The sequence below is a fragment of the Diospyros lotus genome, chromosome 15 (assembly GCF_014633365.1).
Source record: "Diospyros lotus cultivar Yz01 chromosome 15, ASM1463336v1, whole genome shotgun sequence".
Lineage (NCBI taxonomy): Eukaryota > Viridiplantae > Streptophyta > Magnoliopsida > Ericales > Ebenaceae > Diospyros > Diospyros lotus.
Window position 1 is genome coordinate 1,212,077 of NC_068352.1, and position 72,089 is coordinate 1,284,165.

Genomic DNA, 72,089 nt, shown 5'->3' on the forward strand with positions numbered 1-72,089 from the left:
TGATGGGTGACAACGCATGAGGGGACGATGATGGTAAAAGGAGGTGAAGTAGGCAGTGGGAGACACGACGATCCTGAGCGACTTACGGTGGCAGATCTAGAAGCAAAGGCGACGATGGCGATAGTGAAACGGCTTGTGGCGAGCAAACTGGGCTTGCAATGGCGGTGAATGAGCCAACTTACGACGATTGAGCTGGGCGACGGTGACAATAGTAATGGGGAAGGGCAACTATAGCACCCCAAATGCTACATAATTAATAAGAGAAAAACTATACTAAAAAATAATTAATTCTCATAAACTTGAAGTAAAATTGTTAAACTGTGTCATATCTCAAGGCAAACAAAACTCAACCAACAAAATGTACACTTAAATGAAATATTTCTCAATGCTAAAAATAAAATATATGACAATGTCTAAACTAGTCAACCATGACCCAGAAATTTTATAGGTATCGAGTAGCCTCCACGTACACACTGTTAGCGTCCCCCATTGCTACTACTAAGACCCGCCTCAGGAGCTACCTTACTATGACCTGGAATGGTGAATAGTGCAAGGTAAGTCACAAGATTCAGCAAGTAATAAACAATGAAAGAAAGTTTAAAGTTGAGACAAAGAAAAGTCGAACTCATAGATAATCGGTCATAACTTGAGGGATAACTGATCTCAATGTGAGGGAATTAATATATTGGAATATCTTGTATGGTTGCGTAGGTTCTCATATAGATGTGGAACAAATAAACATAACTCATGCAGGTATATGTATGCAAAATTGGCCAAAGTCCATATATATAAAGAATAAGTCTCATACCTTCCTATTGTTGAATCTGCAACCATAAATAGCAAACAAATATTCACTAGTGTCAAACACCACTATTCCATATCAAGGAGTGAATAGAAAAGAAATATCATCTCAATAGTATTACTAGAGCTACAGCCCCTCGCTACCGGTAATGGGTAATCTCAAAGAACTAAGCTCATGGTATCTCCTCATGGACTATGACGCATAAATGCCACATACTCAAATACGTGCTAACACACAATATGACATACTCCAAGTAATCTCATGCTCAATGCGCATACAATATGAATGTACATAAACTCAAATAATCTCAAGTAAATGCATGTGTCACATTTCTCAATTGTCTTCATAACATAATTATTTTAATTGGAGTAATGGATCCAATAGTATTTCATTTAATTGAAACTCAATGATATATAATATATCTCAAGTCTTATGACATTAAGGATAAGCTAGATGTATAAAACTTGCTTAAAAATTATTTATGAACTATAAGTGTTCATTAAATCTCATTAAACTTTATTAATAACATTTTGAATTTAATTTTAAAACTTGCTAAGAAGGAACAATTAAATTATAACAAAAATAATTAAATTAATTAGAATCAAATTCGATGCTACAGTGAGAACGCTACTATGTAATCGCTACAGTAACAGCGCTACAGTGCAATTGCTACAGTATCCCTGCTTATTATTTGAAGCTCTTTACGGAGAACATGTCTCAGCAATTCCAGCCACCTATATATATATTATATTATATGTGCATATAACTCCACCTACAACGACTACACCACTTAAAATAACACTTTGGGATGATCAAACCCAATAGAAAAGGATGAGTTATGGGATCAAACAAGGATAGATTGAATCACAGGTCATGCCCACTTGGAATAATGCACTCTCTGCAACTGAACATGTGCTTATATATATATATATATATATCAATCAACTCACTACAAGTTACATCGTTCCGAAAGAAAGTTTTAGGAGAATAATCCCAAACGATGAAGAATAAATCATGACTTCGCTTAACACTAGGAATTCAAGAATCATCAAGATTTAACCCATTGTCAATCCTCTATAAAATATTACTCCACTGTTACACATGAACATAAGCACATATAAATATATATTGCTCAAATTATAGAGCCTCCAAGAGTAGAAAAACATGATAGAAATGTCATACGTGTAAGACCCCGTTTTGGCATAAAGTTGCCACATAATTTAAGTAAGATTAGAATACCTAAAAGTGGGTTTGATAGCAAAATAAAACGTCGAATCGACTGCAGAGAATGCCCCGAAGTGTAACTGACTGAGGAAAATAGCATGGTCTCGATGAGTGTTCCGAAATAGAATTTATGAAATTAAAATAAATCGAAATAGAGACGATTTTCGGTATAACTAAAATACAGTTGTGATTGAGGCTGAAATATTGAATTGTCGTAGGGGACTTTCGGGAAGTTAGCAAGAACCCTGAGGAGGCTCCTATTTTTCGTAAAGATCCACCGTTAGGCAGTTTCAGGATGAATTAATAGCCCGGTAAGGACTCGGGGGCAAAATCGATTCTATCGAGTAAATCCAAAGTTATTAATTATGGATTTCAATGATTGTAATGCAAATTAATTTAGACTTTAAATGGTGTATTTGCAATTAGAGAAATTTGCAAGTGAAATAATGATGAAATATGGGGATTAGATGTATATTTTTTATAATTATATTAGTGTAAAATATATAGTGTATATATATATATATGTAATATGCGCATGCACACGTGAGGCTTCTCCAAGATGGCTGTCTGTGCGTGTGAGGGGGCAGGTCTTCAGCATGTTGGAGCTTTGGGCTAAGAGATTTGGAGAGATTGAGAGGATTGTCGGGAGAAGGAGTGGCGCCCAAGCTTCCTTGGCTATATATATAGAGGGAGGAGAGATTAAGAGATGGGAAGAAGAATGGAATGAAATGGAAGTTGAGGCAGAGAGTTGGAGAGAAATGAAAGAAAGAAGGGGGATGGCCGAATTCGGCCATTTCAACAGCAAGCTACGGCCGAGGCGCAAGGAAGGCCGACGCGAAGCAGGAGCCGCTGAAGTAGCTCATGAAGTCCGGAAATGGAAGCCGTTGCAGCAGCAAGCAGCTGCCATAGCCGCGAGACCAAGCTTCCAGCAAGCTCGGCCATGGCAGCCGAGATCAGGCGGCGGACGGAGATGCGCGGCCGAGCTGGTGAGGCCGGATGGTGGAGGAACCGGGAGCAGCGGCAGCAATGGCCGTGCGCACGAGTTGCAGGTGCTGGCCGCATGCGCTGTAGGAGGAAGAAAGGTTGAAGAAGAAGGAGCAGGGGCGGCCGAGGCTGGTGGCGACCGAGGATGGCCGGAAGGGGCGACGATGACCGGAGGCGGCGGATGGCGACCGGAAGAGCTCCAAGCGACGGCCGAAGGAGGCTGGGCATGGCCGTGGGAGTGCTGGTCCGTGAGTTGCAGGTGCAGCAAGGAAGAAGATGAAGTGAAGAAAAGAAAATAGAAAAAGAAAAGGAAAAAAAAAGAAAAGAAAAGAAAGTGAAGAAAATCTCGAAAAATGTTAGAAAATTCTATAAAAATAGGAAATGGGGATTTATTAATATTTCAAATATTTTGGTAAGAAAAATGGTTCGAGCACTCATTTTGAGGCCGTGCACGAAAATTGAGACGGTTTACGAAAATCGAGATGTTGCACGAAAATTGAAGTAGTGCGCAAAAATCGAGGTAGTGCACGAGAATCGAGGTAGTATGCGAGAATTGAGGATTTGTGCGACAATTGAGGTCGGTCAAGCGTTTCAAGGTTAGGGCGCATATACCGAGGTAGCTTGAAAAGCTAAGTTAAGGTAAGTAAAATTTTTTTAAAAATTTCAGTAAATTAAAAATATTATTTTATGAATTGTTAAAGAGAAATAATTGGAAAATACTTGAGAAATGCTTAGTTTTGATTATTGAGGAATTATTTAGTGAGAAAAATGTTTAGGTAATTATTGAGGAAAATAAGAAGAAATTGAGGAAAATTATGAGGAAATTAGGAAAAATAGATTATTGATATTATTAAATGAATATGATGGGCATGGTATGTTGAGAATCCGAATTGAGTACGTTAGAAGCCTAACACAAGAATCGAGATGTTATGAGATGTGTATGAGATAAGTGGTACTTACCAAACTGAATTTAGTTCTATGAAAATGCTTGAGTTGAAAGTGGTTTTCTCAAAACCTTATTTTATGTGAACAATTTTATCATATTGTCATGTCTTGATGTGATTATGTCATGTAGATTGCATTTACATATATTGATGATCAAATCCATATACATTCACGATAATATTATTGATCATACATCGCATAAAGAGTTTGGGATTATGGACTGACGTCGCTGCTCTACCAAGTATGCACCCATACACATCGGCCCGGGAATGGGGTTGTAAAAATGGAGAGCAGCAGTTGGGTGTGGTCGACTCAAATCGAAAATTACGAGGACATTTTGCATATTGCATTCATGCACGAAAAATGATTTTTGTACGCTTAGATGATTCATCATCTAATTGCGTTTTATCCCTAGAATATTCAAACGTTTCAGATGGAGATTATAGTAGGAACGAGAATGAATGAGGCATGAAATGGCACTTAGAAAAGTGCATGATGAATGAACGATGAGATGAATGTATGTAATGTAGTTCATGTGTTTAAGTTATGGTACTTTGAAATCTGAACGTTTTAAAAGTCCACGATGTAAGATATGAGTTATGATTGACGTATGAGGAACGATGATGTATAACCTTATGGTTAATGACGATGTATAACCCCATTTAGGGTTAGTATCAGTTAAGGATGCATGTTATGTGTTAATGTCAGTTGAGGATGCATATTATCTATTAAAGTTATGTTGAGAACTTATGTCATGTCTTAAGTTATGATGAGGAACTTATGTTCTATTGATGAATAGCCTTGTATTGAGGATTAAGTTCGAGAAATGACGATATAAGGAATTAATTTATGTTAAAGTAAGATGTCAGGTTCGATTCTAGTTTCCGCAATAGATGCATATGATGATTTGCTCTTTCGAGAATAAATGTATGGAAATTCTGGGATGGTAGCGAGGAATGGTGTGATTTAGTATGATTTTAAAAGAAAAAAAAAATTATCATCCCAGAATTGTCCTAAAAATTAATGCGTGTTGGGAAAGCGGGGCGTTACAATACGAATTTCCAAGGACCCCTTTGTATATCAATAACATGCAAGAACAATCCTTTGCACCACAAAATAAAAGAATGGAAGGGTTCATATAAACCCCAGAGAAGAACCACATAGGATCTTGCGTAATATAATGAAAGAAAGATGGAGAAACTTGCCTGAATCTCTTAATAAAATCAGAAAGCTGCTATAAGAATTCTCTACGTTGACTCTTTAGAACCTTCCCTCAAAAACTCTCCTTTTGCAATAACTCCTCTGCTACTAACCTCTACCCCTCATTTCAACTGCGGCGTGAATAAATCAAAAGTTAACAGCCATATATATAAGGAAGCCCTGAACGCCCAAAGACCTAAACCTCACGCCGATAGGATTTTTAAATCCTTAATATCTTAAATTAATTTCTCCTTATTATCCTCATTTAAATATTATGCCATATTTCCCATACATCCAAACTCCACCTAATTACATAACTCCCAAAATTACAATATTGCCATTCCTCATAATTTATTATTTCTTAAATCCCAAAATAACTCCATAATTATTTATTTGGACAACATCACATAATCCAAAAATTTTAAATTCATAATTAAATTCTAATAAATTCTAGGCTCCTTAACGGGTCACTACAGCAATGACAGATGCAAAAGATAGGAAAAAGAGATAACAAGGACAATGTTGTAAATATTGAAAATATTAGAGGGCAAAATAATAAATGATTCGATCAACGTAATAAACTCTTGATAGTGTTTTTGGAAAAGCTGGAAATCAGAAACTTTTCTCAAACCTTGTTATATTAGCGTTTAAGGTACATATCTTTTAAATTATATAGAGTTGCTAAATGCTAAGAAAAAATGTTATGTAACTTATAATTTATAAAGAGTCAAACCGCATAGCCAAACGAACCCTACATGTGGTTAATGAGATTCAAACTTATACCATCAATTTTAAGATCAAAATAAGTACTAATTTGGGCTACCACGGATTATATAATCAATTAATCAATCATAGATAGAAATAGTTGGGTATTTTGAAGTTCACATGACTAACTCTAAATCCTTTTAAAGAGATTAAGATTTGTAATTATTGTTATAGTAGTAGACACGACAGAAAGTTTACTTTTCTTTTCTTTCTTTTTTTCTAAATAATAATTTGATTTCTGTTATTAGATAATTGTTTTTTTTTCTTTTATTAAGTCACAATTTTAGGATGAGAATTGAGGTCGATTTACATGTTTGCAACCCTGCAGAGGACACATCTAAAAAGATTGACCAAAATTCTTGTTACGTTTCGGTGGAACCTAATAAGAATAATGAAACCTAATCAAGAGAGCCTCAGCCTCACCAAATTCAAACACAAGACTTTAAATTAATAAATATCAAGGACATATAACCTACCATCACATTATCTCGCTAATAAATATTTAGATAACTATGTTTATTGTCAACTTCTCAAATAAACACAGTTAATTACACACTCTTTCTGTACGAAGACAAAATTAAATCCATAATCTCATAATATTTATATTTGGAATTATCGTCTTTGCGCGATCTTTCACTGTTCGTGCCATCAATTTTAACAGAGGATGACATAATATTTCAAACTTTAAATTACGTGCAATGGACGATTCATACCAAAGAAAAAAACTAAAGAGATCCATTGTCGGTGGAGGGAGGGATTAAAATAATATTAAAATCTTTTAAAAAGATTCCTAAATTATTATTGATCCTAAAATATTTCTATTGTGTCATAAGCAAAAAAATTCAATAAAAGATAATAAAAGTTTAAAAGTTCAAAATATTTCTTTATTTGGGTGGAGGGGTTTCGCATAAAATGCAAAAAAAAAATAATTTCGACATTCAAAAATCTTTTCGAGAGTTTTATAAAAAAAAAATAAATTTTATTTATAAGAATCATAATTTTAATGAACAAATCCATTGTCCGACACTTTAACCAAATTTATTTAAGTTTTGAAATTGCAATTGTGAGATTGTATTAATATTTTGTCATGCCTATATATTAAATAATTCAAAAAAATAAAATAAATCCTTTTAATTAATTAAAAATAATATGCATACTTATACCGAAACTCATCTTTAAATAAATATTATCTAAAAAATAAAAATAAAATAATTTTAATTATTAAATATTTTTTTAATTTACATGTAACGAAACCCCTAATTTATAATAACAACAATGAATACTCTCTTTTCTGATTGGGCCCCATCTGAAAATAGTTTAGGATGGGTTGTTTCAATTGTGGGCCTTAATATGTGAACTGGTTGAGTAGCCCACTACCAATTGGGCCTATGGCCTGCATCCTAACTAAACCGAGCTATTTGGTATTTGTGGGCCTATGACATAAGATGATGAATTATAATATATACGGGTCTCTAAACTACTTAAATAATGTGCCCTTTATTTTTTCAACTAAAATTTGACTATACTTCATCATTTAACTATTTCTTTTCGTTCTTTTTAGTCTTTCGATTAATTAAGAGTTAACAATGACATATAAGATGAAACCTTAAGATGACTGCTTTTGCACAATCTCTCGCCGCTCGTGCTCTTAATTTTGACAGAGAAAGTAAATCATAAGTGGAGATTTTGTCTTACGACACAAAACAAGAAATCGAAGTCACAATCTATTAGTGCAAATATCAATTTATTGTGTGCCAACCACTTGAACTGTGAGCTATGCCTTGAAAACCACATAAGATGAAACCTTTATTAGACAATATGCATGCTAAGGCTTTCGGAGATTGGCATGGGAGATTGAGGCTTTAGGAGATTGGCATGGGAGACTGAATGGATCTTCAACAAAGAAATGTCGTAGATAACATTCTAGCAGGTCATTCACTTGTTCTATCTGTCCATCTGTTTGGGAGTGAAAACTTGTGGAGAAATGAACTCTAAGCCAAGGAATTGTTTAACACAAACAAAGCTTTTGGGTTTTATTTTTAAAATTTTATGAAAAGAAGTCTAGAAATGGAAAAAATTAAAAAGGCTTTAAGATTTCCATATTATATTATTGGGAAGGTTATAATGCCATTTTGAATATAGATAAATGTATATAATTTAATCAGGTGAAATGAAAGATAGCGTATTTATTTTTTTCACTCTCTTTTTTGTGACAAAAAATAAAAAAATAAAAAGAGAAAATTATACATCTAGGAAGATGACCAAGGGTCCAATTGTACGTCTTAAGGTCAATTTTCATGTAGTCACTTCCATATATTTTCTATACCTAAGAATGAAAACTGAATATACTTCTTGATTTTTTGTGTTATATTTTAAAATTTTAAAAATTATTAGAGATAATTTAGAGAATTAGATTACAATTAGAAGCCAATTGATTATGGATCGTGAAGTTTATTCCATCACACCAAAATCATCAAGAACCATTTGAAGTACTAGTTTGATCCTTGTTCTAAATTGATGGTATTTTGATATCACCGAAATTCCTTGTTAGATCTTTGATTCATGGTATCCTGATATCATTGAGAGTCCTTATTAGATTTTTAAATTTTCGAAATTCTAGATTTTTCTCATACTAATAGAGAATATCAATTAGTGTTAGAGATAATTCAAAGATTAGATTTTGGTTAGATTATAGTTTTTTGAATTAGATAAGTTAAATTAGGGTTATTTTTGATCGAGAATGTTATGTTACCCGTGTTAATTCAATATAACGTTTGTCTGACACGAACAAAATAAGAGATCGGGTGTGGGCCCTCTTTCCAAACCCCTGCCCTAACATGCCCGCGTCGAGTTTACTCGATGCAAACAGAAGAACAAATCTATATCCGACGCAAGCAGGAGAACAAATATATATCTTTGATTAGATTGATCTCTTGAATTTGATTATCTGTTGATGAGTTAGAGTTGCTTTTAGTTTGGACCAATTAAGAGAGTGTTGGAGTTGGCTTAATGGGATTCGTTGAAGATAAGGGTGTTCATGAATTTGGGTAGACTCGAGAACTGAACTAAATAAATACTAATGATGCTAATGATTCACTCACCTATACATGTGGACCTAGTGAGTGTCAGATGGACAAAAGACTAGAACTTTGAGCTTCACCGTCAACCATCTTAACCAGGTATCATTCTTGATCTCATCTTTGCTTCCATTCTAATCGATACATATCAGCATCCCATAGGAATATGGAGACGACCCTCAGTGCATGGCTAGCCATCAGTACTGGGGCAACGAAATCAACATTGGGATTGGGTGTCCCCTGCCCATGCACTCATGCATTCCGCCTGGGAGTGCATGGTGTGTTCCAGCTTATTTGCCTTTCCCTATACAATCTTCAATGAGGGAAATGTTATTCGATCTCCAATAAAAGTGAACAGCAATCTATGCGATAGTTATATAGCAATGTTTGATTGAAAAAGATGAAAGGATACTTAACAAATTTTATTATAACGCAAACCAAACACTATTATGTGACTGCCATATGAATTGATGTTCATCTTTACTGGAGATGAATAGCATTACTCTTTCAAAGATGCATGCCTTTACTCGACCCTCTGACCATTCAATGCACATCTTTTGTGTTCCCACTAAACTAGCTCTAATACTATTTCACCTGGCCAAATAGTAATCAAATGAAGAAGTCAACCATCCTTCTCAAGCAACAACAGGGATGACACAAGTAGTAAAGCACTCAAGTTTATTTGGGGGCGAGGAAGGGGGAATCAACTTTTGATAGAGATAGAAATTATCTTATTTAATAAAAATTGATCGTGTGTTTGTTTTGGAGTATATAAGTTTGCGACCGTATCCGATTTATCAGAAGGTTAAATTATAGGGAAAAATCAGTTTTTTCTGGGACTAATTAGGCAAAACTCAAACAAAAAAAATTTAAGTTTCACATCTTAAAAAACGACATATCTCCCTTCATAATTAATATGTATAAAAAATATGTAAGAATATGAAAACAACCCTTAATGTACGATGAGCTCTGAACCCTAAATACTCATAATATCTAAAACATGAATAGTCCACTTGACAATGATAGTCATAATTAAAATTAACTTTTTTTATTGAGATTTTAACTTGTAGCCTCTAAAGTCATAATAAATATAATTTCACTGCTACACTAAATTTCATCAGTCCTTAAAATTTTTCTTAAAAAATTAAAAATTAAACTGTATCTATTAATTGTCATCACACAAAATCTTTTATTTATTCACTTACGCATGTATAACACGGGGTCACACTTTTAATATTAAATAATTTAAAAACACATAATATTATATTTAAATATATATATTTAACTCCAATTATCTAATAATGAAACACTTGTTTTAAAAATCAGCCCATCATTTAGATGTTTCCTTAATTTTAAAGGTGGAAAAGAAGTCTGAGTAGTTGTGGTGGGCTACCTTTTTATGGTCACAAAAATTGTTCCATTATAGCCATGTAAACAAAATTGATTATCTAATTATTTTTATTTTGTAAATAAAAAGGAAAAATTCACTAAAATGATTATAATTACAAAAATATTATAATAAAAATTTTATCAAAATATTTAATAATTATAGAATACGGGAGAATATAAATGAAAATGAGATTCCCACAAAAAAATTATTTGATTACTACAAAGAAATGAACGTTCCCCCAAAATGAAGGAAAGGTTTTTCTCCACAAAATAGATGGAAATTGGAAAGCCTTCATATTCCAATCTTACTTTGTGTAATAATTTTTAATTCTCACGAAATTATAAATACTTTTTTAAAGAAATAATAATATTTATTCATAAATTATCAATTATTTTTTAAAGTTTATTGTAGTTCACAAAAATGCGACAATAAATTTACAATTAGAGACATGGAATGTCTATCGCATGGACTCTTTAATATTTAAATTATTTTAATTAAAAAATAAAAAAATATAACTTGTGTCCACATCATCCTCGTTTTGTTTGGTTGTTTTTTGTTTTAGCTACCCAATTGCCGACTAATGATTGGCTCACACTAAAGGTCGAAAAAGAATCTTAGTATCTGAGGTGGGCTACCTTTTTATAGCCACAAAAGTTGTTCGATTACTTAGTACAAGCTAACTTTAAGGGTCCACTGAAATTGGTCCCCTGGGGTTGCGACAAATATAAGTTTGTCACCCACATGTTGCCACTTAAATTATTTGAAAATTAAATAAATTTTACTTTTATTTAATATTTTTACCTATAAAGGGGAAATAATTTTTTAACACATTGTGTAATTATGTGGTTTTTTGAAATTAAATATCATTTTTATGCATTTTTTAATTTTTATAATGAGGCCTCTTTGTCAATTGATTAGGTTTACTATTTCATTTTATCAAAATAAATGTGCACCAAATATAACAATAAAATTGAATGGTCATTCTATTCTTACGATGGAATGAAATCCCATTCTCTTTTACTTTTGGTTCAAAATTATTTTATCCAACCAAACATGACCTTAATTTCACATCATCAGGATGAATTTGATATAAGATCATATTTAGTAATGGCCATATGGTTTAAATTTCACAATACAAGTATTAGCGGTTTTTATGGTTGCTTTAATTAACACATTTTATTAATATTATAACTATAGTAATTAGTCTAATGATATCTATTTTATCACATAAACAAAAATTCCATTTTAGTGATTACAATTTTTCTAATAAATTAATTTTTTAAATATTTTTTTATATATTTTGTTTAAAAATATCAAGATTTACTTTGATAAAATTCTAGCTTATAATTAATCTCTAAATTACAATCAATTTAAGGGTAATATTTCTATTCACTACAATTGTCGACAAGACCCTAATAAACTTTTACAATAATATGATTTGTACACTAACTTTTGACTCTCACAAAATTATAAATATTTTTTTAAGGAATTAACAATATTTCTTCATAAATTATTAATTATTTTTTAAAATTATTGTTATTATCAAAATATAACAATAAATTTATAGTTACGGGACATCATTTGTCTTGAGTCTTTAGTCTTTGAGAATAACCCATAAATAGGAGACAATTAGGCGTGGGGTGTTTCTCGCGTGGGCCAACCGAAAAAAAGAGAAGTATTTATATAGTTTTTATAGGAGTTCTTGCGTATTTCGATTGAAGGATGACTCCTTATTTATAGAAGTTAAGACTAATAGATGGAAATGCATCTTTGCCTTTAATTTGTTCTTAATTTCTTAGCAAAAAGCTCATAGATGAGTTGACACATATTTTATGGGCCATAATTCCAAGCTTCCTTCAAAACTGCATCTCTAGGACCCTGGAGAGGCTTCTAGAGGCCATAATCTAGAGGGTCTTCTAGGGACTACTCTATGAAAAAGGTTTCCAGACACTATAAGAAAAATATATTTTAGCGACAGAATCTAGTGATGGAATTATTCCGTCGCTAATTCTTTTATATATTTTTTAAATGTAGCGACGGAAACCTCGTTCCTAAATTTAGCAACGAAATTTTTGTTGCTAAAAAATAAAAAAAATTAAAATTTAGCAACGGGCTCAACTTCTTCGCTAAAAAATAAAATAAAAATTAAAAATTAAATAAAAGAATTAAAATTTAGTGATGGGATCAACTCGTGGCTAAACAATAAAAAAAATTTTAAAAAAATAAATAAAATAATTCAAATTTAGCGACGAGCTCAACCCCATTGGTAAAAAATTAAAAAAAAAAAAAAATAAACTAAAATTTAGAGACAGGATCAACCCGTCGTTAAAAAATAAAAAAAAAATTAAATTAAAAAAATTAAAATTTAACGCTAAAAAATAAAAAAAATTAAATAAAAAAATTAAAATTTAACGATGAGGTCAAACCCATAGCTAAAAAATAAAAAAATTTAAATTTAGCGACGGGCTCACACCCGTCTCTAAAAAATAAAATAAAAATTAAATAAAAAAAATTTAAATTTAGCGATGGGCTAAACCCTGTCGCTAAAAAATAAAAAAAATTAAATAAAAAAATTAAAATTTAGCAATGGGCTCAATCCCGTCGCTAAAATATAAAAATAAATTTAAATAAAATAATTTAAATTTAGCGACGACTCAACCCCGTCGCTAAATCCGTAGCTAATCAGCGACGGGTACAACTCCTGTCACTGATTCCGTCACTAAAAAATACCTGTTGCTAAATTTTAGCGACGCCATTTTTAGCAATGGAAATGTACCTGTCACTGATCCGTCCCTAAAAATTTTAGCGACGGATTTTGATATTTTAGCGACAGAATTTTCCATCACTAAAACGTTGATTTTTTGTAATGAGGGCTTCTACCTCTTGAATCTATCTTGGGTTATGACTCACTCTCTTAGACATAAAAATTATAAATACTTTTATATTTAAAAATATAAACACTTTTTATATAGTCTATAATTTTTAAAAATAATTAATAATTTATACACTAACTTTTGACTTACCTTCACCACCAACTAAATTTATTTTATACATAAATTTATTTATGTATAAATAAACTTATTTAATCTTTTACATTAAGAGTATTTGATTGGTCACATTTTTTATAAAAAAATGATTATTTTTTATCTAAATTTTAACTTTTGAAGTGTTTGATTGACTAAATTTAAAATTTAACTTCATGAAATTTGAAACCAACCCACGTCTCCAAAAATCAAAGAGCTAAGAGCAGAGCAATGAGTCCTTGCGATCACCGGTCGCGAGGAAGAGGAGGACAACCGGTGGTGAAGCTTGAGGAAAAGCATGTCAGTGGTGAAGTTTCAAGAAAATTGGGAGAGATAAAGAGAGAGATGGAGAGGGGAGAAGAGGTGGGTTTGGGGGGGGGGGGGGGGGGGGGGGGGGGGGCATATTAGTTTTATAAAAATAGTTATAATCGAATATCAAAAAATAGGAAAATATAATAATTTTTTTATAGAAAATTAAATTAATCAAACACTCTTAATTAATAATTTTTATGTAAATTATTTTTAAATAATTTAATTATCTAGAAATTATTTTTTTTATATAAGTTTTATGTTTGCAATTAAATGCATTCTAATTTAGTCAAATTATTTAAGGAGAGAGAGAGAGAGAGAGAGAGAGAGTTTTCGGCCTGTACAATAAGCAATCAAATGCACCCTAATGTGATAAGTTGCAGGCTTACGGCCACAAGTAGAATAAGCAAATGGACGCATGATTGGAATAGAGACATGAAGCCAAGTCCAATTTGGAGAGATAGAAGACTTCTTGGCCTAGAATGTGATAAGTTGCAGGCTTATGGCAACAAGTACACTAAGCAAATGGACGGATGATTGGAATAGAGACGCGAAGGTAAGTCCAATTTGTTTAAAATCCCAATGCCTTGGTGTGAATAAAATAAAATTATTATTTTTTGAAAATTATTAATAATTTGTTTAAAATTTTTTACAATAATATGATTTGTACACTAACTTTTGACTCTCACAAAATTATAAATATTTTTTTAAGGAATTAACAACATTTTTTCATAAATTATTAATTATTTTTTAAAAATTATTATTATTATCAAAATATAACAATAAATTTATAGTTACGGGACATCATTTGTCTTGAGTCTCTAGTCTTTGGGAAACCCGTAAATTGCGTGGGCTTACCGAAAAGAAAAGAAGTATTTGTATAGTTTTTATAGAAGTTCTTGCGTAATTCGATTGAAGGGATGACTTCTTATTTATAGAAGTTAAGACTAATGGGTGAAAGAGCATCTTTGCCTTTAATTTGTTCTTAATTTCTTAGCAAAAATCTCATAGATAGTTGACACATTTTATGGGCTATAATTCGAAGGCTTCCTTCAAAACTGCATCTGTAGGACCTTGAGGAGGCTTCTAGAGGCCATAATCCAGAGGGTCTTCTAGGGACTACTCTATGAGAAAGGTCTCCAGGACTTCTACCTCTTGAATCTATTTTGGGTTATGACCCACTCTCTTAGACATATAAATTATAAATACTTTTATATTTAAAAATATAAATTTTTTTTATATAGTCTATAATTTTTAAAAATAATTAATAATTTATAAAAAAAAGTTATTAATTTGTTAAGACTAATAGATAGAGGAGTAAGACTAATAGGTGGAGAAGATGTTAGATGTGAGTTGACACATTTTTTATGGACCATAATTTAGAGGTTCTCCCAAAAATTGTACATCTCTAGACGCATTGTGTCCACATCATCCTCATTTCATGAGCTTGCGTCATAGCATGGGAAAAAGACACATTGCCTAATTTTATATTATTGGCTCACCTTAAAGGGCATCAATTTCACGGGAGTTTTTGTTTTGAAGTATAAATACCCACAATAGCTAGCTCTTGCCTCTACGTGCCAACTTCCCAACCAACCCACAAAAACAATAAGCAAAGAGAAGGCATATCTATGGCATTATCAACAGCGCAGGTTGAGGCTGAGGCCACCCGTCGCTCTGCCAATTACCATTCTTCCATTTGGGGGGATCGTTTCCTTGTTTATTCTGCTGCGTCTGTTACGGTACAAAACCACACTCATTAATTGTTACACAATTTCTTATGCAAATATCAGTATAAAAATATATAATAATAATTCCTACACAATTTCTTATACAAAAATTAATATAAAAATATATAATATAGCACTAAAACTCAACAACAAAGAGAGCACGATGAAGCTAACTCTTTTTAAGTGTTAGAACTTAATGTTGATCATTCTGTAGGAGGGAGTGGATGTAAGCGCAGAGCAGCGGCGACATGAGGAGCTGAAAGAGCGGATAAGAACGACGTTGGTGATCACAGCTGCTTCTGCCGACTTCATCGATGCCATCCAACGCCTGGGCGTAGCATACCATTTCGAGAGCGAGATCGAGACAGCATTGCAGCCCATGAACAGGACCTGGCATCATCGACGACTCGATGACGCCGGCGATGGTATTTGCGGCACTGCTCTCACTTTCCGGCTGCTCAGACAACAGGGGTTTCCTGTGTCTTCTGGTAATTAAACAATCCGTTGCTTCGTTTAATTAACAGCGTGTATATAGGAATGGATGATGATGTATCAGTTCCATGGACCAAACAACCAGATGTGTTCAATGAACTGAAGGGAAGACACGGCGAGTTTAAGGAATTCTTAACGAGAGATGTGGAGGCACTGCTAAGCTTGTACGAGGCTGCTCATCTCAGGGTGCGGGGAGAAGATGTCTTGGATGAGCTGGTCGCCTTCACCACTGCCCAGTTGGAGTCTGCCCTACCGGACCTAGGCGATGCTCTCGCCGGCAAGGTGATACATGCTCTAAACCAGCCCATCCGGACGGGCCTGACAAGGGTAGAGGCAAGGAGCTATATCTCTTTGTTTGAGCCAAAAGGCCATGATGATACACTCCTCCTGGACTTTGCCAAGTTAGATTTCAACCTGTTGCAGAAGCTACACCAAAGAGAGCTCAGTGAGATCACAAGGTTCTTCTGCTATCCAACAATATACTAAGCCTAAGTCAAAATAATAGAATTTTCTTATGTAGTTTGAGTTGGAAATGATTTGCATGTAAATGATACATATTTTTTAGGTGGTGGAAAGATTTAGATGTGCCAAAGAAGCTGCCATTTGCAAGAGATAGAGTGGTGGAGTGCTACTTTTGGATAATGGGAGTTTATTTTGAACCCCAGTATGAGCTCGGTAGAAGGATACTAACCAAAGTGATTGCTATGACCTCCATTATAGACGACACATACGATGTCTATGGGACCTTTGAAGAACTTGCTCTCTTCACTGATGCAGTTGAAAAGTTTGATTTTGTTCTCTTTTGAATAGTTCATTAAACTTGTCGCATATGCATGAATTGAAATGGATTAATCTAACGATGCCCAATTGCTTGATTTTTAGGTGGCATGTGGATGCTATACGTCAACTTCCAGAGTACATGAGGCTGTGTTACGAAGCATTGCTTGATATTTACAACATGATTGAGGAGGAGATGGCCAAACAAGGGAGGTCTTATGCCGTCGACTATGCAAAATTAGCAGTAAGCTTCATTGGTTCTTTCTTATTAGTTTATCTCATCAAAAAGCCATTAATTAATGTCAAGGTTGAATTTCTCAGATGAAGAAGTTAGTGAAGGCCTACTTTGAGGAGGCCAAATGGTTCCACCAAGGCTACACTCCATCCATGGAAGAGTACATGCAAGTGGCGCTCGTAACTGGTGCTTATGAGATGCTTTCGACCAATTCATTTGTTGGGATGGGTGATTTCGCCACCCAAGAGGCCTTTGATTGGGTGTCAAGTCGCCCTTTAATTGTTAGGGCTTCCTCTGTGATATGTCGACTCATGGATGACATGGCTGGTCATAAGGTAGATGACTTAAACATCAAAAACTTTTAGAAAAAATTTTTACCAATTTTTTTTTTTTTGACAATTTTAGCTGTGATTTCCTACCATTTCAAAAAGCTTTCCCCTTTGTGGTGATGTTTTCAGTCACAATGCCATCTTATATTGATAGCCTACTGAAATGATTTGAATGTATATTAATTTGACCATATGAACCAAAAGGTGAACTCGAATACTTCTCTATAGCTAGAATCAAAGCCTAGCTATAAAACCACAGTAGTATGAGTTTAATAAGCATTACTTGAATCATGCATGGTGAAGTGACATTTATATATCTAGAAAAGAACTTAACCTTAAATGGAGAAAACTTTGATACGATGGATTCTCACATTAATAGCCTATTGAGAAAGTTTTTCATATGCAAGCTACTTTTTTGAACCAATACAAAGTAATTTATTGTGTTGATTGTAGTTTGAGCAGGAGAGAGGGCACGTAGCCTCTGCTGTGGAATGCTACATGGAACAGTATAGAGCATCAGAGCAAGAGACAATGATTGAATTTGAGAAGCAAGTTAGAGATGCATGGAAGGACATTAATGCAGAGATGTTACAACCAACTGCAATGCCAATGCCTTTACTTGTGCGAGTCGCCAACCTTGCCAAAGTGATAAATGTTGTATACAAGAATGACGATGGCTACACTCATTCTGGGACCAAGTTTAAAGATTTTGTCACCTCCACACTTATTGAAGTCGTGCCAACCTAGAACCGCAAGTTCATACTATATTTCTTCTCCAATAAAGGTTAAAATCGGTTTCCTTATTATTTAAGCAAATAGTCTTTATGGTGTACTAAAGTCTTTATTAATTTCCATAATATATGTCCCTTTGTAACTTTTATATTCCAAAAGCAAAAATGTCAACAATAATTATTTTTAATATCAAATATCTTTTGATATTAAAAATATATTTAAAATTCAAATGAAATGTTGAAATTATTGGCTAATATTTTTTGAGTTAGTTTCTCAAGGTTGTGTTTTTTGATTGATGTCGGGACACTTAGTTATGACAATCATGTATTGATGTATTAATACATTTACAAAATCTAAATAATTTATTAATTTCCCCATTCAATAATTTTTTCACAATATCTAGTTAATGTCACACCAACATCATATACTCCAATTATCACATCTTATCCTATTCTCTATTCTCTTGTAGGTGACTTGAGTTATTGTATACTACAATGCCTCCAAGACGTCAAAATACTCACCAAAGAAATCTTCAAGAAATCGAGATGATTGAGCTATATAAACAAATTCAAAGAATTAATTATAATAAAGACTTGAAGTTTATGAAGGCCCAAGAATTAGAATGAAAATCCTTATGACAATATATAGCTCCAACAATGAAGTAGAAATCTATAATCATTTCCACAATAACTTTACGTCTTCTAAGGAGTAAATTTCACATCGATGTTGTCAATGTGTCAACCAAAGGTCTAATGACTTAGGTATAAAAGTTGAAATTCCATACTTTGAAGGGCGATTGCAACCAGATTTCTTCATCGATTAACTCCATATTGTGGAGTGAATTTCTTATCTCAAAGGTATTTCAAATGATAAGTGTGTTAAACTTATCTCTATTAAGTTAAAAATCTTAAGAGACGGGGAATGAGAAGGTAGACAGAAATTATACAGAAATCTACAGAAATTATCTTGGGATAAGATGGAACAAGAGCTCCAACACAAGTTCCTTCCAAAGCACTATGTATACAGAAATCTACACAAAGAAATTTGAACAATTATTCTTAAAGTCTAACATCAATGAAGCAGAGGAACATGCTATATAACTCATTATATTGGTGGACTACACAATGACATCATGCAACCCCTGTGTTACTAAACATTAAAGGATGCCATTCGTCTAGGCTTGAAGGTAGAAAAATAAAGATTACTAACTACTCAAAGGTATAAAAAGAATGTTGTCAAGCAAGGAAATCAAACCTCAAGGCATTTATATATCCTTCAAAGTTCAGCCATTGAAGATAGTTTCCAAAGGTGACAAGAAGCAAGGTCAAATCTTCAAGAAATACTCACCAAATAAATCTTCAATAAATCGAGATGACTGAGCTATAAAAACAAATTCAACAATTAATAATTTAAGCTTTTAAATGAGATGATAATTATCATTTTAATATAATATTAGAATAAATTCGAAATTTACATATTCAATGTTTACATATATTTACTATTATTTTATTATGCTAATTTGAGCACTGGAGATTACAAAGAAAAAATTAACCCCACTTTTATTCAAGATAGAAGTATATAATTTATTCCCACCAATTTCTCTTAAAAAAAGAATCCTCCCTAGTAGTAAACCTCCCAACCGACACCTATTAGAGAGAAGGGATAACAACAACCATTAAAAATACGAATTGTTTTTGAAAGATAACTTAATAATAATGGATTTCTCTGAATTAGGCTAGTATCAATTGTATATGTCACTACAAGAAATTTAGGATTTAGCGACGGAAATATTCCGTCGCTAAATCCAAAAAGCCGTTGCTAAATAAATTTAGCGACGGATTTTTTCCGTCGCTGAAATCATCGTCGCAAAAAAAGTTTTGCGACGGATCTGTCGCCAATTTAGCGACGGATCAGCGACGAAAAATTTTCGTTGCTAAATATAATTTTTTTTAAATTTGCGACGAAAATTTCCGTCGCTATTTTCTTAAAAAAAATTATTAAAAAAATAAAAATTTATTTTAGTGACGGAATATTCCGTCACTATTTTTAATTTTTTTTTATTTTGTAATATAAAATAAAAAAATAAAATTAAAAAATAGTTAGCGACGGTATCATTCCGTCGCTAACATATCTTAAAAAATAAAAAAAAATTAAAAATAAAATAACTAAAAAAATAATAATAATTAGAAATTAAAAAAATATTTTCACCACGTTAGAAAAAAAAACTACAATCCTAACAAACATAAAATTATTAAAAAATAAGATAATTAATTAATATTAAAAATTAATACTTAAATATTTAAATTTTAAATATAACCAAAAATATAATAAAATACAATCCTAAGAAACATTTCTAATTAACAAATAAAATAACACACCAAAAAAAACATAAAAAATATATGAACAGAAAACAACACCATATATAAATTTTTAATAAAATAACATAAAAAATATATATAAAAGAAATCAAAGAATATTTTTAATAATTCACTGAATAAACACAACAGCAAATATTACAAATCTACAAAATTTAATATAAGCAGCAAAAAAAAAAAAGAAAGAAAAATAAAAAAATTAAACCAAAAAAAACTAATGCTGAAAACATCACAAATTTACAAAATTTAACATAAAATGTAAAATAAATATCTAAAAAATTAAAAAAAATAATTAAACCCGCGAGAGAGGGTGAGCCGCGACCGAGCGAGCAAGCGAGAGAAGAGGGCGAGCTGTCGCGAGCGAGAGACGAGGGCGAGGGCGAGACAACGAGGGCGAGCAACTGAGAGGCGAGGGCGAGGAGCGAGTGAGAGCGAGGCAGCGAGGGCAAGCAGCGAGGGCGAGCAGCGAGCAAGAGACGAGGGCGAGGAGCAAGCGAGAACGAGACAGCGAGAGCGAGCAACTGAGAGGCGATGGCGAGTCGCGAGCGAGAGAAGAGGGCGAGACAGCGAGTGAGAGCAAGATAGCGAGGGCGAGCAACTGAGAGGCGAGGGCGAGCAGCGAGCGAGAGACGAGGGCGAGACAGCGAGAGCGAGGGTGAGGAGCGAGCGAGAGCGAGATAGTGAGGGCGAGCAACTGAGAGGCGATGGCGAGTCGCGAGCGAGAGACGAAGGCGAGACAGCGAGAGCGAGGACGATGGCGAGGCAGTTAGAGAGAGTGAGGCAGCGAGCGAGAACGAAGCAGAGAGCGAGAGCGAGAGACGAAAGTGGGGGAGGGCGAGGCAGAAGTGAGATGAGAGAGCGAGGGCGAGAGGTGAGGGTGAGAGAGCTAAAGAGGGTTAGAGATTTGGGGGGGGAGTTAGGGATTTTTGGGGGGGAAGGGAGGGGATTAGGGATTTTTGGGGGGGGATTTGGCAGGAAAGAGCGCGGGAAGATTCCCGCGCTCTTGAATTTATTTTATTTTTTAATATTTTAATTATATACAAAATAATATAACTTATAAAAATAATATTAATAATTATTTAATTGATAAAAATAATGTAATTTAAATAAAATTTTATTGTAATTATTTAAAATGTGATAATAAAATAATTTAAATTATTGTATTTAAAATTAATATTTATTTAAAAATTAATTTGATATATTGTATTATTTATTAATAGTTTGTTATATTAAAAAAATTAATTTTTCTATAAATAAAAATTATATTAAACGAAATCTACATAACATCTATAAATTTTTAGGGTAAATTTTGAGTTTTATAAAAAAATATAAAAAAAAAATTCAAAACATCCACCGAACTTAAGATTCTCAATTATAGAGTAGAACAATACTAATAGCAAAACCCATTTGATCAACATAGTAAATTTCAGATTGTTGAATTTCATCTATAACTCAGAGACAAAATTAGAGAGCACAAATAAACAGATATATTTATTTTTTTCTTGGTCAACATTAATGTTTATACATAACACTTATATTAGATAGTAACATATGATATTATTATTAAGTATAAGACACAATGTCGTCCATATATTATGATTTTTAAACTTTTTAGCTTAGCGAAAAATTTTCCAATTTATAAAGAGAAAGAGACAGAGCCAGCTCCACAGTGAAGCCAACTAGGCGGCTGCCTTGGGCCTCCAAATTTGAGAGGCCCCATAGTCTTAAAAAATTATAATTTTGCGACGTATTATTTTACTAAACAAGTAAATATAAAATTTATCTTTCTCATTCTTTTCCCACGTTTCTAAACCCACTAAACTTCCTTTTCTCTCCCACTAAATCCCATTTCCCTTCTCAATTAAACTCCCTTTTCTCTCTCTTTCTCTCTCTCACAGTAATTTGCATCACTGGTTGTCTGCTCATTTATTGCATGTTCTTCTTCTTCACTTCTTGCTTCAACTTCAATCTTCTTCAGGCTTCGTCGCTTCGACAGACTGCATCTATTCGGTAGTTTTAATTTCTTTTTACTTTAATTTTTTTTTTGGGTCCGTAAAGTATGTTATTTTTTCGGTTTTCGTATTGTTGTGATATTTTTGTTGGCTTTAATTTGTTGATTGTTGTTGTGTTGTGAAATTGTGATTATTGATTAATACTTAAGGTAGTTGTCTTCCTTTTTTTTTTTTTTTTATGATGTATCTCAAACCATTTTTATTTAGCATAGATAATTTGAGATGGGGTTTAATATAAATTTATAATACATTTTTCATAGAGTTAATGTAAATTTAAAAAAAAATTAAATATCATAATGCCAAAAAAAAAAAAAAATTGATTTTACATATAGTTGAACATAGTTCAACATATGTTGTTCAAATGAAAATTGCTCATTATTGGTGAATTTTAACTTATCTACATTTGTGTAGTTGATTAAACTTTATTTTTTTTAATTTAATAAAATGATATTTTTTCATAAGAATATATATTATTTATTTTTTTATAAAAAAAATTAATTTAAAATAATGTTTGTTTTCTAAAATTTAAAATAAAGAAAATTTCATTAATATTATGATTTTTAAACTTTTTATTTATTTTTCAAATATAGTGTTTTTTACATTTTGTACACATTTAATAAATATTACAAATAATTAATTATTATACATTTAATATTTTTTTATTTTATGCACATAAAATATATTAATTGATATAGTTAGAATTTAGCAATATTATGATTTTTAATATTAATATATTTATTTAAATTTTATAAATTAATTTTTTAATATTCATCTCATGGTTAAATGTATATTTAATTTTTTATAAAATTTAAATATTTAATATTCATTCCGTCACTAAAATTAAAAATTTAATTTTTATTTTTTTATTATTATTAAAATTTAGCGACGGAAATAATTTTTCGTCGCTAATCATAGCGATGGATTACTGTTTCCGTCGCTAAAAAATTATTTTTTTATTTTTTTTATTTTTTTGCGAGGGAATTTTTTTCCGTCGCTAAAATTAAAATTTTTATTTTTTAATTTTTTTATTATTATTAAAATTTAGCGACGGAAATAATTCTCCGTCGCTAGTTATAGCGATGGATTACTGTTTTTTTGCGAGGGAATTTTTTTCTGTCGCTAAAATTAAAATTTTTATTTTTTAATTTTTTTTATTATTATTAAAATTTAGCGATGGAAATAATTCTCCGTCGCTAATTATAGCGATGGATTACTGTTTCCGTCGCTAAAAAAATATTTTTTTATTTTTTTGCGACGGAATTTGTTTTCGTCGCTAAAATTAAAATTTTTATTTTTACTTTTTTTATTATTATTAAAATTTAGCTACGGAAATAATTTTCCGTCGCTAATTATAGCGATGGATTACTGTTTCCGTCGCTAAAAAATTATTTTTTTATTTTTTTGCGAGGGAATTTTTTTTCCGTCGCTAAAATTAAAATTTTTATTTTTTAATTTTTTCATTATTATTAAAATTTAGCAACGGAAATAATTCTCCGTCGCTAATTATAGCGATGGATTACTGTTTCCGTTGCTAAAAATTTATTTTTTTATTTTTTTGCGACGGAATTTGTTTCCGTCGCTAAAATAAAAATTTATATTTTTACTTTTTTTATTATTATTAAAATTTAGTTACGAAAATAATTTTCCGTCGCTAATTATAGCGATGGATTATTGTTTCCGTCGATAAAAAATTATTTTTTTATTTTTTTTGTGACGGAATTATTTTCCGTCGCTAAAATCTGTTGCTAATTTTACAAAAAAAAAAAAAATTCTTATTCCGTCGCAATTTCGTCGTTGTTCCATCGCAAAATAGCGAAGGAAATGTCCGTCGCTAAAAATCCGTCGCTAAATCCCGAATTTCTTGTAGTGTACACCCTAGAATTGTTTTCCAAATTTTATAATAAAAATTTTGTAAAAGCATTATTTTCACATCAACACAAGAAATATTAAAACAATAATTTTTATAAAACATGTAGTCATTCATTACTAATGTGCACAACACCATGGGCCCAAGTTCAAGATAGGTCCAAGAAAAATGTTAAAAAAGGGAGGTCTAAGAAACCTTCGAGATAGAGCAATCATCAGAAGACCCTCATTCTAGGAGCTTCTCCCAAGAAGCCTCAAGAGACCTTCCTAGGAACCATTCTTGAGTTCTAGAGATACAATTTCCAAAAGACCCTTTGGATTATAGGTTGCTAAGAATGCGTTAGCTCACCTCCAAAGTCTTTAGTTGAAAATCAGGAACAAAAGATCCCAAAAGATATGAATATCCTTCCATCTATCGGCATTCAACCTCTATAAATAGGAAGTGATCTCTTCAATCGAGGTACGCAAAAACTCTTATACAAACTAGTTGAATATTTCTTTGTTTTTTGGTTAAGACTAACTTAAGCGTTAGAGGGATTACTGTAGGAGACACCCCGCACTATATATTGACCATCTTTTGTTGGGTTTATAGTAGAGGTGTCAATAAATCACCTGAACGGATGATCCAATTTTAATTCAATATGAAATTAATTAATGAGTTTGGGTAGACTTTTAATAGGTTTGGTTTGTTATTGGGTTAACCTGATAAGAGTTTATTATGTTCGAGTTGATAGCATGTCAACCCGAAAAACTTCGAAACGAATCCAATAACAAGGCAAGATTTTGATTTTTTTTCAAGTTGTATCATATGGATGATGGATATACTATTCTTGGTTTATGTTTTGAATATTTTGGATTGTTCACAAAAATCATAATAAAACTAATCAATTAATTAATAATTTGTAGGTTACTTTATTTTATTTTTAGCTTTAATATTTTAATTAAAATAAGTACTTAAACTGGTTAATAGGTCAAGCTGACATGTTCATGTTAACCTTAACAAATATATGTTTATTAGTTCGCATGTCTAGATTCGAGTTAAGAATTTTTGACCCAATAAGCTAACAAATCAAATTAGGGTTGAACCTTAACAAATCGTGACTTTTTTTACTCAATAAACTAATAAATCAAGTTAGAGTTGAACGTTAACAAATTGTGACTCAATAGTGACCTATCCTATTTATTTATTTTGACACTCCTAACTTATTGGCCAAGCATTAAAACCTGTCATGTGTATATCTATAGATGATTTAGGTCTATAAATAGGTGTAATGACCTGTTGTTAAGATTCGAGTATGGTTTTGCATGCCTCAGTGTTAATATCTTGTTATGATTAATAGTTAGAGAATGGTTGTGTTGGATAATGATTAAGTGTGTAAGCTAAGTGATTAAACTAGATTTTTGGTTTTGTGTCTGAATATATGTGAGAATGGTAGCTTAGATATCCAAATATAGGCTAGGGTATTTGAATAAGGGCCTAGGCATTCACATGTGTGAGTTTTGGGCCTTATTTGGATAACACATGAGGTATTCAGATACCCCTATGGCTTGTTGAGTCACACATTCAGATGGGAAGCTTAACATCCGGATGTCCCACTTGATTAATGTCTCTCACATTCGGATAGGGTGCTTAGCATTCGGATGCCCCACGTTTCAGGATTTTAGTTTTCCCTTGCAACTCGATTTTCATTATGATGCAACCCGAATAGCTCAAAACTCAAAACATGAAAGTTGTATATCTTTCTCTTTTCATTCCATAGCTTCTTGAATCACCTTGATCGGAGTTTGGACGAAAAAGTTATGCCCAGAATACGAAGAGATGTCGAATTTGTCAAAATCTCCATTTTTCATTAATGCCTCTCATATTTGGATATCCACTGTAATATCCTGATATCACTCACATAAGCTTGGCCCAACTTTGTTTCTTGCATCCAAAGGCCCTTTGGCATATTCAGATGGCTCTCACAATAATCAAGCCACTATATTCAGATGTCTTTTCTCTATATCTGGATACTACTCACATAAACTTGCAACTTTGTCCCTTGCATCCGAATGTCCTTTGTCATATCTAGATGGCTCTCACAATAATAAAGTGGCTATATCCAGATATCTGCTCCCAATATTCGGATGTCTTCCACTATCATCAACTCCCAGGCCATTTTCTCGACCCAGACCTTAGCTTTTCAGGTGACATATTGGAGAATTTTTCTTCCCATCTCGCCACATATGTTCCTCCACTTTCTTTTGCTCCATATATATATAAATATAGGTAGAGTCAGGGGAAGTAAATTAATTACAATGAGTGGCCGAGAGACGACACAGTGAAGAAGAAGAAGAAGAAGAAGAAGAAGAAACAGTTGGAGCCAAGCGTTTGGAAGTTCGATTTCAGGCAAGTTCTTTCCCTTTTTTTCCTCCTGATGTAAGTTCTCTTCCCTTCTCTTCCTCCATATGCGAGCTCTTGTTGCCCTTGTTTCCTCTCAAAGTCGTTGGGTCTAATTACCGTCAGTAAGGTGAAGAGGTTGAACTTTTTCCAGCTCGTGGGTCTCCTTGTATGCTTGGAAAGGCTCGATTACCCTTCGTATTTGTTGTTGGGAATAAAGCTAGGTCATGATTTGGGTAAGTTCCAGCTGGGACAGTGCAAGGGTGCTATTGTGGCCGAGAGTACATTGAATGTGCTTTATGTGATTTTCTATATTTTGTCATCCCAAATGCATGCAAGGGTTCGAGATTATACATTTGGGGGTTACATATGACTTGTGTGCTTGGACATGGGCATGCTAGGTTGATTTAATACTTAGGTTGACACGAGCATTTCATTCGGCATGTTATTTCCTATATGGGCGAGGCTTGACATGATACATGGCTTATAGGGGCTTTGTATCGCATTATGGCCTACTACGCCACCACCCTTATTTGTTATGCATTTGCATGGTTCTTGGCACTGGTTCTAGTATTACAGTTGTACGGTGTTAGTTAATCAAAATCGAGTTTATGTTACGGACGTTCTAACGTGCCGAGCGAGTTTCGACTCGAGTTATGGGTGTTGGTCGCTCCCACCCGAGCGAGCTTCAGCTTGAGTTACAGGTATAACTTACTTCAAGGCAGTAGCAGGTTTGTGATATGGACTTAAGTGTTAGTGCATTTTTATTTGGACCCCAAGATCCGATACGTGCATATCTTTGTTATGCAGTTGGTACCTATTATTCCATATATGATTGGTTGCCATCTTTGTATGAGTTTTGCACTTAGGTGCGGGTTATTCTTTAACTTCCTTATTCCTGACAGCCTTTCCTTCATATATGTTTACTGAGTCTTGTGACTCACTTTTGCTTCTCTTCATTCCAAATAAGGGAAATGACAGAGATGGGGGTGAGTCTAGTGGTGTTGAACCTACCTAAGTAGCTCGTGTACAAGGTAGTCCATGTTAACCTTACCATGGGACAGAGTTGTATGACAAGGTTGTTGTATCTTTTGAGTTTTTGGTTGGTTTGTATATATGTAAACCCTATAACCCTGTGGGTCAGTTGTGTTTTGAAATGCATGCCTAGGTTGTGGTTTTTGCTTTCGTTGTTATATTTATTATTAGGTATATGTGAATTCAGGTGTGCATGCATAGTAGGTCTATCATTTCCCTTTGGTTTCCTTTTTCCCTCGGGGCCACCTGCTAGGGTTCTTCGGCTTGATTAAGAGATCTGGTTGAAGGTCTCATAATAGGTGTCAAATGCTCTAGAATTAGTTGTAGTTATATCACTTTTGTTGTAGTAATATTTGCTTAATGATATTTTGAGTATGTCAATATCATTTTTATACTATCAATTATTTACTTAGTGATATTTTATTTTTTCTACCCATGATTTTTGCCAATTTAAATTTTTTACATAAAATTTTGTGTTTGTATGTAATTGATTGGTTTGATTATAGTTTGTTGTGAGTCCAATTTGGTAACAGATCCACTCACCTATACATGTGAAACTAGTGTCACATGGACAAAAGACTAAAACTTTGAGTTTCATTGTCGACCATCCTAATCATGTATCATTCTTGATCTCATCTTTGCTTCCATTCTCATCCATCCATCGACATGAGATTTGTGAGATTTTTTTCTTGTCTAATACAATTGTGAGCACACTTTCTTTCCTCATGGCCCAATAATCCAGCAACAATAGAAAAATTTGGGAAGATGCTCATATGAGAGCATAACTCGGATCAGATTAATCCCAAACAACGAAAGTTTTAGTCTTTTTCAAAGTGGTTTTGATATAGCTAGTTTAATCCTCAAACACATAAATCGACCTATGCTACCTCCCTTCACATCACATTCCTCAAATCTTCCACAGCCATTATAGGTTAATTTGTCAACCTCTTTATTGATTTGAATTATCATTCATTCATTTGGTTTAATCAATTTCAAAATTCATTATTAATTGATGAACACTCAATTTAATTAATTAATTAAGCCTCCTAAAATTCATGATTAACCACAAAATATGAATTTTGTTTTTCATTAAATATCTTAAAAGTATATTATGATACAAGGTGTGACAAATGTCATTTTAGAAATATTGGGATAGTTTCACACTAACAAAATTAAGATCTTAAACCTTACAAGTCTTTGTGAAATAATAATAATAAAAAAAAAGCCGATCTAAGTAAGGATAGTTTAACAATAAATCTAATAAAAAGAAAATATTATACTAAATTTTAAATGAATTTCTATAGTTATCTCAAAATATTTTAATAACATGCAAGCAAGTTAGAAATAATTTGAATACTCGATATTATATATGTTAAATAACCAGTTAGGGTAAGTGTTTTCCCTTAGTCAAAAACTTAGCCTATCCATATGTCTCTCACAAGCAAATTCTCTTGTGGAGTGTCTCCATAGTTGAGGACTTGAAAGAAGGGCCAACCATTTTCCTTGGCGACAAGCATAAATATAAATTTTGCATTTGAAAGGTAGCATATCTTAATCCACCAATTGATATATATTAGCATCCCATAGGATTATGGTGACAACCCTCAATGCATGGCCAACCATCAATACTGGGGCACTCACGATCTATGCCATTCTTCCCCACCCAACCCGGTGTGCTCCTACGCCTCTAGCTAAGCAATGAAATCAACATTGAGTGTCCTCTACCCATGCATTCCACTTAGGAGTGCATGGCGTGAAACATCTTTAGGTAGGGGCATATTCAAGAAATAGGTGGACAGTGGGTTACGTGAGGTAGGCAAAGGGCAAAGGGCTAAAAAGGGTAGATCTAGAGAACATGTGGGCATTGAGTTGAGGTTGGCCAACCCCCATTTGGATCTGCCAATGCCTTTAGCCTATTTGCCTTTTCTTATAGAAGCTTTAAAGATGCATGCCCTCACTCGACACTCCAACCATCCAATGCACACCTATTGTGTTCCCACTAATCTAGCTCTAATACTATTTGTCATATAGCCAAATAGTAATCAAAGGGAGAGGCCAACCATCCTTCTCAAGCAACAAGTATAAACAATATAAATTTCACATCTAAAAAATGACATACCTCCCTTCACAATTATTGTGTATCAAGAGCATGCAAGAATATGAAAACAACCCTTAATGTGCAATTAACTCTCAACCCTAAATAATCACAATTATAAAAACAACCCTTAATATTCGATTAACTCTCGACCCTAAATACTCACAATATGTTAATTGTGAATAGTCTACATGACAATGATAGTCATCTCCATCCACACAACACAAACATACGTGGAGAAGCCAATTTAAACCAAAACTAATTGAACGTGACTTTTTATCCATTTTGGCTTGCTTTGACTTCATGATCCCACCACTTACTAGAGGCCAACAATAATAATGGAGGGAAAAAACAACACTTCTAGCTCTCTTTTTAATTTCTTTTAAAATTTTATTTTTTAAATTATAATAAATTTATCTCTTAAATTCAGACAATTAGAGTCAAAATAATTATTGGAGGTAAAAATTATTAAATGTCTTTAAATATTTTATTATGTGTCTTTAACAATAATTGTCGCTAAAAGTATAATTAGATACACAAGTAAATAAGACATAGATATAACTAATCTGTTATTTATACTATTATAAAAGCAAAAAATAGGTCTTGGTGTTATGAAATATTGTCAGTAAAGCATTTTTCTAAAATATACCATTTATGTAGCTTGCTTAAAAAAATAAAAATTAATTATATTAATAAAATTTAAACTTATGAACATCTCTACGCAGTAATTGACTTTTAAAACAAATTTACCACTATATTAAAGCTCGTTTCATTAAAAAATTTTCTAAAAAAATAAATTTATATAGTTATTGTCTCTTTTTTCAATAAATAAGAATTATATTAACAAAAAAAAGAATGGCAAAAGTTCAAAATTAATAATGATAAATAACTAAACACACAAAGAGCAAAACCAGACTGAGGTCAGGTCTGTAATCACAAAGAGCCCAATCCCCATTAGAAAGATCAAGTGTGTGCTGGGCCCTTTGATAACCTGCTTCAGAATTATTAATTGATCCACCCAAATCCCGATTGCATGGGCCAGGCTCAATTAATTCTTCAGAATTATTGACGCGAATTCCCCACCACTGATTGGCCTTCCATCAAACCAAATGCGGGGCCCACCTGACAAACTATGCGTCCAATCTTGCCCCCCTTTGGGGATTCCCATCCAAATTTGGAAAAATCAAATACTACTGAATTATCTTACACTTAATTTTTTTTTGATTTTTCTGCACAGACATCCCCTTGTTATTATAGAAATAAATAAAATACTTTGTTGTTAAAGAAATCTTATCAATAGAGTGAATTTTTAAAATATTCTTTATATATTTTATTTTAAAAAATCAAAATTAATTTTATTATTAAAATTTTAACTTATAACCTCTAAACTCATAATAAATATAATTTCATTGCTATACTAAATTTTATCTATCTTTAATTTTTTTCTAAAAAAATAAAAATTAAACTATAATTATTAATTTCCATCACACAGAATTTTTTATTTATTTACTTACGCATGTATAACATGGGTTATATTTTTAATATTAAATAATTTAAAGACATAATATTATTTTTAAAATATATATATTTTTAACTCTAATTCTGAAACACTTATCTTAAAAATAATATTTAAAATTTAAAACTAACCCATCCTTTAGATGTTTCCTAAATTTTAAAGGTGAAAAAAAGGAGCCCGAGCAGATGTGGTGGGCTATCTTTTTGTAGCCACAAAAGTTGTTCCATTATAGCCATGTAAACAAATTTGATTATCCAATTATTTTTATTTTATCAATAAAAAAGAAAAATTCACTAAAATAATTATGATTACAAAAAAATATTACCATAAAAATTGTAAATTAATTTTTTTTAAAATATTTAATAATCATAGAGTGCGAGAGAATATAGATGAAAATGAGATTCCTACAAAAAATTATCCGATTGTTGCGTATGAAGAAATGGGGCGACCCGTTCCCTCAAAATGGGATTCCCACAAAGTTGTTTCTCAAAATGAGATTCCCACAAAGGAAAGCATGACATAATATACTCTCAATTGTAAATTAAAAAAATTTATCAAAATATTTAATAATCATAGAGTGGGAGGGACTATAAATAAGAATGAGATTCTCACAAAAGATTGTTTAGTTGCTATGAAGATGTAAGACGATTCATTCCCAAATGAAGGAAATATTTAATTTTCATCACAAAATAGATAAAAAAAAATCTTTATATTTCATGGAATTGGAAAGTTAAAGCCAAGTGATGTCCCATTTAATGTTTTTTCTGACCATCAACAATTGATAAAAAATTATCTGTTTGGTAGTCTTTGACAACTGAATTGTAGTCATTTGATAATTTAAGTTTGTTGATAAGTAAATTCTATGAAAATCTAGTGGTTGACATACCCTACCTACCATATATCACTAAGTTTGTCGAGTAGCTGCCTTTCTTTTTTAGTTGTGCCCATGTAGATTGGTACTTTACATGCCAACTTGATGTAACCTTATCCTTTGAGGATCCCCCAATTTTGGAAAGATCTCTATTTCTTTATGTGCTATGTCCAATGAGCCCCTCCAATTGCATTATTCCCCAACTTCAATAGAGAGCTATGGTGAAGTACACAACCACCTACGCTTATATCCAACCAATTACACTACCTTGCCCTGGCCTTGGAACTTGCCAAACCTACAGTGTCAACCTTAACTCACAATCACCCTCCTAGTGACACTATGTCAACCTTCTTCCTAGACCACTCCCATCTCAAAATCGTCTAGCCACTAAAATCACCAACACAGGAGAGTAAAACAAGAAAAAATAAAAAGTAAGAGAACACAAAAGCTATAAAGAGAAGCTCTAAAGACTCTTGTTGAAGATATAATTAATACAATTGAGAAAAGATCTTTATTTACAGTCTTCAGGCATATGTACAAAAGATGAAAATATGCATGTTATCTTTATCTACAAGGATACAATTACAAATTAAAGTTAGTTTATCCTCATCTTGAACCAATCGGATAACTTTAAAATATTACAAATTAAACTAGCCCTAAATTATTTCACATAGCATATCAATCATGTCACCTTGTGTAGATATTTTGAGGGATCCTCTATGACATTGCCATCAATTTTGTCTGGTCACATCCACATGTCCAATTATATGCATCTTCGCAACATATTTAGTTAATGTCTAGTCACACTCTTGACCCCAATCATCCATAAAACATTTTATCATAGCCAAGTGTCATTCATATGCCACTTGTGCTCCTAATCATCTTTTGTTTTACAAGTCTCTTAAAAAATTAAAGACTGAAAACTAATTAAGGATTAAAGAAAAATGTTCTTCTACGGCTATAAATTAATTATTGTATTTTGATAATAACAATTACAAATGTCAGCAAGTAATGAGATCACTAATTTAATTCATAAAATAGATAAATTAGCATAAATATGAGTTTTAAAATTTATTTTGGATTTTGTAATTGAAATGTTAAATTTACCTTACATGAACTTAAAATTGTAAATGATATTACATTATTTAAGAAGTGTTGGAGATCAAATCATACACCCATAATTGTTATCCCTATGACCATATTGATTGATTGGCCTCACCAATAATTGTAAATGATATTACATTATTAATAGGTCACGATGGTATTCTTAATATACCGTTAATTATAGCAAATTAATTAACAGCGCCATGTATGGGAATCATCTGAGGGGACATTCTTGCTATAAATGTCAATCCCACTACAAGCTCATGCCTCTCATGTTCAAAATAAAAGAAAAAAATGGAATTATCTGTTAATCTTTCTGCCGTTCCGGTTGCACAGAATTGTGTGGCACCGGAGATCACCCGCCGCTCGGCCAATTTCCATTCTACTGTCTGGGGAGATCATTTCCTCGCATATGCTTCTTCCCAAGTTCTGGTATCAAGATAATGTAGAGAGAGTTGCATTTTTGTGATGATGAAAATGAATTAATTGGCTAATTTGGGTTGGTGGTGTTGTCGATTTGGCAGGACGCGAAGGCACAGCAGCAACACGAGCAGCTGAGAGATGAGCTCAGGAAGACATTGTCGAACGCTGCTTCTGCCGACTTGATCGATGCCATCCAACGCCTGGGCGTGGCTTACCATTTCGAGAGCGAGATCGAGGCAGCATTGCAGCGCATGCACAGGACCTGGCATCATCAACGGCTCGGTGACGCCAGCGATAGTGTTTACGGCACTGCTCTCACTTTCCGGCTACTCAGACAACACGGATTTCCTGTGTCTTCTGGTAATTAACCAATCCCTTGCTTCGTTTAACAGCGTGTATATATGTATGGATGATGATGCATCAATTCCATGGACCAAACAACCAGATGTGTTCAAGGAACTGAAGGGAAGAGACGGCCAGTTTAAGGAATGCTTAACGAGAGATGTGGAGGCACTGCTAAGCTTGTACGAGGCTGCGCATCTCAGGGTGCGGGGAGAAGACGTCTTGGATGAGCTGGTCGCCTTCACCACTGCCCAGTTGGAGTCTGCCCTGCCGGACCTAGGCGATGTTCTTGCCGGCAAGGCGATACATGCTCTAAACCAGCCCATCCGGACGGGCCTGACGAGGGTAGAGGCAAGGACCTATATCTCTTTGTTTGAGCCAAAAGGCCACGATGATACACTCCTCCTGGACTTTGCCAAGTTAGATTTCAACCTATTGCAGAAGTTACACCAAAGGGAGCTCAGTGAGATCACAAGGTTCTTCTGTTTTCCAACAATATACTAAGCCTAAGTCAAAATAATAGAATTTTCTTATGCAGTTTGAGTTGGAAATGATTTGCATGTAAATGATATATATTTTTTAGGTGGTGGAACGATTTAGATGTGCCAAAACAGCTCCCGTTTGCAAGAGATAGAGTGGTGGAGTGCTACTTTTGGATAATGGGAGTTTATTTCGAACCTCAGTATGAACTCGGTAGAAGGATACTAACCAAAGTGATTGCTATGACCTCCATTATAGACGACACATATGACACCTATGGCACTTTGGAAGAACTTGCCCTCTTCACTGATGCAATTGAAATGTTTGATTTTGTTTTCCTTGGAATAATTCATTAAACTCGTCATCCATACATGAATTGAAATGGATCCCCTAATGAGGCCCAATTGCCTCATTTTTAGGTGGCATGTCGGCGCTACATGTCAACTTCCAGAGTACATGAGGCTGTGTTACGAAGCATTACTTGATATTTACGACATGATTGAGAAGGAGATGGCCAAACAAGGGAGGTCTTACGTCGTTGACTATGCAAAATCAGCAGTAAGTTTCATTGGTTCTTTCTTAGTTTATCTCATCAAAAGGCCATTAATTAATGTCGACGTTGAATTTCTCAGATGAAGAAGTTGGTGAGGGCCTACTTTGAGGAGGCCAAATGGTTCCACCAAGGCTACACTCCATCCATGGAAGAGTACATGCAAGTGGCTCTCATAACCAGTGCTTATGAGATGCTTTCGACCATTTCATTTGTTGGGATGGGTGATTTGGGCACCCTAGAGGCCTTTGATTGGGTGTCAAGTTTCCCTTTAATTGTTAAGGCTTCTTCTGTTGTAGGTCGACTCACGAATGACATTGTTGGCCACAAGGTAGACAATTGAGACATTACATTAAGTTTTTTGGTAAAATTTTTGTTGTTTGTGACTTGATGGAGTCATTTATGTGATGACTGATTATGTTAATTCTATATAGACTAAGCAAGAGAGAAGACATGTAGCCTCGACTATGGAATGCTACATAGAACAATATGAATATAATAAGTATATATATGTATACATGCATGCATTAGATATAATGAGTTGTTATGTTAATTCGATATAGTTTGAGCAAGAGAGAGGGCATGCAGCCTCTGCTGTGGAATGCTACATGGAACAATATGGAGTATCAGAGAAAGAGGCAATGGTAGAGCTCAAGAAGCAAGTTGGAGAAGCATGGAAAGACATTAATGCAGAGATGTTGCAGCCAACTAAAGTGGCAATGCCTCTACTTGTGCGAGTCCTCAACCTTGCCAGGGTGATAAACTTCATATACTCGCATGGAGATGGCTACGTTCATTCTATCACCAAGCTCAAAGATATTATCACCTCCTTGTTTGTTCAAGCTGTCCCAACATAAGCCCTATTGTTCTCAGCTAAGCAATGTGTATGCATTATTGTAGCAAAATAACTTGGAAACAAGGTTTCCAAATGCAAGTTTTTATAAGGTTATGTTTGTATTCATTCATCCTTGTACATATATTGAAAATGCTTATGGATGGATCACCAAAGTCTACTTTGGTGAAGACAAAGGCTCTTGCTCCAAACCCTCTTCACTTGTAACGCTACTCTACTTTGAAAGAAAAGTTAGGTCGACATGTTGTCTACTCATATCAACGTGCCCTCTGACATTACAAGAAAACAACTGTTTAAAGACGGATTTTTTTGTCTCAAATTAGAGACATATTTGAAATTGATTTTGAGACGAATTTTTTTGAGACAAATTTAGAGACAGAAAAAAATCCGTCTCTAATTTCAGACGTATTTAGAGATGAAAACTAATCCGTCTTTATTTAGAGACAGATTAATTTCCATCTCAAAATTTGTCTCTAATTTGAGACGGAAATCAATCCATCTCAATTTGAAACAGATATTTTTCCGTCTCAAAATCCCTCTCAAATTTATAAAATGTAAAATAAATTTATAAAATGTAAAATTTTTATCTATAGATATAGAAATTAAATTCTAAATATATAAATTAATATATTTCATGTGCATAAAATATAAAATAAAATATATATACATGTAAACTAATATATATATATATAAATTTATAAATTAAAATATATATTAAATGTATAATAATTAACTATTTGTAATAGTTATTAAATATATACAAAATAAAAAAAAGAGAGAGGAGAGAGAGACATGGGCACTTTCGTATTTTAAAAAAAGTAGTTAGTATATGAATTATATTTTTTTAATTTGAAAAAAGTATACTAAAACCGAATTGAATTGTAAGCACCCTCGCCCGGATATCCCAATCGCCCAGTCAATCCAAACGAGAGCGCCTACATAAGAGAAGAGAAACAAACACAAGACAAAAATACCCTGGCATGCGTACATACGAAGAATACAACAGCGGAAGCAAAACAATATACATGTACGTCCTCAAGTACCCTGCTGGGACAGCAGTCAAAGAGTATATAAACATATACTGACACCTGTGCCGACAATAAAAGATACAAGGAACAACCAGGCATAGTCAAAAATGAGAGTCAAAAACTTCTAACAAAACATCAGAGAAAGCGGGGGCAGCTAACTGTACACCCTACCGACACGGCTGGCTGCTAGGTGGCGCGGTCCTCGCCCTCGATTTTAGTTTTACCCTTACCTGGAATGATGAAAAGCAAGGTGAGTCGCAAGACTCAGCAAGTTTATATGATAAGGAAGGCTGTAAACGAAACAGAAGAGGATATCACCCCAAATATAAACCCACATGTACACACAAGCCATGTGACGCAACAGTGCACCATAATAAAAACACATACCGGTTCTTGGGGCCCACATAAAACACCTAGCACCCAAGTCCCATACCAACCTACCGCTGCCCTGGACGGTAACAAATACCTCCAGCAAACCTGTGCGCACTGTCCCGGGGCGGTACTCCCGTCACCCGTATCCCTGCCGGTACTCCTGACAGCCGAGCCATAGGCTCCCTCGGAACGGTACTCCCGTCCGAGAACTAATAACTACCAGTAACCATGCAATGCATATAAAATGCAAGGCGTAATGAGCATCAACGTGATACAAGGCGCCCATACATCTAGGCATCAGGCTATGCTCCGCCCACGTACTAAATCACACGCGATGCGTATGCCCGTGCTGGATGCAATCTAACCAATCTAAATGTCCGTGATCAAGCATAACCAAATCATGATGATCCCATCATGCAGCCCGCACCCATGTGCATATCAAACCATGCAACAAAAATAAAATAATCAGGCATGCTATAATCACATAATGGTAGAGTAGGTCCGCAGTGCCTGACACCAGTCAGCGGTCAGTGACCAGGAGAGACCATCTGACAGCCTAAAATAGACCGTACAACAGTCACACCGTCACCGTACAGCTAACCCTTGCCCCCACTGCCCAACCACTCTAGCCAATAAATAATCGAAAGTCTAATAATAATACCCAACAGCTAAGAACCTAGCCCCGGGTGAGTACGACAACATTCCCATAGGCTTGGGGGTGATACAAACCCCCGTAGGCAACCAACGAATAATACCCTCGAAACCAGGTTAATAAATTAAATTATTAAACACGCCGTTTAAATTCCATAATTTATTAACAGCCAAATTTAACGAAGGGAGGTCAAATAAATTGACATTGAAAGAATCGACAATGAGGGTATAAAGAACTTGCCTTTCCGAGGATAGCCTTAAGCTCAATTTGACCAAACGCGGTCAAAGTTATACAAACTGTAATATTCCATTTATTGACAAAATTAATAAAATTGAGCCCCAAATAAAATTTCAACCGCAGAAATTATTAATTACTAAGTTAATTACATACCTGGATAATTAAATCAAGAATTAAACGGAGTTTAATCCAATTTTTGAAGCCTCAAAATTCTCAGATTTCCCTCGCGAGCACACTGTTATTTTTGTGAAAATTCCTTACTGCTTGCTGTTCAAATTCACGCCCGAAATCGGGCTAAATTGCGGCCAAAAGAAGTGGCCAGCGCGCGGCCACGTGGCAGCGCTGGGGCGGCCACCGCCTTCAGCTCAAAACGACGTCGTTTTGACGTCAAGGGCTGAATTGAATCAACCAAAATTCCACAGCCTCGCGGCGCCTGCCCGCGGATTCGATCCCGCGTCCACAGCCGGGTCACCCTCGCGTGCGACAGCCCGCGCCCGCACTCGCATCTAACCTATATATGACTTAGATTATATTTAATGTGACTTTTGACCCTTTCCGAGATTCATGCCAGCACCCCACAACTTCCATTAATCACATAATCACCCCCCTAATTTAATTACAGTAACACCCGAACTTTCTGAAAATCACACAAATTAATTTATTTTAATTTTTTTCTTTTTCCAGAAATTCCTAAATAACAAAATTAATTATCCTAATTTCTTATTTCCATAAAAATCACATAATTTAATTTTATTTAACCACAACCAATTATTTTACTATTTCTTTTATTTTAAATTACCCCAAAAATTAAATTAATTAATATTTACGGGCGTTATATGAATAATATTTACAGAATATATAAATACTATTCTTATATTGAAATATGATATAAATATTTTTAGATTGATGATAGAGCCAAGAAAAACACATCAAATCTCAATAAACTTGTTATATCTCACAATTTTATAATAATTTTTTGAATTAAAAATAACAATACATCTAATATGATCAAATGTACATTTCTCTATATAATATACAAGAATCTCTATATATATATAGATACATCAAACATGACTTTGATTAATAATATATTTAGTATTATCTTTATCTATATTGTGTTTGATTAATCAATAAATGCAATGCATTGTGTTTGATTAATTAAGCATTACAATGTTTGATTAATCATAAATAAATGAATTAACTTAAATTCATATGGTCGAGACATGAATTTTAAAAAAACACCAACAGTATTAATGGTTGAGATCAAATACTCAACATATTTTCTCCCCAAAACCATCCCATCCTCCATCACCTCATAGGTTTCATAACCACTATTAGAGAAACAAGTGGGGAGACAGACAGCCGATCACTTCCCCAAATCCATGGCATAGTCATTTCCTTTTCGATTTTTTCTTTTAGCTCTCTCTTCACTTCAAACGTCTCTTTCCACAGCAACAACTACCGAGTTATCTGTAATTAATGTTCAGATGGCTTGCAATAGTGTAAGTTTAAAAAAAACTCGACTGGGCTTAATCCAAAAGAACTCGACCAAGCTTAATTAGTGAATTAAGCCCGATCGGATTACTTCGCTTATTCATTTGTTGTGTTTTGGAGGTTATAAAATCAAATTAAGAATTAACTTATTCATTTGTTGTCTTTTCTTAAGCAAATAAATAAATTAATAAATAGATGATATTTTAAAAAATTAAAAATCTAATATTACGTCGTAATGCCAAATTTGATGTCTACTTTAGGAGTATTCATTCGATTTAAACTAGTCCGGTTTGATCTTAACCAGTCCAAACTATTTTATTTTTTTTGTTTTCAATATAATTTTTTTTAAAAATATACATATATATATATATCATCCAAACAAAAAATTTTATAAACAATATATGTACGTCAAAATAGAGAATTAAGAAAGGGATGGAATAGGAATTTTAATATTTATTATAAATGTATATTATTAATAAATAATTAATATTATTTATTATGATAATTTAAAATAATATATATAATTATTAAAAATAAATAACCCCAATTAGTTTTCAATCTTAATTAGATTAGTGGCCAGATTAAATCAAAAACTAATTACAAACAAAGAAAGGGGATGGATGGAGCTTCGATAGATTCTGAAGTAAACCAAAAATAATATTCTACTTCAGTTCAGTTTGCACTGAAAGTGAAATGTGAGCACTGAAAGTGAAAGTTTACTTTACTCTCTACTTAAAATACTTATATAATATACTAAAAATATGTATAATATCTTACTTATATATATATATATTAGCTTTTTAAATTCTAATTAAAGGCTAATTACCATAACAAATAATAATAAATAATATATATAATATTATTTACACAGGCAAGGGCATATGCTAATAATATAATATATCAAACTAATTTATTATAATATTAGATTTATAATATATTTTTAAATAAATATTAATTTGATGTAATAATTTAAATTATTTTACTATCATATTTTAGATTATTATTTTATTAATTATCATAATCATAAATTATTATATTTTTATCAATTAAATAATTAATAATATTATTTTTATAAATTATTTTATTTTTACTTAACAAATAAATATTTAAAAAAATTGAAAATGTGGGCAGGAACTACTCCCGCCGTCTCTCTCTCCCTCTCTCCCCCCCTTCCTTCCCCAAATCCTCAAATATAACCCTAACCCACCCCTCTCCCCCCCCCCCTCTCTCTCTTCTGTGAACTACTCCCGCCATCAACCCATTCGCCTTTGTCGTTGCCTCCAGCTCGATCGAGCTCCACCGCTGCTAGATCTGCCTTCGCCGCTACTAGATCCGCCTTCGCCTTCTATCGTCGTCGCTACCTCCGCCTCTAGTCGTCGCAGTTACCGTCACCTCCAGCTCAATTGAGCTCCGTCGCTGCCTAATCCGCCTCCGCCTTCATCATTGTCAGATCTGCTTCAAAGGTATATGTATATATATTCTGTGTATGTATATTCTGTGTGTGTATATGTTAATAGTTGGACTTTGAGTTGTATGTGGTTCAATTTTTTATTACACAAATTTTACTACAAATATTATAAATAAAAGTCCAAATAACATCTCAAATATATATAATCACTATCAAAACTGTCCCCGACATCTATACTTAGTTTAGTTTCAGCAATGGTGTGCATATCGTATGGCCATAAATCCGTATTTTGGCAAACAGGTTTCAAGAGTAAAGACCTCCGTATTTTGCTTGGAAGTATGTGGGTCGGTATGCTATAGGCATAGGATTTGGTCATCTTGTTGGCAACTTTCTTGGAAATTTCCTCTAGAAAGTATAGATAAATGGATAGAGCAGTTGTGTCTGCTGGAAGGGTTGAAGTAATTCTCACTTCTCTTGGTAATTTTGAAAGGCTTGATTAAGAAGGCTAGAGATTTTTTATGCTATAGGCATAGGATTTGGTTTGGGGCTGCGATTAATTAAGAAGTCAAATCAAGATGGGTTTAGAATTGTGATTAATGAAGTAACCCAGGTCTTTACCTTTTCTTTTAATTCATTTCTTACTACTGTTAATTCTTTTCCATTTTGTCTTGTTCTTTATTATCCAAGTAGAATTATGATACACGAAAACCAGGATTGACCCGGTGGTAGTTATTAGGCTTAAAACTTCTCTGGAAAATATATCACTACAAGAATTTCGGGATTTAGTGACGGAATATTTCCGTCGCTAAATTCAAAATTCCGTCGCAAAATATCTTTAGCGACGGATTAGCGACGGAAACTGTCCGTCGCTAAAGTCTGCGTCGCTAAATTTTCTTTGCGACGGAACCGTCGCTATTTTAGCGACGTCTTAGCGACGGAAATATTTTCGTCGCTAAATGTATTTTTTTAAAAAAATTGCGACGGAATATTTTCGTCGCAATATTTAAAAAAAAAATTTAAATTATTATTTTTTATTAGTGACGGAAAATTCCGTCGTTATTATTTTTTAAAAAATATTTAAAATATAGCGACGGAATATTCCGTCGCTAATTAAAAAAATAATTTTTTTTAATTTATTTTAAATTCTGCGACGGAAATATCCGTCGCAATTTTTTTTAAAAAAAGAAATTCTTCTTTTTAGCGACGGACTATTCCGTCGTTGTATTTTAGAATTTTTTTATGAAATTTATAATATTTTAAATTTTTTATTAAATTAACTATATCGACGGAAATTTTCCGTCGCTATTAGTTTAGAATATTTTTATTCAATTAATATAGCGACGAAAGTTTCCGTCGCTAATATTTGTCGAATTTTTTTTAAAATTAATTATAGCGACGGAAAATTCCGTCGCTACTAATTTTTTTAATTTTATTAAATTAATTATAACTACGGAATTTTCCGTCGCTAAAGTAAATTAAAAAAATTAAAAAATATATTAAAAATTTATTGCCACGGAATTATTCCGTCACAATATATTAATTTTTTTTAAAATTTTAGCGACACAATTTTTTTCCGTCGCTAAAAGTTATACATTTTTTAATTTTAATTTAATTTAATTATTTAATTTTAAAATTTATTTATAATTATTTATTAAACAAATTATATAAAAATTCCAAAATTTATATTTATAATATAAAAATTAATATTCAAACAAGATACTAATAATTGTCTATTACATGCTAATATAATTGTCTGTTACATACCAATCGTTACATAAAAATAACTGCAAAAACTAATCATCTAAATCATCATCAACATTAGGTGAGTCAGGTTGATGAGTCGATTGTGGCTGAGAAGAAGAAGAAGAAGGAACAATACCACGAGTAGATGCAGTAAGTTGTTCAATCAAAAATCGCATCTCAAACATCTGTCGTCGAACATCGCTCAGCTCATGAGCCTGCGAATTAATCTGCTCCGCCTGCGAATTTATCCGCTCTGCTTGTGAATTTATCTGCTCTGCCTGCGAATTTATCTGGTCTGACTGCACTTTTAATTTCTCTGTCATTTCTTGTATAACTGGGTTTTCATTAAGACCAGATGAGACAGAGGATGAGCTGCCAACGTCAGAAAATTTTGATTGGGATAAAGATCCCGTGCCGTAAATCCTCTTCTTCTTATTTTTCCCCCCAGCAGCCTGGATGAATATCTGATCGCAATCTGGCTGCTGAGGCTCCTCAGACCCTTCATTTGGTTGAGTTGCTTGCTCTAGCAACTGTCCATACATTTCCTACAACAGTTTAATGAAGAAAATAAAATAAATCAATTATGAATATTAAAACTTATGTTAATTATAAAAATGATATTACTTACAATTAAAAAATACTTACAGCGACACTCGAAGAACGTCTGTCGACATACACCATCTGTCCTTCCTCAGATTTTTTAGAATGAGTTTGTTCAAACAATTCAATCAGTGTAGGCTCTCTCCCAAACTCATGTGTCTAAAAAAAAAATGATATAAAATTAACCATGTTAATAAAAAAAAATTTAAATATTAACAAATTAAATAAATTAAATTTCTCACCATTCGTCTTTTATGCTCTGCTGAAGATATAGAACCCCCAGTATGACGGGAAGGACCAGCCCCAAGGCCACCTGTCTCACTCAAACGGTTCAGCGATGCTTGTGCAGACCGTTTCTTGAAAGCTTCATCTTGTTCCCATTTCTGCATCCAGCTATCCCAAACATCATTTGGCACAAAGATCGGTTTTCCATTGGCATGCCACTTATGAATGTTGTCGATATATCGTTTCGCTGCTTTTTGTGCCCACTCTCTTCTCACTAATGCATCAATTGCAGGATCCCACTGAAAAATTTTCTGTAAAACAAAAAAAAAAAAGATTAAATAATTTAAACATTTCTACATTAATAGTTGAAATATATATTATTAATTTGAATTTAATACCGCAAATTCATCCCAATACATGCCCTTTATCTCCGAAGGCACTTCTTTCCAAACATGACCTTCCTTATGAAGACGTTTCTTGAAGATTGTCGATATAATATGGGAGATATTTATTGTACGACAAAAGATGCTCCTGTATACAAATAATAATAATTAGTATAAAAATTAATACATGTCATAATGTAAAAAAAAATTAAAAAAAAATTAAAGTTACCCATCGCCATCTTGCTCTATAACATGTAATGGGTCGGATGTACAATGACTGGCAGTCGAGTGAGATGATGGATGTACTGGTGACTCTGCAGGAAGGGTCGGTGAAGAAGTAACTGCAGGAGTAGCAACAGGAGATGCTGATGGGAGGGAGGCTGGTGAAATATCTCCCGAAATATGTGGTGCTGCAGTAGATGAGGTGGAAGCAGCAGTAGACCCAGACGAGTTAGGTCTAAAACCACTGCGTCCTGCACGATATCGTCCTCTAACACCTGTCATCTATATATATATTATAACGAAAATGCCGTCAAAATTTTTTCTCGCCCATTTCCACTTTCTATTTCGATATTTTATTATATTTTATTTATTTCATTCTTACCCAAAATAAATTTTTTATAAATCATTAATTAAATATAAGTTTGTGGAAAACGTGTAGTTCTTGAAACCTGTAGATGGTGTTTTCATAATTAAATAGTATTTGGAGAATGTATAAACATGTTAGTATATAAAGAAGTAAGATCTAATCAATATTATTAATTTTTAAATAATAACATAAAATTTTAATTAAAATAAATTACAAAAAAAATGAGATTTTTTTAAATCGACAAAAATCTTGAGATATCAGGTAATACCGTCAAATACCGACTACCAAGTAATTTTTTTAAAAAAATAAATTTAATTTTTTATTTTATTTCCTATAATTTACCTCTCATTCTCTCTCAATAAAGCCATTATTCAAAACTCTAAAACCCTTAATTAATTTCAGAACCATGCAAAAAAAATACAAATCTTATATATGTTTAAGTTATTACTTAGTTTTGAAAAATAATTAGTTTGTAGGTTATGTTAAATTAGTTATTTAGGTAAAATTGAATTATTTTAAATAAATTATTTAAGTTATTTTGACAAAATTAATATTTGTATAGGCTATTTATATTTATCATATGTTGTAATGTTTTTTTTGAAAATTTTATTATATTTTATATTTTAATTATTTATGTTACTAATTTATTATATGTTGTCATATTATTTTTTATTTTGTATAAACTATTTATATTTATCATATGTTAAATTAGTTATTAGTTTGTGAAAAATGTGTAGTTCTTGAAATTTGTAGACTGTAGATAGAATTTATGATTGTGAGGTTACTAATTTTAAACAAATTCAATATATATGAACTTTCGTGCATCGCACGGGAGGTGAACTAGTACCTATAATGAAATAAATCAATTAACAAAATCAATATCATTAATAATTAAACATAAGTATTTAAATCATAAAATTCACCTCTAATCACTATCATATAAGTCTACATCTGTGTCATTAGATTCTAAGTCGTCATCAGAATCTAATTGAAGAACTTGTTCATCCTCTGATTCAGAGTCATATTCAGAGTCTGATCGCAAGACTTGCTCATCATACGATTCAGACTTATCTTCAGAATCAGATCTTAAAATTTGCTCATCATTCAACTCTGGAGCTTCATCAAATTCTGATTCCATAACTGGCTCATCATTTAAATCAGCGTGGTCACCATCATTCACTGTCTCAAGGATTTGGGCATCATCAACTGCGATATCGTGTAGTTCCACGTCATCCTCTTGGTAAGGCAACGCTTCACGTGGAAGGGTCGCCTCTTGATTATTAAAAGATTGTGGAACCTCTACTATGAACCTTGGTTTGACTTTTGTTACAACCAACCAATCGCTTTTGTTACGCCTCAAACTTGGATATTCGCAAAAATATACTTGAATCGCTTGAGAAGCTAATACAAATTGCTCGTTTGTATTCCATTTCTTCTTTTCATTGACCTCGACGATCTTATATGCATGATGAATCTTCACCTCCTCGTTCAAAGTTGGAATAAACCAATCACCCTTGAACAATACAACTTTCTTGAATGATGATACTGAAGGATACTCAAGCTCGATAATCTCTGTTATCCGACCATAATAGTCCTTCTCGGGATCATCGTAGTTGGATCCTTTAACACACATGCCACTATTCATAGTGCCTTTATTCGAACCATGGCTAATCGTGTGAAATTTAAATCCATTAACAAAGCAGCCAGGGTATGTTGTAACAGTGTTAAAAGGTCCTTTTGCGAGATCCCTTATGTATGAATTTGTCACATTGTTCGTAGGATCGCGAACCTATTAAATAAGACAGATATATAAGAAATAATTATATAAGAAATTGAGTGAAATTAATATTTTAATTAATCAACTCACATAATTATGGAACCAGGAAGGGAATTCCTTATTTGTTAATTGTTCAATGATGTGGTCGCCAATGCCGAGATTACGTTGCCTTAGCTCAGCATCATAAATTCTTGAAAAATTAAAAAGAAAAATGAAAATAACTACATTAGACTATTTAATTTAAATATAATTTAGAAATTAACAACAATTAATTAGCAAAATCTTACTGCAGATACGGTTCAACTTCTGGACAATTCATCAAAATATATCTGTGTGCAACATCATATTCTTCACCGAATAACATTCGTGACTTTTTACATCCAAATGGTCGACAAGAATGCTTGAAAATTGATAACTTCCCCTCCTGGTCATCCACTTCATTTACAACACCAGCATCGTTGTGCGGCACTCGTGTATGCCTTGTAACAACATGGTCCTCAAAATAATGAGAACACAACAATGACGCTTCTTCCACAACATATGAATTAGAAATAGAGCCTTCCACTCGAGCTTTATTTCTAACTGTTTTCTTTAACTTTCCAAGGTATCTATATAAAATGTATATAGTAATTAGATAAGTGAACTACAAAATAAATATGTTTCTTATAAAATAGGAAAAAAAAATTATCAATCTAATAAATAGTACATTTCAAACGGATACATCCATCGATATTGAACTGGACCTGCTATCCTTGCTTCATAAGCCAAATGGACTGGAAGATGCTCCATAGAGTCAAAGAAACTTGGAGGGAATATGAGCTCCAACTTACATAAAGTGATGGGGATGTCGTTCTCTAATTTCATCATATGCTCACTTGTAATAGTGGTCGATGTCAAATCTTTGAAGAAAAGACTCAACTCAGTCAATGTCTCCGATACTTTTTGCGGTAGTAATTCTCGAAATGCAATGGGCACCAACCTTTGCATGAACACATGACAATCGTGACTTTTCATCCCAAACAACTTAAGCTTCTTTGTGTCAACACATCTAGCCATGTTCGACACATACCTATCAGGAAATTTTAAATTTTTTACCCACGCACACATGACAGCTTTTTCTTTCTTGTTCAGAGTAAAAGTTGATTGAGTAATGCGGCGACAATATTGATTCAACTCTTCTCTCGACTTCACTGTATCCTTAGTTTTGCCCGGTACATTCATCACTGTATTGAACACATTTTCAAACACGTTTTTCTTTATATGCATAACATCCAAATTGTGTCGAATAAGTTGAGTTTTCCAATAAGGCAAATCCCAAAAAATGCTCTTACTCTTCCAACCACTACCATGACTGTTATCCGCATTAGTCTGTGCAGCATTGGGTTGTGTCGCCTTCACTAAACCCAACTCGTCTAAGGAAGCAAGTATCTCAGGTCCAGACAGTACAGGAGGTGGTGTTTTTTTTACCAAAGTATTTTTGCGAAATCCATACCTATTCCGTCGATACGGATGATCTCGGTGCAAGAATTTTCGATGGTTATCAAACCATGAAATCTTTCGACTCTTTGACAGGTAAAATGCGTCCGAGTGAATCGTGCAATAAGGACATGCCAGCTTTCCTGCCGTGCTATACCCCGAGAGCATTGAATATGCAGGAAAATCACTAATGGTCCACATCAAAGCCGCTCTCAGTTGGAAATTTTGTTTCAATGAGATATCATATGCATGCACACCAACATCCCACAAATGTTTCAACTCTGCAATAAGGGGTTGTAAGAAAACATCAAGTTTTGCCTTAGGATTCTCTGGTCCTGGCACTAGCACTGTTAAGAACATTGTTGTATCCTTCATACACATCCAGGGTGGTAAATTATACACCGTAACAATGACAGGCCAACAAGAATATTGCTTCCCAGATTGACCAAACGGCTGAAACCCATCAGTACAAAGACCAAGTCTGACATTCCTTTTCTCGGCAGCAAATTCTTTATGAGTCTGGTTAAAATGAATCCACGCAGGGGAATCCGACGGATGACGCATGATGCCATCTTCGACCACATGATCTGCGTGCCACCTCATTTCTGCTGCTGTTGAATTGGATGCATACAATCTCAAAAGCCGAGGAGTTAAAGGAAAATAATGCATCTTCTTATAAGGAATACAAGTTTTTTGTCGTTTGCTACTGTCAGCTTGATCAACTTGCTTGTACCGATTCTCATGACAAAACTTGCAGACTGTTAAATCACTATCATCACCCCAAAAAATCATACAGTTATTTCTACAACAATCAATTTTCTCAACAGGAAGGCCCAACCCTCGAACCAGTTTTTTAGTACTGTAAAAATTATCAATCACCGTATTAGGTTCAGGAAGAACCTCCTTAAGTAATTCACAAAGTTGATTAAATCCCCTCTCAGATAGATGGTGTTCTGACTTAAAGCTAAGCAATCTAGAAACAAGCGACAACTGCGTATGCTCTTGACAACCAGGATATAACTCTTTTTTTGCAGCACTAAGCATGTCATAGAATGCTTGAGCTTCCGGATTTGGAGGTTCCTCCTCCATATTCGGATTGAAATCAGGCCCGGCAGCATCCATTACCATAGTCTCAAATAAGTTGCTTGACTCTGCTTCAAGTGTTGATGCTGAGTAAGACATATCGACCGAATCTACCGTAGCAATAACTTCCCCATGAAGTGTCCATTCATAATACCCCGGTACGAAACCTTTGGTGAGCAAGTGACTTGTCACGGTATCCTGGTCACGAAAAGCCGTGTTCCTACACTTTGGTTGATTACAAGGACATTTAATCTTATTCCCATCCATCCACTCTGGTTGACTCTTAGCAAAATTAACAAACTTCTCAACACCCTTGATAAATTCCGTAGAAACATAACCATCCTCTTTACGCCTGATATACATCCACTGACGATCTGATCTCATTTTTTTCCTGTACCATTAAATAATAAAAAATTATTAAATTATAATTATAATATTTTTTTATTTGAGTTGTTTTAATATTATTCCACTGAACTACTCCTTATAACTCCTTAAAATTTGAAGGTTAGGACCTATCCCATCCGGAAATGAATCGTGATATGACCACTAGCGGACGCATTTACTCACGATACGAAATTTCGGCAGCATCTCAGCACAGTTCTCCAGATGCACGATAAAGATTATGTGTTGATTCATACAAGTTAAACTCAATTTGAGTCAATTGCATGAATCAAAACATATTCTTATATGCAACCGGAGAATAACAAGAAATGCTACTGAATTTTCGTACCATGCATGAGTAAATTAATGCGTATTCGCTGGGCACACAACACGACATCAAATTTCCAGACTGTCCAACTAGACAATTCAGTGATCTCCTCGCTCCATCGAGGAAGTCACCGAAGGGGAATCTAAGGTTAAGTTCCAACAAATTTAATTAAATACCTAAAAAATATTTAATTAAATTTGTTTTATTTAATATAATTTTTAGAAAAAATTCGACAAAATCTCTCCTATAAATGAACTACACCCTATAGGATACACATAATCAAATTTACACATAATCAAATACACAATTAGATACAGACATACACATAATCAAATACACTAAATTAACACACATATCTGTACACATAAATTAAACTAAATTAAATTAACACTAAATTAAATTTACACTAAAGTAAATTAAATTAACACTAAATGAATTTACACTAAACTAAATTAAGACACATATCTGTATACATAATCAAATATACATTAACACACACGCAACTTTATACACACATAATAAAATAATAAAAATACCTCCCATCAAATCACTTACACTGCAAACATAAATATGTATGCTTATGGTATGGTACACGGAAACTTCTAGTTTCCACGTTTGTAAAATATTTTTGTTTTTTAAACGTTAAGACTATTTTTATAATTTAAAAAAAAAATATGATCATTTTGTAATTTAAAAATATATTTTTATCTACGAATAGATAAAATATTTTTTTGTCTATCACTCAAAATTTTTATTTTTTTAAAAATGTATTTAAATATATTATAAATTTTATGATTATTTTTAAATTAAATAATTATTTTTTTTATTATTTTTATATTAAAAATTATATTTACAAAAAAAATTCTTATTTTTTTTATTCATGAATTTTATTCACATATTTATTTTTTAAATCATAATTTTTTATTTTCATTTTATATCATACTCATTTTTTATTTTATTTTCATTTTTATACAACATATTATATATATACACTTGACTGAAAACTCAAGAAAAATAAGTGTTAATTATTAAAAATATATATATCAAACTTTTTTAATAATTTTATAATATATTTTAAAATTTATTAATTAATTTTACATTTAATTTTTAATTATGTATTAATTCTATAATACTATTAAAATTTACATACTTAATGCTTTTTTTGATGTATTAATTATTCTTTTTTTCCCAAGTTTTTATGCTTGCATAATGAATACTCTTTCGAGAACTTCTAAGATGGGTTTGATAAGGATGTAATCTTGCAGTGATATTATAAGAAAAAGTTGACAAATTTTTAAATCTTCCAAGTAAATAAGACACAAAAGTTGACAAATGTACACAAAACATAAAACACTATAAAAAATACACAAAATAATAGGATACACATAATCAAATGTATATAATGAATAATCAAATACAAAATTAGATACACACGTAAACATAATCAAATACACTAAATTAACACACATATCTATATACATAAACTAAATTAAATTAAACTAACACTAAATTAAATTAATTTACACTAAACTAACACAAAATTAAATTGACTTACACTAAACTAAGGCTAAATTAAATTAAATTAAACTAACACTAAATTAAATTAATTTACACTAAACTAACACAAAATTAAATTAATTTACACTAAACTAACACTAAATTAAATTAAATTAAATTAAACTAACAGTAAATTAAATTAATTTACACTAAACTAACACAAAATTAAATTAAACTAACACTAAATTAAATTAACACCAAATACAGAAATGAAGCAAATAAATCTATATATATATATAGACAGAGAGAGAGAGAGAGAGGACCTTTTGGAGGTGGCGACAGCGGCGTGGCGGGGGGCGACGGTGGTGCCCAGCAGGGGCGACGATGCAGGGACGGCGACGGTGGCGTGGGTGGGTTACGTGGCGACAAGAGAGGGAGAGAGACAGAGAGAAGGGGGCGGGCGAGGGGCGGCGACGATGGCAGTGTGGGCGAGGGGCGGTGACGATGGGGTGGGTAGTTTGGCCGCAGGTGAGATAGAGAAAGAGAGGGAGAGAGAGATGCACCGTGGGCGACGATGGTGGGTCGGCCGCGGGTGAGAGAGAGAAAGAGCGAGGCAGTGTACGTGGGAAAGAGGGGGAGACAGTGAGCTAGGGCGAGGGCGAGGGCGAGTGCCAGCTGCGAGAGGTGAGAGCGAGTGCGAGATCGAACGAGAGAGAGGAGAAGGGGCACGCAGGCGATGCAGAGGAGGGAGAAGAGGGAAAGAGGGAGACGGGGCGGCGTCGCAGGGGGCGGGTTTACCGGGGGGAGGGATGGGGGGGTGAGGGGGGGTTTTACGGGGATTGGTGAAAGAGGCCGGGAAATAATTCCCCGCCTCTTTCATTAATAAATTATTAAAATAATTAAAAAATAATAATTATTATTATATAATTAATAAAATTTATAATAATGAATAAAATTATTAAAATTATGATAATTATTAAATCATTTTATTAATAATTTTTTATAATCATTTAAAATATCATAATAAATTAATTTAAATCATTGCATTTTAAATTAATATTAATTTAAAAAATACTTATATTATAAATCTAATAATTATAATAAATTAATTTGATATGTTATAAATACTATTTTAATAAAAAATTTATTAAAGATAAAAAAAATTTAAAAATATTGTAACAATATTCTTAATATATTTTGAATGTTGAGTAGTCTTTAATTTTTTTAAAAAGAAAATTTTGATTATTTTCTCTTTCATATTCCTTCATTATTAGGGGAACGTGATCGGTTTAATTATCAAATTAATCAAAAAATCAATAAATTGAATTGAGAAATTAAATTAAATTGACTTGACAGATTAAACCCAATAAACTAAATTAGATAGAAAAAACTAAATATAGATTACATAAACTAAACAGATTCAATAAACCGAACAAACACATAAAAAAATTAATTAAAATTTAATTAACCGATAAACCAAATAAGCTAAAAAATCAAATAAACTGAAAAATTGTATGATAGGCCAAAAACGACGTCATTTTATTATCATAAAAACATCATTGTCTTAAAATCCAATCGATTCGATTTTTTTTAATTAAAAAATATAATCGAAAACAAAAACTAATTTTTTTTAAAAACATTAATTGAATAGAAGCAATTTTTTTTAAAAAATTGATAATTTTTATTAATTTGATTCAATGAATTTGATTATACCGAATTTTAATTAATTTGATTCAATAAAGTAGTAAAAACCAAAATAAAATTAGAAATCAAAAAATAATACATTTTAAAAACTAAAGATATATTGTCATACAAACAAAGAGTTTATATCGAATTTTAATTAATTTGATTTGATTCAATAAAGTAGTAAACAACAAAAATAAAATTAAAAATTTTAAAAATCATAAATATTTAAAACTAACGATATACTATCATACAAACAAAGAGGTCAAACGATGCATAACAAAACAACGAAGATATAATATTTAATAACATGAGATAATTAAAAAGAAAAATTTATAAAAGTTTTTAATTAAATATACATTAATATATTAAATTTCTTATAGAATTTAATATTTATATATTTAAATATTTATAAATTAATTAAATAAATAAATAAAAATTAAGGTTAGCGACAGATTGAAAGTTCTGTCTCTATATCAACGATGAACTCAGACAATTCGTCACTAAATTTTTTTATTTATTTTTTATTATCAATATTAAATTTTAATTTTTTATTTTTAAAATTGGTGACGGAAAAAACTTTCCGGCTCTATATTTGAAAAGCAAAAAAATTACAATTAAAATTTAATTTTTTAGCGACAAAAATAGTTTTGCGTCGCTAAAAGTAGTGACAGAATATTAAATCTGTTGCAAAATTTAATTTATTATTATTTTTAATTTAAACTAATATATTTTTCTTATTTTAAACTTTAGGGATAGAATTTATTTTCATCTCTAATTAACTATAGAAAATAAATTCCGTCTCTATCTAAAAATGTATTTTTTATTTTTTTATTATTAAAATAAATTCTCGCCTATTGAATTTATTTATTTTTAATATTTTAATTATATAAAAAATAATATAACTTATAAAAATAATAATAATAATTATTTAATTGATAAAAATAATGTATTTTAAATATAATTTTATTATTAAATAATTTAAATAAAATCTTACTGTAATTATCTAAAATGTGATAGTAAAATAATTTAAATTATTATATTAATATATTGAAATATTTATTAATAGTTTGCTATATTAAAAATTTATTTTTTCTATAAATAAAAATTATATTAAACGAAATCTACATAATATTTAAAAAAACATTAACTAAACTTAGGATTCTCAATTATAGAATAGAACAATACTAATGACAGAACCCATCTGACCAACACAATGGGTTTCAGATTGTTGAATTTCATCTATAATTCAAAGACAAAATTAGAGAGGACAAATGATAAAGAGATATATTTATTTTTTTTCTTGATCAACATTAATGTTTTATATATAACACTTATATTAGATAGTGACATATGATACTGTTATTAATTAAGTATAAGATACAATGTTGTTCATATATTGGCCCTATTTGTTATAGCTTAATTAAAGAAATTATACCTCATAACTTCTTAGTTTATAGTTTTTAAAACTTAAAATAAATTGTGAACTTGTTTGTTGCAACTTCTCAGAAAGATGTATAAGTTGGAGTACCCTAACTTTGAAAAAGTCAGCTTGTACCCCTTCTAAAACCTAGTAGAAGGTATAAGTTATAATTCTACAAGTTAAAACAAACAATACATTACCACTTTTTTAAAGCTAGAAGTTAAAAATTACAGCTAATTTTAAGCTACAAAAAACATGCTCATTATGGTTTTTAAACTTTTTAACTTAGCAAAAAATTCTCATATTTATAAAGAGAAAGAGATTGACAAGATAACTCTTAGACTCCTTTCTACATAATGTAATCTCTCAATATTTTTTCATTTTTATGATTTCTAAAATTTAAAATAAAAAAATTTCAATAATATTATGATTTTTAAATTTTTTATTTATTTTTCAAATATAATATTTGTTTACATTTTACACACAGTTAATAAATATTATAAATAATTAATTATTATACATTTAATTGATATAGTTAGAATTTAGCAATATTATGATTTTTAATATTAATATATTCATTTAAGTTATATAAATTAATTTTTTCATATTCATCTCATGGTTAAATGTAAATTTAAATATTCATTCCAAATTTAAATATTTATAAATTAATTAAATTAAAAAAATAAAAAATAAAAATTAATGTTAGCGACGGAATATTCAATCCGTGGCTAAATCAGCGACAGAAATCATAATCCGTCGCTAATTTTATTTATTTTTATTTTTTTAAATTTAAAATTTTATTTTAATTATTTAAACTAATATTAAAATTAATTTTTTATTTTAAAATCTTACGACGAAAATAATTCCGTCGCTCTATAAAAATTAATTTTTATATTTTTTATTATTATTAAAATTTAACGACGGAAAATAATTTCCGTCGCTAAAAGTAGCAACGGAACAAGGTTCCGTCGCAAAATTTTAAAATAAAAAAATTAATTTTAATATTACTTTAAACAATTAAAATAAAATTTTAAAAATAATTTTTTATTATTAAACTCTAGCGACGGAACATCGTTCCGTTGCTACTTTTAGCGACGGAAATTATTTTCCGTCGTTAAATTTTAATAATAAATGAATTAAATTTAAAATTTTATTTTAATTATTTAAACTAATATTAACATTAATTGTTTACTTTAAAATATTGCGACGGTAAAGAATTTTCGTCGCTAGATAAAATTTAATTTTCATTTTTTTATTACAATTAATACTCAGCGACGGAAATATGTTTCCGTCGCTAAAAATAGCGACGGATTTTATTTTCCGTCGCAAAAAAAAATTTAAAATTATTTTTTTAGCGACGGAATTTCTTCCGTTGCTAAAACCCGTTGCTAATTGTGGAAAAAAAAAATAATCGCAATCTGTCGCAATTCCGTCGCTGTTCCGTCGCAAAATAGCGAAGGAAATATCCATCGCTAAAAATCCGTCGCTAAATCCCGAATTTCTTGTAGTGTATTTCTGTAGAAGTGGCCCATAATTGCAAAAAATGTAATAATAGTATCATTTTGGTGGCATTTATTTTATTTTGTCGGTACTAGAATTACGTAAGAATGTGGTTTCCCATGAAAGCATTGTACAGCTTTGGACATTTTATACAGTTGTCACAGGTGAGGTGAGGCCCTGTTACCCAACCTAAAAGTTTTGGTTAAGGAGCTCCTGGACTAAAATCCTATTGAATATAAAATTCAATTGCCTGGAGAGAAGGATAAAAGAAAACGACTTTCAAATTGTTGTACAATATTACTGAGGGCAGTAGTAGGGTTAGTTATATATCTGGTATATTTTATGATGCATCATTTGCAGCATTGCACAATTATTTTATTTTGTCCATGGCCTTGTCTCACAAGAAATTCAGATAATCTTTTGGATGTTTTGATCACATAAAAGCATAAATCTTGAACGTCAAAAACTATTGACTGATTCATGAGCAAAAATAATAATGATGAAGAACATAAATTTCTCTTTTATTTGGCAAACAATGTTTCCTTTGTATGCAATAATAGGACTTTCTCTTCTGTTGTAATGGTGTATACTGAGATTTATAGTACCTATGGGAATTTGCATGTTCTTATTTTTACTATTGTAGGGAACCAAGGCATTTTGCATGTTCATTTGTCTTATAAATTTAATTATTTATTTTAAATAATTAAACCCATAAAGGAACAAGGCCATCACCATGAATGAGTAACTGGCAGCGTCACGATGGTTGGATTGCTATTTTGTTCATATATATATATATATTATATTGGGAACATATAGATAAATATGTATTTTCATTGGGCTGTCCATTGGCTATACAATCATTGCATCAATAAGCATGGTTTAAGCTGCTAAGTAATTTGCATACATGGAACATATAGATATAGATTTATAGATATATAGATATACAACAGACTTATGTTTGCGCAGACAAAGTTATTAACATTGAGACAATTTTATTTATCATGTCATGCCACCCTCTATGCCTAATTCCACTAGAGGAAAATCTGTTAATTGGCAATCCTAATGAGATTGGGTCTTTTACCTCTATCCATATTCTTATCTGTTACTAAATTTGTTGTTGGCATGATGTAACAATAACTTTTTTTTATAGAGCTTATCAGCAACTCGTTTCGTATATATTCTATTTTGGATTATCTATAAGTGTACACGAGAGAAGCTTTCTAACTCTTGAAATACCGTGTTAATCTAGTTGTATCTTCTTGATTGTATTATGAATTGCATTTAAGTGATTGGTGGGTCCATTGTGGGCTTTGTGATTTTATTTGGGATAAATGATTTGCTTTAGTGATGTCTAAATTTAAAAGGAGTATTGAAATTCTACAGAATTCAAAAATAAGTATGAAAAAGCATAGAAAAATCAAACCTCAGAAGTCGGAGGCAGTATGCATACTTGTGGTTCTATTTCCATGTCGGAATATAAGAAAAAATTGATAATATTTGATATTTTTTATTATTTTTACTTTACTTAATTATTTTTTAAGAAATAACGATTTTTGCATGAACATCTTTTTTTTTCCCTTGCACTCAAAGCAATTTGGTTGTCCATCCACACAGGCTGAGTTGTTCCTCGCGATATACAAAAAGAAAGACAGTTTAGGATTCGTTGATAAGAGATCCAAGGATACTTATGTAAGTATACATTACTTGTGTCTTTTTATATTATTCTATTATAGTTAACTGATATTTTGATAATACAATTTATTACATGTATTTATGATGCTTGCAGGCTGACTTTCAGACGCGACAATAGGAGGCAGCATCACACCATTGAAGGTAGGTTGCCACCGTCGAGTTCATTGGTAAAACATATTCAAGAAATTATTAAGATAGCTATGGAATCCTTTCACAATCACCTATCAGCCATTGAAGGTAGGTTGCCTCCCCCGCCGCCGTCTTCATCATCACCACACTTAGATCCTTCAGATTATTAAGAGGATTCGTTATTTGTATGGATGATAGAATTTTTTTATATATTTTTACTATTTATGGACGTGTAATTAGTATAAATGATAGATTTTACAATGTATTTCTAATACTTATGGATGATGTGTATTACTCTATGAACTTATTGTATAGTATGGATAATTTTTTTTAGTTCGTATATTGTGTTTATCAGGTTGAATTTTGAAATTTTTAAAAAATTATTTTTTAATTATATTTATATTTGAGATAGATTTGGAGATGGAAAAATCCGTCTCAAAATCTCTATTAAATTATGGAAAAATCAGTTCGTGAAAAAATCCGTCTCAAATTTGAGATGGACTTAGAGACAGAATTTTTCGTCTCTAAATTCTTCTTAAATTGAGATGAATTTTGAGACAGAAAAATTCGTCTCAAACTTGAGACGGGAAAAATTCGTCTCCAATTTGAGACAAAAAAATTCATCTCTAAATCTGTCTCAATTTTGAAACGAAAACAATTCGTCTCCAATTTGAGACGGAAAAAATTCGTCTCAAAATTCAGACAAAAAAATCCGTCTCAAACCAAAAATCCGTTTCAAAATCCGTCTCTAAACAACTATTTTCTTGTAGTGAGTAAAACAGATTAGGACAAAGCTATAATGGAAAACGAAATGACAGAGCTATAATTGAAGAGATAATGCTAGACGAACAACTCGGGTGACAACTTTGTTGACAACCCCTAACAAAATTACAAATTTACCCTCAGCATAAATTCAACCCAAAAGCTAAGCCACCCAAAAGTTTTGAATACCCGCCCAAGCCTTCTCTCTCTCTATCTCTCTCTCACCTACTTAGATGCCCTTTGTCCGAACCTCTATCGCATTGTGTGTGACCTGCCCGCAGTGCATAACCGATTTTAGTTCTCACTCCGACGTACTTTCTCTCTCGTTCTCGCCCACGGCCATTGGTCCTCCATTGCGCAATGCATTACCGACAGTCAATCTCGTGCTCTCTCTCTTGTCGTCGATCTCTCACTCTTGTCATCCATCCGATCCTCCATCTCATTGTCGATCTGTCCATTAAGAGCTCGCCTTCATCTCCTTCTCTCTCTTTCTCTCATTCCCCCTACATCTCTCTCTTCTCGTTCTCGCCATCGTTGTAGTCGCCGCTAACATAGCTGCCTCCCCCGCTGTTGAAGTTACCTCCATCAATGTTTCTGGTCATCGTTTGCCTCCATCGTTCCAGTAACCGCCGACACCTCTATCTCCTTATCTCTCTCTCTCTCTCTCTCTATATATATATATATATATATTACTAATAGCTTCTCCTCTCCGTTCGCCGTCATTCCTTACTATCTCAGTATATTCTACAAAATATAAATATACACAAACTAAGTATATATATATATTACATAAAAGATTTATATATACACAAATATATTTTTTAAATATAACTATAAACTAAAAACTTATTATACAAAATTATCTAGATCAAATTAAACCTATTTTGTAACTTTTAAAAATTTTGGCTTGTAACATGTTCAAACTTTTAAGAGCATAGTTTGGCTTGCTATTTTAAAAAAAATCATTTTTTAGTTTTGTTCCATTTTTTAAGTTATAAAATGAAAATCAAACTATAAACTATAATATTATAATATTCATATTTAATACAAAGATATATTCATATATATCAATCACAATACAACTATATTTCTTCTCTTTATCATTCATACAAAACATAAAATTTTATGTATTTTGTAATTATCTTATATGTAAATAATTATATATATTTTTATGTTATTATTTATTTATATTGCTAGAATTAAAAGGTTAAAAATTGTATGTAAAATTATACAAAATCATAATATCATATTTCACAAAAGTCAAAAATTATATGTAAAATTATACAAAATCATAGTATTATATTTCACGTTATACAAGTAATATAAATAAATAATAACATAAAATATACTTTTAACCTGAAATATGTTATTTATTTGTATGCCTATTTAGTTTATACTTTTATTTAGAAAATATGTATATTTAACCCAAAATTATGTACAAATACATTTTCAGTAAATATATTATATATTTATATATGTGTTAGTTTAATATTTTAAAAATTAAAAGCAAAATGATCAGCGCTTCTGGTCATTGAACATATGAGAATGGTGGGGATTGACGACAATAGAAAATGACGAGGAATGGCAGGGAATGACAACAGCAAAATGATCAACACTTTTGTAACATATTAAGGGTCGACAATGGTTGGAGATGGAGGCATCAGCGGAGAAAGAGAGAGAGAGAAAGAAGGAGATGGAGGTGTCAACAGTGATTGAAACGACAACGAGAAGCGTTGATTGCAGTGGCTTCAACGACGGCAGAGGCGATTGTGGTGGTGGCAAACGACGACGATTACAATGATGGCGAGAATGAAAAGAAAGAGAGGGGAAATGAGAAAGAGAGAGGAAAGGAAATGGAGGCGAGCTCTCGATGGACAAATTAACAGTGAGATGGATGACCAAATGAATGGCGAGAGTGCGAGACTAGGAACAGTAATGGGTGGAGGAGACACCAGCGATAGTAATGGGCTAAGGACACGCCGGTGGCAAAGAGGGCTAGTATGAGTAGGTGAGAGAGAGAAAGAGTAGGCGAGAGGTTGGTGGAGCAGAAGTCGGTGACATCAATGGGTGGAAAAGATGCCAATGACAGAGGTGGGGGAGAAAAGAGAGAGAGAGAGTGTGTGTAACGCCTCGCTTTCTCGAGCGCATTATAACTTAGGACAATTCTGGGACAATAATTTTTTTTTTTTTCAAACTAATCCTAAATCACATCATTCTTTGTATCTGTTCCAGAATCTCCAATCAATTTTTCTCGAAAGAAAATCAATATACACATCAAATGCGAAAGCAAAGATCGAACCTAATATCTTAACATTGATCATAAATTAATTCTTACATGATCGTTTCTCAACATAACTTAATACAAAGCATAAGTCATCAACTAACCTTAATCCAAAATAAGGTTATACATTATCATTTCTAAAAATCATTTGGAATTCAAAGTAACAGAATTTAAATACATGGGTTACATAACATACATTTCATTCCTCATACACTCTGCTAAGTGTCATTTCATGCCTCATTCATCCTCGCATCTGCTACAATCTCCATCTGGAACATTTGAATATTTCAGGGGCAAAACCCAAGTTAGATAATGAACCATCTAACTAAGGGTATAAAAAACATAATTCGTGCATGAATGTAATGTCTTACTCATCGTAAGAGGCAACTGCACCCTTCATGCTACTCACCATTTTTGCGACCACCTCTTTCGAAGCTGGGGTGTATACCCTTGATAAAGCAGTGGTGCCAGTTCGTACTCCTTACGGCCACAATGCACATGATCAATGATATCAACGTGTACATATGCATTTCATAGCATGTCATGTATGTAGTCTACGTGATGGATACATATCAGAGCATGTTAATATGTTGAAAGCATTCTTGGGGATTGGGGTTTGAAACATAAATCACCTACAACCAACCATTTTCCATAAAACTAAATTTAGTTGGGGAGTACCACTTACCTTCTCAAGCTTATCGAGTTACCTCGAAATTCGTGCATGGCCTCGATTTGCATGTCAATCCTCAAAATTTGCACAAGTCACTTCAACTTAAGTTTCAAAACATCTTAATCACCATAATTATTTAAATAAATATTAAAACCTATTTTTCCATTATTTTTTGCATTTTCTTTATTTTGCTCTCTATTTCTTCCTATTTTTGCTCGATAAATCCAAACTAAATATTTTCTCAAATATTTCACCGTGAAAATTCCTAAAATAAAATTCTTAAATTTATGAAATTTTTTAGGAAATTTTACTTACATTAACTTAGCTTCTCCGGCTTCCTCGGTATGCGTGTCATATCCTCAAAACCCGTGCTAGGACAATTTTTCTTGCCAAAATCTCCGAAAATATTACTAAATCTCCAAATCCTATTTTTTAGAATTTTTTCCATATTTTTCTATTTTTTTCTTCCACTTTTTCTTTCTTTCCTTTTCTTTTCTTTTCTTTTTCTACTATTCATCATCTCCTTCCTATGGCTCCTGCGTGCGCACCACTTGCAACCAGCTCCTCCGCTATGCCCAACTGTCGCTGTTTGCTGCTCCGCTGCTGGCACCTCCGCCGCCCTCTGCAACGGCCTCACCATCGTTCGCTGCCGCGAGCCGCAACAACGTCTTACGTGCGGCCTACAGCTGCGGCTGCCATGGCTGAAACCGGCCATCCCAGGCCACCTCCAACAGCCTCTGTTTTCGCCTCTCAAGCCTCTGGCCACCTCCACACTGTCACCGCGCATTTGCAGCCATCACCACGCCTCCACCGCTGCTACTCTGCTCGCTGGCTCTGCTGCCATGGCCGATTCGGCCATCTCTCCCTCACTTTACCACTCTCTCAATCTCTCTTCCCTCAATTTGCTTTACTGCCTCTTCGATTCTTCTTCCTATTTATAGCTGAGGAAGCTTGGGCACTACTCTAGCAAACATGGCGTGCAACACCTTCCAAACTTGCAGAGGCGTGGCTTTAGGTTGCAGAGCATGGGCGATCACACACACACCTAACACGCAACATATATATATATATATCACATCACATAATCACAATCAACTCCACCTTACTTGTCCCATACTTGCGTGAAGAACCATCTTGGCGTATGAAATACCCAATGGCAGCCACAACAGAGCATGGCCACGAAATTGTAGAGAAATGGTCACTAATTCGCACATATATATAATTATATATTACACTTTAAATTAAAAAAATTGCACATTAAATCTTAATTTTTATCATAATATCATTTGTAAAATTCCTTTATTGCAAAATTATGTCCTTAAACCTCAAATTAATTTGCATTACAATACCGAAAACACAAAATTAATAATCTAAAGTTTAGTTGAAAAGGACGATTTCGCTCCAGTGTCCTCACCGGGCCATTGTTTCATCCTGAAATCACTGAAGGGTTGCTCATTACGCAAAACCGAAACCCTCCTAAGGTTCTGTTGATTTTTCGGGAGTCTCCTACGATAATTCGATTTTGCAGCCTAAATGACAGCTGTATTTTAGATATACTGAAAACTATTCCCGATATGATTTCTTTCGATATAATAAATCCTATCTCGGAATGCTTATTGAGACCATATCGTTTTCCTTAGATAATTTCACTCCGAGACACTTCCTGTAGTCGATTCAATACTTATAATTGCTATCAAACTAATTTTTCGATATTACGTGGCAATCTTATGCCGAAACGGGGTCTTACATTCTCCCCTCCTTACAAAAATGTCGTCCTTGAAATTTGCCACATGTCATAAATCTCAAAATTTTATTCTCGAAATTAACACCTAACTGATCAAATAACACTACAAGAAAACAGTCAATTTGAGACGAATTTAGAGACGGATTTACAGTTTGAGACGGATTTTGGTCCGTCGTTAAAACCTCCGTCGGTAAATTTGAGACGGCTTTTGAGATCGATCAGAGACGAATTTAGAGATGGATTATTTCCGTCTCTATTTGAGACGATTTAGAGATGAATTTAGAGACAGACGTTAGAGACGGATTTAGAGACTGTTTTTTTCCGTCTCTATTTGAGATTGATTTAGAGATGGATTTTTCCGTCTCTATTTGAGACGGATTTAGAGACAAACATTAGAGACGGATTTAGAGACTGTTTTTTTCGTCTCCATCAGAGACTGATTTAGAGACGGATTTTTCTGTCTCTATCAAAGACGGATTTAGAGACGAATTTTTCCGTCTTTATTTGAGACGGATTTAGAGACAGAATTTAGAGATAGATTTGGAGAGGAATTCTTGAAGCAATTTGAGACTGATTTTTTCTGTCTCAAAATCCGTCTCTATTTTAAATTTAATTAAAAAAAATATCTTTACAAAATTTTATATATAAACCTGATATACACAGTATAGATAATGCAAAAACCTGATATAAACAATATTAAATTCATACAAGAAATCCGTACAATTTTAAATTCATACAAGAAATCCATACAACATTAATAAAACACATCGTCCATGAACAATAAAAATAATACAATGTAATATCTATCCATGGCAATGGCGGATCCTCCTAATGATCCGAAGGATTTGAGGGCGGCGGTAATCTTTCTTCTATAGCTGACAAATGATGGGTCAATGGTTGTATAGCTGCGCTAATAGCTTGTTGAATTTGGTCAGCAAGTGAGATAGACGACGACTGTGGAGGCGGTGGCGATGGTGACAACATATGATAAGAACCGGGGATAACGTATGCTTCTGACCCCATCCCATATACACGACCCTTCTTTTTCCCGCCTGCAACCTCTAACCATAATGATGTCTATCAAAAGCTGGCTGCGAGGGCTGTCCGGCAGCGTCACTATCTTCTGTTGGGCCAACTGCTGATGATTGTGATGATGCATCATGTTGGCGCATCTGGAGGTCAGCCTGGAAGTACATGGAATAAGTTATACTATCAAAACTGTCAGTTAAGAATAATAGAATATAAGACACAAGTATTGTTGTATATTTACATAAGTTTCCTCAGATCTACTATCAACAAATCCTGATTTATCCTTCCTTTGGTGTGTCGCAATAAATAATTCAGCCTGTGTAGATGAGCGACCAAGTAGCTTAGACTGCAAGGGACAAAATAAAGTGTTCATGCAACCATACTTAAGTAATTAAGTATAATGAAAATAACAAAAAATATCAAATATTACCAATCTCTTCTTATGTTCAGACATAGGGATGGAACCATATGTATGTTTACTACCTCCAACATCTGAAGACCGATTTTTCTTGGCCTTTTCTTATTTGTTTTTAAATTCTGGACTATTCCAATACTCTTGGAGTGCTTCAAATACAACAGGACACATCCAAGATGGTTTTTATGGAAAGTGCCTCCTCACACGGAACAAAAGGTTAGTCAAACGATCAGAAGTCGTCTTTTCAAAATTTATCCTTATTTTATTTTCCAATTCAATCTCCTAAGACCAATTCTTCTGTAATGTAAAGAAAAATAAAATTTAAACAAAATAAAAAGTTAAATCAATCAATACTCCTACAATCTCTCCAGTCTCTATGTAGTTTCAACAGGGACATGAAAAGAAAACATTACAATCACAAAACAAAAACAAACCAAAGTAGTGGATTTGAAGTTACATGAACATGCTGATTTGTTATATATATAGTAAGATCTAATTTTCATTTATCATAGGATGTGATGAGGAAAAATAGTGGAATGTATATAATGTTGGAAAGTCTGCTGAGGTGAACCTAGTGAGGTGCCACTACAAAATTGGGCAAGTGTGCAGCCTCCCAGTTGATCCTATAGACTTCAACTGGGAGGCTGCACACTTGCCCAATTTTGATCATCAATGCTGTCTGCTTATAATCAAGTGCAGAAAGAGATGGATAAAACAAGAGATTGACATCAAGCCATGTATTTATTTCTTTCCCTTTGCTTGAAGAACATTGGTGCCAGCTTCTCACTGATAAAACAAATACGTTGTCAGGACATCCCTGCTTTTTGACAGATTGTAATTGTATCGTTTGGTGTACGATTGAGTAGCTGGATTTAGATGAAAAAGAAAACTATTAACTCCGATATTCATGTTTATACATTATCATTAACATATTGTCACCTAATATTTAGATCATTTTTGTTTCTGAGAAGCTTATCAACATTTCTCTACCCCAGGGCTGCAAGTTGGAGTACTTGATTTATCATTATGGCTTTTGGTCTTTAAGATGAATTCCTCTTACTCTGTTTTATCTTTATATACTACTAACTCTAGTTGCAGGCTTGCAGAGATGAATGGCTTATTTTGAAGTGTAGTCTTTTAGTCTTTGACTATTTTCAGTTGATATGGTCGTTCATGATTCAATGGCCTCCTATTTTATATTCATTTCATTTGGGAAGAAAAAGATATAGATATGCTTAGGACTAATAGAAAACCACTGATTGGACATTATTCTTTTTATCAGATTGATGGCCATCACTTGCCATGCATTGTATTAGACCCAAATCCAACAAATTTAGGTTATCACTATGATATGATATCACAATTACATTAAATATTTTTTTCAAAAATGAAAAGATAGATCTGCACTGACTCTCAACTCGTGTTAACGGGTAACAACAAAAAATAAAAACTAAAACATTTAAACAACTATTGCCTCACAATAGAGTCTATCAATCTTTTTAACCAAGGTGACAAGTAGAACACACCAGAATTCTCTGTGCTTACAACTCTAAACGATGAGATAAGGCCCTTGAATATTGTCCATTCTCTTGATATAAAAAGAGGAAAAGAATTCTTGAACTGGGAGCAGAAGTATTCAATGGACATAAATTCTTGAACCCACCAATTCAGATAATTAATCCTATAGACTTCACAAACCCAGAGCTGAAATTCAATCTGACCTATTCCTAGAAAAACACACAGAAACTAACCTTACAGATCTAATATGGAAGTCAAGGAAAGCAGACAAAACTTCAATGACATATTGACGTATGAACAAACCCATATAGAAGGGGAGAGATTACCAATTGAATAAGAACTGATTCCCAGATTCCAACTGAACCCTCTAAATCAAATATCGAATTCATGAAACCAACCATTTATTTTGACATAGAAGCACACAAAGAAATAAACGACATAATCAATAATTGGATTCAAAAATCAAACATATAATAAATTGACATATAAAAGGAACCATAGAGAGAGAGAGAGAGAGAGAGAGAGAGAGAGATTGCCAATTATATAAGAGTTGATTCCCTGTTTCCAGTTGAACCCACGTAATAAAGAATTGAGTTAGGACATGATATATACGCATAGGCATAGAAGAAGGGGGAATGAGGAGGAGAGGACAAGGAAAAGCCGCGAAGGCTTTCGCCGGCGGAGTTTGAACAAAAGAATAGTGAGTCTGAGAGCGGAAATTTAGACGCTCTTTAACCAACAGAGTTTGTGTTTGTCGAACGGTAAACACGCGCATAATTGGGAATTGACAGGAAATGAATCCCACGAAAATGAGTGGAAAAGAAGGAAATTAATTATGATTTTATCGTTGGGGTTGAAAGCTTTAACTTTAAGAATCAGGCAGAGGCAGTAATAAAAATTGAATCTTTTTTATTTGAGAGAAACAAGGAAATGGATGATCTAGAATGATTCTAATCCATACATGATTCATATATATACTTTTTCAATAAAAATATATATGCCAACTGATTAAGTCCATTAAAAAGTTATTAAAGTCAATATTAAAAATAGGATCTTGGATGGTTTATATAATTTGTTATTATGTGTTTCATTACAAATATCTCAATTAAAGTGAGGAGGACTCCCTCCAATTCATTTGTAATCTTTGTGACTCTCCCAAACTAATTCTAGATCATACCTATCTAGGTCTTGTCTCATGGTGGAACTAGGTGAGGTGAACCTAGTGAAGATGGTGTGTTCCTAAGGAATTCCCAAGCGTATATGAGCTTGCTGGAATTTAGGAAGTCTGCTGGAAATTGCTTCTGGTGTGAAGGGTTAGGTGTGTGGAGTTGTGTAATAGGTATGCCTAGGTCTTTCAAAAGCTAGGGTTCTTACCTATAAGGGAAAACTCTACTAATAGGACATGAAAATTTGGGAAAGTCTTGGACTCAGGTGGAAGATCCCTTAGGTTAAAGGGGTAAATTGAGTGCATAGGAAAGTTGTGTCGATTTCAATGGTATGCCTAGGAAAAGTAAGGCAGCTTCATTGATAGTTATCCAATGGGAATCTCAAGGTGTAGCTGAGGTGGTAATTTAGTGTTTAAGATTGTTGGAAGGAGGAGAAGCTGGAATGATAAGGCATAGAGGTTGGAATAAGAATAGGACAGCTTATGGCAGCCTAAGTTACCCAAATCTTAAGCATATCTTGGTAGGCTGGTAGTTAGAAGAGTCTCAAGAGGTTGAGCAGTCTTGTTCTGAAGTAAACATAAGAGAAAGTCAGTGGTAAATCCTAAAAGGACGATTTTGGTAGCTATGAGGAAGTCTAGCAATGTTAAGTTCAATTCCGGGAGAGGTTCACTGGTGTTGAATTGTTGTGTAAAAGTTTAGACCCTTTTTGGGATTAATGAGTATCATCATATATGGATTTGGTTTATGATGGAGTGTGCCTAGCTGGAAATTATGCATTTAGGGTGTATATGTTGCATTTTGTATGCAGCAGGAACCCTAAAATATAGTCTAGGTAGGAGGAGTTGAAACAACTAATGGGCAGTCCATTTGGCTTAGTTTTTAGTCCCACCATGGAGTATATCAATCATATTGGTGTTAGGAATATGTTCATTAGGAAATCCCTTGAGGAGGATAATATCTAATGAGAGTTGCAGGTTTAGTTTTTGCAGTTGGAATTTTATCCAAAGGTGGTCCATTGTTATGTCTTACAGCATTGATTTGTTTTTGTTTGATATGTTTGTTTTATGTCTTGAGTGATCAGGAGCAGCAGGTCATATGAAGAGCATGGTGAAAGCAGGAGTTGGCTATTGGGTGAAGATCTCAAAGGCAAATGGTGGAGAATTGTTGAAGCTTGCCTCGTTGGTTCTTGCTAGAACACTTTTCATGTGAGAACGCTTATAAATATCTCAGTATTAGTTTCTCAAGATCATTATTGTCTTGTTTCGAATATTTCAAAATATTAGATAGTTCAACAAAATGGAGAAGAAACTGCTAGCCAAACCAAACAAGAAACCATACCTTTATGTTTTTCAAATTGTGTACAAAAGATTTCCATTACTATGCTGATATTGTTCTTAAACTGTCCATAAACTTATAATTTGAACAGAATTTAACCCTAACTAAACTGTTAGGTTGAAGAGAACTTAGGAGAAAATATCCCACGTGATCATTTATTGAACCATGGACCAAACTCTTATACAAAAGGTTTCCTACTTGAATTAGAATTCTACCTAGCTTCAAACACTATAAAGATAATTTCTTTATAGTGTTTGAAGCTATAAATTATACCAAATATGACATAGGATGGCTAATCAATATTAGGGAAATTTCTTGCACAAATATATACCAAATAGAACAAATATCAATGGTAGTGAAAATTATATAATAAATAATCTAAGTTGTTCTATTCAATTCAATTCAATGTAATGGTTGGATCCAATGTGCAGCATAATGAAGAATAGATAATAAAAAACACTATCTGTAAAGCTCATATTTTACATATGTTTAGTGCTTAAATGTTAAACTACTAGGGCATAAATATATTAAAAAGTTATCCATTGGGTTAAACAGGTCAAAAGCAAAAAACAAGTATTAACTTCTAAAACTTTAAACAGTTTAGATAAACTAAAGTAACACATTACCTTATATTCGCCAAACCACATATCCCTGACCAGAGGGTCTGTCTTTTTCCAACTCGTGTATGGCTTCTCAAATTTACTTTGAATTATTCGTGTTACATCTCGTTTGCACCAAATGTTACATCTCGAGAATGCTTACGAGGAACCCAAGGGACGTATCATCGTACGATTTTGAGGGGGAGCAGGGGGCGTTGATGAACCCCCAACCTCAATAGGCGTGGAAGAAGGCTCATCAGTGTAGGAGTGAGGTGTATGTGGGCTAGGAGAATCAAATCTCACATCAGAAGGTGACGAATGTCCTCCTACAAAAATAAATAATTGTGAGGGGTTCAACATGCAAGTGATGAATAATTTAAAGATGGAGTGTAGAGCGTACCAATGTGGTCCTTTCCAGCACTCTCTCTAAACTGACGACGTCGCATACCCTGACCATATGGTGTTCTTTGTGACATATCCTGTCATATAAAGAAAACAGTTAGTAGGCATGTGATAACAATAACTTAAATGTAACTTAAATGTAATCATAACATTATAGTTAGTTGGCGTATGTTTAATTGGCTATGTGATTTATGAATTATTATAAATATTTATAATTTTACAAAATATACATTGAAAAACTAGTGACCGTAAATTATTATAAGAAAGTATTATGTATATATACATATATATATATTTAAATCTAAGTTCCTAATTAGCCTTTTAATTTTGTTAGGAGTTCACAAATAACATTATTGATATCTTTTAGTTAGATATTAATAGTTTGAAAATGAAACCCACAACATCAAACTTTCTAATCTATAAAAGGATCATACCGATTAGATAAGAACTTTTAAATACTTTCGAAATAAAATATGATTTATCATATAAATCAATGGTTTATGTTATATTCATGAACTTGTGTTTCAAATTGTGTTTTTGAACTAACAGATTAAATGTAAGGATAACATTGCAATTGTTCACTATCACCTATGTAGCTATTCCGTGTCATCTGACTGCTCATCTTCATCCTCATCTTCATCCTCATCATCGTCCTCCTCTTCGTCCTCATCATCATCCTCATCTTCGACTTCTTCAGCGTTTACCTCCTCATCATCCGCAACAAGGTTCTGATCAAATGAGTGCTCATCCACCCATTCAAATTCACCAACTTCATCTCTAAGGGTGTTGAGTTGTTCATTTACAACTGCAGCCGGCTGCACTGACATTTCCTCATCTGCCTGATATGCATTCCTTTGTCTTTCAATAGTTGGGGCGTGAACTGTGCTCCTAGCCTTATCTCGAATAACCACCCACCAGTCTACCAAATTTCGTTGTCGAGATGGATACGAAGCATAATAAACCTGATGCGCTTGAGAGACAAGTATAAAAGGATCATACCGATTGTACCTTCTGTTAGCTCGGACCTCAACTATTCCATATTGATCATGTATTCGAGTCCCACGTCTAGGGGTTGGGTCGAACCATGTGCAATTAAATAGCACCACTTCTATGGCCATATGACCAAATATTGATCACATTCAATATAGAATTGTAGGAAATTATTTAAATTATTTTAATAAAAAATAATACTATTAAAAATAAATACACTATTAAAAATATTTAATAAGTTAATTTTAAAAAAATTATTTTTAATAGAAAATAATAATTTTGATAATAGAAAATAATATTTAAAAAATATTATTAATTAATTAAAAATAATTAAAGAGGCGATAAATGCTCCGCCTCTTTCCATTGCCATATTTCCTTCATCTTCCTCTTTCCCTCTGTTGAATCTCCTCTGCCGCCTCTCAGATCAGCTCGATTGCAGCTTCCTTATCGCCTCTGTTGCATCCTCCACATCATCCTTGTTGTGCTCGATCGCCGCTTCCTCGCCGCCTTTGTTGAGTCGCCTCCTCGCAACCTTTGTTGATAAGTTTATGAACAAAAAACTATATATGTGTATATATGTATTTTGTGTTGGCTTCGCCCAGATCCCCCAAACTCTCTGTCTCTAGATCTGCCCAGATCAACACCCAAATCCTCCAAACCCATTGCCTAGATCCCCCAAACTCTCTGTCTCTAGATTCGCCCAGATCAGGGCCCAAAATCCCTCAAACCCATATCCTAGATCCCCCAAACTCTTTGTCTCTAGATCCGCCCAAATCAACTCCCAAATCCCCCAAACCCATTGCCTAGATCCTCCAAACTCTCTGTCTCTAGATTCGTCTAGATCAGCACCCAAATCCCCCAAACCCATCGCCTAGATCCCCCAAACTCTTTGTCTCTAGATCCACCCAGATCAGTGCCCAAATCCCCCAAACCTATCGCTTAGATCCCCCAAACTCTATTTCTCTAGATTTGCCTAGATCAGCGTTCAAATCCCCAAATCCTATCGCCTAGATCCCCCAAACTCTCTGTCTCTAGATACGCCCAAATGAGCCCCCATATCCCCCAAACTAAAAGGGAACTTAACTTGTCTAGAGTGACAATTAGTCTGCTTAAGCCAATGTGGTCTAAGTTCTAAGGCTACTGTTGGAATCTACTATGACAGTATAATGATGGCAGTTACCTTATTTGTCCGGAGTCATGATGACGGATTTGGTCATCATGACTTCAGATATAATAGTCCACAATGAGAATATATGAGCTGAAACTAAAAGATGTGGCTTAAGCTACATCACACTCACTCAAATCACAGCCATATACAAGGCAATATTAGTGTGTTATGTTATCTCAGATTGTCAACGGATGCGTATCCCTTCTTATAAGGTTCACATGTGAATGACAATCTTTGTACCTTGATTAGAAAGCTAATGTCATGTGGCATGTAAGAAGGAGATACTTGCATATATCAAGTCACTTTGTCATACAGTCTTGCAAGCATATGGAATCATAAGTGATCAAATTTATAATTATGGGAATATAATGGAAGAGATACATACACCTATCAA

General features: G+C 32.9%; 2 protein-coding genes across 3 annotated transcripts; both read left to right on the plus strand.

The window, feature by feature from the left end:
* The first annotated feature begins 15,310 nt into the window (after positions 1-15,310).
* On the plus strand, positions 15,311-35,506 carry LOC127792159 ((-)-germacrene D synthase-like). 2 transcript variants are annotated; one of them, XM_052322554.1, is made up of 7 exons: positions 15,311-15,461; positions 15,664-15,937; positions 16,027-16,399; positions 16,507-16,725; positions 16,824-16,962; positions 17,040-17,288; positions 17,736-18,248. In XM_052322554.1, exons 1-7 carry the CDS (start codon positions 15,351-15,353, stop codon positions 18,027-18,029), a joined length of 1,659 nt encoding a protein of 552 aa, XP_052178514.1. In that variant the 5' UTR covers positions 15,311-15,350; the 3' UTR covers positions 18,030-18,248. The 2 variants fall into 2 exon arrangements, with proteins under 2 accessions (XP_052178514.1, XP_052178516.1); XM_052322556.1 differs by lacking the exons at positions 17,040-17,288; positions 17,736-18,248 and adding an exon at positions 35,146-35,506.
* On the plus strand, positions 33,511-34,759 carry LOC127792162 ((-)-germacrene D synthase-like). Its single transcript, XM_052322558.1, has 3 exons — positions 33,511-33,700; positions 33,793-34,051; positions 34,137-34,759. The coding sequence occupies exons 1-3, from the start codon at positions 33,563-33,565 to the stop codon at positions 34,535-34,537; spliced, it is 798 nt and encodes a 265-aa protein (XP_052178518.1). The 5' UTR covers positions 33,511-33,562; the 3' UTR covers positions 34,538-34,759.
* Positions 35,507-72,089: the final 36,583 nt, after the last annotated feature.

Bases quoted from the DNA above. Each gene is read 5' to 3' on its own strand.
- LOC127792159 (XM_052322554.1), top strand. From the start codon at position 15,351: ATGGCATTATCAACAGCGCAGGTTGAGGCTGAGGCCACCCGTCGCTCT. The intron at 16,963-17,039 runs GTAAGCTTCATT...TGAATTTCTCAG, and splicing joins TCGACTATGCAAAATTAGCA to ATGAAGAAGTTAGTGAAGGC. The intron at 17,289-17,735 runs GTAGATGACTTA...TGTTGATTGTAG, and splicing joins ATGACATGGCTGGTCATAAG to TTTGAGCAGGAGAGAGGGCA.
- LOC127792162 (XM_052322558.1), top strand. From the start codon at position 33,563: ATGGAATTATCTGTTAATCTTTCTGCCGTTCCGGTTGCACAGAATTGT. The intron at 33,701-33,792 runs GTATCAAGATAA...TCGATTTGGCAG, and splicing joins ATGCTTCTTCCCAAGTTCTG to GACGCGAAGGCACAGCAGCA. The intron at 34,052-34,136 runs GTAATTAACCAA...CCAAACAACCAG, and splicing joins CGGATTTCCTGTGTCTTCTG to ATGTGTTCAAGGAACTGAAG.